The following is a 70,886-nucleotide window of genomic DNA, read 5'->3' on the forward strand; positions in this document are numbered from 1 at the left end:
ACCTTGCAGGTCCAGATTCTTGTGACTAATCTTGGTTATGCTGGGTTTGATTGAATGTTTCTCAGATGTATGTGTATGTGAGTACACAAGCACACTAGTCAAATCCAGAGCGCTCAAGATCAGGCTGAGATCTTGTCCAAAGAGCTGACATGGTTGTTGTTCTTGAGGTCATCATAAAGTCATATGCCTTGAACACCATCCACTTGCCTTACCACCTTGGACCAATAGAGACTATAGCCCAAAGAGCAAGTGGGACTATTTGATAATTATGATAGTTGAAGACAGAGAATTCAGGCTACTTCATGTCTCCCATGAAGCTGTCCCAGTTGTTGTCTGTAAGAGCAACAAAGATGCCACAGGGAATCAAAAATTCATAGGTTTGTGGGTAAAGTTCTAATAACTCTGCTCATACAGCCCAGGTACACCATTGGACAGATCAGGGCCAAGTGGTGTGCTTTCATCATCATCAAGAGATTCTGGCAAGGCTGGCATTTGTTGATGGCAGATGGTTTGGCATGTAGGGCAGCATAAAGGGCTGGTAGAGTACAGAACTTCTGTGTACCAAACAGATGGGAGTGCTGTGATATTGGAGTATTGTAAGTTGGCTTTGTGGAAGATATCCAAGGTGATGATGTTTGTTGTTCAAATGATAAACTCACTCTCTTGATGAGCAGGGTTCTTGGTGCATTGATAGCCACTTAACAACTTGGAAGAAACATGTTGGACAACAGAGGTTGGTATAGTGGGAATCATCAAGAGGCACGAAGCCACGGACTGGGTAATTTGTAATTACAACACAATCTGATTTTCATCTGGTGCACCCTTGACGGTCAGAAATAAGAGCAAACACAAGAACTTCAAAAATTGGTCTTCTGAAGACGTTTTTGAATAGCCCTGAACAAGAGGGCCCCAAAAATACCTTGATTTTTGAATTGAGTGATATTTGTGACTTCGGCAATCTTTTTTGGAAAAACCCTGATTAAGTGGCTCTTGATGGTTCCCACTATACATTACATTTTGACCCAAGAAGGTAAGCAATGAATAAGTCCGCCAATGAAAATTATTGGTAACAAAAGACCTGGCTGCAACTTGTTCTATTGCAGTTTCTAATGACTTGAGGCCACAAGAGAGGACTGACTTGATGTGAAATGACTGATACATCTTCTCTGAGTTCCTTGAGGGGTAGTGTCAATTAGTTTGGACTTGAATGGCTTGATTTAAAGAGAAGGGTTAACCGGAGCCTGAGGGATGTGCTGGTTGATTGGTAAGCAAAGGTGTTTTAAAATTGATTGATTGATTATAAGGTGATGAGGAAAGAAAACTAAAAATAGAGGACAATATGTAGGCCTTTATATACTATATTTCTAGCCAATTGAGTGGTCAAAAAAATATGACAAATGATTCAAATATTACTGAGATATTGGGTGGAAATCCCTGTGAGTGTCATTATCATATGATTTGCCAATTCTTGTTTTAGCTGGTCTTCTGCACACACAAGCATCATTACTAGTCACTGAAATCATTCACCCATTTGGTTTAAGATCATACCAGACCATTGGACCAGTGTTTTCCGCATGCTGAATCTAGTTTAGTTTTAGGTTATACAAAACTGGGTTGAGAGTCATCAATACAACTCTAACTGGGAATCCCTTTGCCTCCTAGACTCATGACATCACTAATTTTGCTCTGAGCCTTTTACATCATGTCTGATATATGATTGATGTTTATGAGAAAAGACAAAAAGGAAAAGAAATCATTGGAAATATATTTAATTTGAGAAATTGTAAAATAGATTTTAAATTGAAAAGAATAAAAAAGGAAAAAATGTATGGTACATCTTATAAGTTCAGTTTACTTAGAATTATGTCTTTTACTCAAGCTTATGTTAGCCAGAAGACAAAGTACATCTGTACTTATGCCCTGGCTGACATCAGCAGTACATAGGAAAGGCTTCAACATGATAGAGGAGTTTTTGTTTCATTATCAGGGAATACATATGTCAAGAGAAGTGCATATGGTATCTCTGTTGTTTGCTTTTTGACAAAGGACTAAAAGCACCATTCCTCGTGTTTTCTGATTTGTGCAAAGGATCAAAGGTATTAGACCTGGGACCAAAATAATTGGGCCCCCTTGTAGTCCAGATCTAAGATTATTAATGATGTTGTGTTGCACTGCAGTAAACCTATTAGACCTTTAAGTCTGATTTAGTTGGCTCCATAGAAACACTCAAAAGGAAAGATATATGTTGCAAATTTCTGGTCCTCCAACAAGATGAATTGGCCCTTGCTGTAGTGACAGCAGTTGAGAAGTAGCTGTAACGTATTGCGATACGATCCTGATAGTTTCAACCTCTGATGTTAAGATTGTGCAGGAAAATCTCATCAAGAGAGACCGCACAGTTGCTGATATGACAATTTTATCTTTCCAAATACATCAATGTAGAAATGTAAACTTGTTCTAACATCAGGATAACCATGGGGTCACCATCCGTGTTTTTTTGACTGCCCACCCTGATAACAGAAACATGATGTAAGGGATCAAATTACACAAAGCTAACCCAACGTAACTATCATCTTAACATACGTAGGTCTTTATGTCTAGGGTCTCATATTTGAAAGGGAGTTGGAAATGTGTTGTTTCACTGTGCTATAGATCTTAATGCTGATACAATTGGCCATCACTATCCCCGCATCATTGTGGTATCATAGAAAAACTCAAATGAGATTTTGTGCATCAAGCTCTGTTCAAGTTGACATCTTGCTAATGTCTTCTACAGCTGATGTAAGAACGATCAGCAGATTTTTCAGAAAATGTGTCGTCGCCGGATTTCATGAAAAGGGCAAAAAATCGAAAATTGGCTTTCGAGATGTAAAACTATACTGTAGTACCCTTTACCCATCTTAAACGTAAGTTTGATTTCCTCTCTCCCTATAATGCCATTACACCCTGCTGTACCATACCGAAAGCCAGTTAACGATTGTGAACTGATTTCCTTGTTTACCGTTTTTGGTTTCCATCCACTTCAATTTCTTGTTGACCTTCTGTCCACTTCTTTCCGTCTCATCAGGAGTCTACAACCTCATCCAAGGATTCTATTGATCCGAGACTCCTTTCACTCGGATCAAACAAACAGTCACATCAATTGCACTCACCGGCTCACTTCATTGTGATTCTTTTTCTTTTTTTCTTTTTTTTTCTGTTTCCTCACTACCGTACTGACATCATTCTTTCTACAGATGCCCATCAACACCTATCCGACCGAGATCAAGTTGGTCGTTGTTTGGATGGTCATGCGTGGCATGCGGTTCCACGATATTGTATTGACCCTTGGTGTCAACGTGTCCCTCACCTCCGTTCGCCGATGGTTCGACTTGTACCAAACTACCCGCGCGGTGATCACAAACCCCGATGACCACATGATTCCGGGCGCTCGCCCCATTTTAGGCCAAGCTCAACACGACTTCATCATTGACTCGCTTCAACATGATCCTACCTTATTTCTAGACGAGCTTCAGGAGAGGATCTCCAACTGGTTTGGATTCATTGTTTTTCTCAAGACTCTTTCGAATGAAGTACGCTTGAAACTTGGATGGACGAGAAAGAAATCTCGCACCGTCCATCCTAATCAATCGGAGGAGGCGCGAGGTGCTTATATTGGCAATATTTTTGGAATTGATCCTTTTTGTCTGGTATTCACCTGTGAGATACAAGATTCTTTTCTTCCTTTGACTGAAATCAGCTGATTTATTGTTATTCTTATTGTTATTCATACAGACGAAACTGCTGTCAATAAACATCATCTTTATCGTGATTACGCACGTGCGCCTTGTGGCGAAAGAACTGTGCGACTAGAGAGGGCAACTCGATCCCAGAGATGGTCTGTTTTACCAGCCATCTCTTTAGGAGGACTTGTAGCCTTGGCTATCCAGCCTGGTGGATACTCAAGAATCGACTTTGAGGCTTACTTAGAAGACCAATTAGTAAGTCATCTTCTTTCTTATTGTTTGGTATTCACAACTGACATATGGATTCATACATTACATAGTTGCCAGCTATGAATCCTTGGCCAGCTAGGAATTCGGTCCTTGTGATGGATAATGCGCCTATCCATCACGGAGGAAATATTGAGGCACTTTGTGAAGCACGTGGAATCCGGGTACTCTATCTTCCAGCATATTCACCTGATTACAACCCTATCGAGTTAGGCTTTTCACCCCTGAAGTCACGTTTGAAAAGAAGCCGAGCCCTTCACCGGGCAGTCAATGTGGCGGGAGAGGAAGTATCAATTTATTTGACGTGTTTGACTTTGTTCACTGAATCACTTTGCACCAAGCTATTCAAAAGTTGTTGATATATTTGAAACTGTTATTTTTCATGGTATCTCCATTTATTCTTGGTATCAATCAGAATTTATCAGTGGTATTCACTAGTTAATTATAGTATTGAAAATATATTTCTATGATCAGATATTATTCCTCTTTGTACACAGATATTGACTGCTATAGCTAACTATTGAGAGTCTAGAAATCCAAATCATTTTTGCAAGTCATGACTTGCTCTTTGCTTAGACTTCCAAATTCTCGTGCTTCTGTGAATAATGATGATGGTTCAAAACTGGCATGAGTTATTTCTCACTAAAGGGCCAAAAAACCAATGAATGCACAATCTTCAAACCTATATAGAGTCATTCAAAAAAATGTAAAGTCATTGAATGACCTTACATCTGCTTTAGGTATTACGACTCTTTGGGTATTCTTTTGATTTGTTCAAGTAGACAGTCTCTCAAATGTCTTTTTGTTTTTCACAACCCATAATAACAACATCAGTTGAAGATTACAGTTCAATCAATGTTTTTACACGCTCAATCAAGGATAATAATATATTTCATAGCTTATCGAACACATAAGAGGAACTAGATTTTCAAACACTACAAGGAAGTATACTCAAGCGACTCACTGAGAAAGGATATCTCTGTTCAAGAACTAACTTTGATAAGAATGTATAGAATGATTCAACCAGGACAATAACACTACATCAAATTGGTTGGAAAAAAACAATGAGTGACCATTTTGAAATAACTATACAACAAGATATAATAATAATCAAACACAACACCAAATAAATTCAGGTTGAGATAAATAAATTCTGAATAAGATGAAAAATATCTGAAGATAATTTGAAATTCTGTTTGTGATAAGCTGGAAATTTAATTGGATTTATAGCAACTGACCAGATTGTGAGCAGGGTTAATTATAATAATAAGCCGATGTATCATTTGCTAATAGGATAAACAATACATATATATTTAATCATACTTCGATAATATTGAGATAGGTGAAGATAATAAAACTAATATACTAAATTAATGATAAGATATCGCCCACATAATGAACTTGAGCCCAAGGATGTGGGCACGGTGGGTTAATATGTAAATTCTAAGATACAGAATAACCAAAAAGTGATCAGTGATCAGTTCCAAGCTTTATTTTTGGGAAGCGGACAAAGTTTCTTACAATTCATGTAACGAGCTTGCGCTTCGGTCAAAAGGTGGTGGGCAATTTGACGGTCAATCCCTTTGGAGGTCAGACTCGCCTCAGTGAGTTGAACACTGGGAATCAGGTCAGTCCAGGAAAGGATGCCGGCCTCTCTAAGAAGAGTTCGAGTTTGTTCATCGTCAAATGCAATGTTGTGCAGTCAGCCAGAAACAGTTCAAATTCGACCGAATGAGACGTGGACGGGCGTTCAAACTCGATACTACTACTGACACTATCGCTTACCCAGTCGCTTTCATAATTGCTTGAAACATAAATAGGTTCATTGATAGAAGTCTTGGGTTCTGGAGCAGCAGCGATTGAAAAAACAATGCCAGTAATTGATTATATCCAAGCAGGAGTACCATGACACCTTGCTTACGTTGTTCTACCTTCAACTTCTTCAAGTCTGGCTTGATGTCAATCATCTCGCTTGGCCCGGAGAGGTCACGTTTGCCACCTATCTTCACCAAGTCAGGCTTGATATCGGGCTGGGAGCTGGAATGGGCAAAAGTGTCGTTTTGGTTGTTCGGAGGATTGTTCTTCAATCCAGATCCACCAGCCTGAGTGTTTAGGTTCGATTGGGTATTTTGATGGAATCCTTGTGATTGTCAAGGCTTCCCTTGCAAACAAAGTTCAACCTGGTGATCCACACCCATGTCAGGGTGGAACCACCGGCTCTCATTGATTTCATACCGGAATTCCGAAGTATTCGGAGGTATTTCCGTGGTTGCAATGTTGGCTGCCTATAATAAGGTGAAGTGGTCAGTTGTGTACATAAAACCAACATAGTGAAGATGGTGAAATGTTCACTTACAACACCGTTTGCCCAAATCCATGCCGCCGGGTAAGTCAATCAATATTGGAAGGTCGGATCCCAAGGCGTAGTCAGTATCTTACCAGGTCCACCTTTGGACTTTTCAAGTGTGTGTTTGCTAAAAATCGCGTTAGCAAAAGTAGCTAACTCTCTCTCTTTCTTCAATTCCTGTGTAGGATCATAGAAAATAGAAAAATTAATAAATACTATATGAAGTTAGGGGATGTGCTCACCTTGGTTTCTTGAACTTCGGTTCCGCCTCTGTTCGTTGTTGCAATCAGCTTCTTAGTCGCGGATGCCTGTTCAATGCAATCATGTTAGAAAGATTTGATGAAAGACGAAAAATCTAAAAACAAAATTGAACAGATCAGACTTGCCTTATCTTTCGCTTTAACTTGTACATTCTCATTTTCAATCAAGATAGTACACATTTTCTTGGTAGACTTCTCAAGAGCTTCGACCAAATTTTGCCATTGATCAAAATTGGTAAGAACTGACTTGGACCGCCCAATGGTGGCTTTCCACTTGAGGTCAGGCGAGAAAGGACTATTGAGAATTACATTTTTCATACCAGCCTCGTACTTTTCACAAGCTCCAGCCACAAGGTCCTTGAACTCATTCAAACTTTTTCCAAACACACAAATTTTTGTTTCGAGGTAGCCAGTGTTGATTGCTTTAGAATCAATCAGATTGAGTTTAGAAGACTTTGGTACCTTCTTACTAGCCCCAACTTTGGGGGTGCTCTGATTCGGAGCGTTGATGTTGACCTCCGTATCGGTATAAATTTTGAATCGGACCTTGAATGTCATCAGGTTATTCTGATCAAAAGCATCACAAGCCGCAGTGCCCACACACAATAAGAGGGCTTGTTTGAGGCAGGTTGATTGTCGCTTGTCTCCGACCCGTTCCTCTGGTTCTTCAAACACTGAAAGTGATCAAGCATTAGTTGAAGAAAGCAAAAAAGGGAAAGATGAAAAGTAGCTCACAACTGTTCATGTAGCCAGTCACGGGAGTCGCAGCCGGAGTGATTGCGGAAGGATTAGACATTTGTGAAACTGTCAAAGAGAAGCATTAATAAGTGCTGAATCCATCAAGAGACGATGAATATAACCAACATGGAAGGGAAGACGTACGACAGACCTGTATCGGGTAAAACTGAGGAGAAAAGCAGATTGAAACAGAAGGCGTATAATAGATTTGCGACAGGTAAAACAGAGGAGAAAAGGAAATTATTGATACGGTAGATAATATATGGATTGTGAAATTTGATTTGTTGAATAAGATGTGAATGGTGAATAACGATTCGGTGGGAATAAGTACGAAAGAAGGGGACGAGTTGATAAAGGAGGTAGGTGAAGGATATAACAATTGAAAGTAGGAGAAATACGACACATTATCAGTGAATGATGTCATTGAGAGAACTCGTTGGAGAAGGCTCTTTCCGGCCATTAGAAATTAGAATGGAAGAGGAAGACGAATAGCCGGAAGACAGAGAGAAGGGAGAGAGAAGGGAGAGATATGTATGAGGATCAGAGGAGGAAGGGCCAAACTTTTTGTTGAATCCAAGAGATGGACAATACAGTTAGGGCCCGTTCGGTCCCGCTGATCAGATACTATCTGATGAAATTTCACACCAAAAGTGTTACATACTGTCAGATAGCATCTTGGTCCAATCTCGACCAAAAAGTGAAAACCAGATCGATGTTCGGTTCCAGTATTTGGGGTCAATATCTGATCAACAAGATCAAGATATTTGACCAGATAGAGATAGAGCCTTGAGGCTGTATCTCGGCCCTCTATCTCTATCTGCCCCTCCCTCATCGTTGTTGATCATCCACTTCTCTCTCCACATCTCATTATCAACACATACCCTTTTCATGTCGCCTCTTGATAGCTTTCAATCCTTTGCTCAGCTTTGTCATGACCTGGCGACTTATTCAACCATTTCTCTCCTTGTTTTTTCTTTTTTGTTTCTTTTGTCTCTTTTTCTTTTCTTTTCTTTATTTGTTTTGTTCGTTTCCGTTTGTTTTGTTTGTTTCCGCTTTTTTCCTCTTGTTTTCCTATTCTTTTTTTCTTTATTCATGTTCTTGATACCCCTCTATTCCACAGCCTAGATCATGTATGTGTCTCCAAACAAACAATTAATTGATATTATTACTTGTGTTATTATCACACTCGTTGCACGAGTTCCCTACGATGAGGTTTTGTTGAAGCGAGAGAACGATGAAGGTCATGGATGACCATTTTAGAGGTTTGGATGAGATAGAGAGCAAAGATGCAGCTTGGAGATTGTTGTTACCGAACAGCAATATGATCTTGAAGGGGTCAACAGACACCTGTTGACCTTTTTCAGATTGCTGTTCGGTAGTTTTCATCCCTGAGATACCAAAATCTCGATGTGCCCCTCGAGATAGGGGCAAATCGAAATTTGGCTTTCAGGTCAGATAATTATGGCGTTCAAACATGCGCGAGAAATTTGCAAGTTGTGAGAAAGTTCTGTGCAAGTTCTTTTAAACATCTTGCATAGAACTTCCACAAAACTTGCAGACTTAAGAAAGTTATGTGTGAACCTAGGCTTCCCCGCTTTGAGGACTCAGTTTGCCCTTGATGAGATACATACAGCAGGGGGTTGTGAAAAAATTAATTAAGCAAGATCCGTGCAAGATTTCTTGCACGGATCTTGCACGGATCTTGCACATCGGTTTTGCAAATTTCTTGCACATGTTTGAACACCATAAATATCTGAAAAGGGACCGAACGGGCCCTTAACTCTGAAAGTCAAAAACAATCAAGTTTTTGACTTCCAGAGTTAAATCCGCTGACGACACATTTTCTGAAAAATCTGCCGATAGTTTTTACAACGGCTGTAGCAAACCTAGGAGACTGGTAGATAGGGTGTAGTCGGGTGCGTTCAGAAACACTTTAAAAGAAAGCTTACTTGTGACAGATTCTTCACTTTTCAAGAAATTAAACTGATAATGACTACGATTTTTCTAAAGCAACTTCGCCTTCAGTACGATGCACGTGTTCTAGTGGTTCTCTACCATGTTTTGTTCACTATGATACTTCATTTCTTTGGTATGTAGGAGGGCCTCATTGAAAGATCATTCTATACTTCGGAGATAACGAGATAGGCAGTGAAAATTACTTGGATGAATGGTTTCAATCCTCAATGTTAACTTTAAGGTTGACAAGATAAGTCTCATTGAGAAGGGTTACCGATATGAAAATTAAAAACTTTATTCAATATCATTTTATAAATCAAAACTTGCTTTAAGACTATGATAAAGAAAATTGAGATTTGCGGCATTTTATGAATTCGGATCGGAAGCTTCCGAGAATGATTGAGTGATTGATACCATTCAAGTAAGTCTCAGATGGATTCAGCTGAGGTATTAATCGTAAAGGGTGTTTTGAAGAATATAAAAGTGCAAGGTGGATAAGAATCAGGTGTCTTCTAGCATCACCATCATCTCTTGGTGATTTGACAATCTTAGAGAATTTCTTCAACCATCAATCGTAGAAGTTAGTCTTTTTTTGTTTAATTTGAAAATCATTCATCAGCTTCTAGCAAGATAATTTTTCTTCTTCTCGAACTTGAGATCATTCCTGAATCTAGATCATTATACGACTAATTCTAAGTGGTTTAAATTATTCCTAGAACCCACACTAATTAAAACGATTTCTTTCTTTAATTGATAGATATAGATTTTAAACCTTCATATATTTTTGTGAGCTCGATTTAAATCTTCTTTTTAAATTTCCCTTTTCTTAGTATTTTTTATGAAGGTCAGATACTAAACTTTGACATTTTCTCACAGGAAGAACAAGGACCCCTTCAACCGAACTCAAATAACATCAAAAAACAATCCACTCAAAGAATTTAACTGCTTTTCTGGTAAGTTATGAAACTCTCATTGAATTCAATCTTCAACCCACATAACCTCAAACTTGCAAACCTAATGACTGTAGCTGTTCCTATGAATCTTTCTTAAATTCAGAAGGATGTTTTCACCAAACAAATCAGGCTCACTGAACTCCATCATAATTTTGACCCTCACGACTTTAATATGTACATTTCTCCAAGAAGCCGTGTCAGAAATGAATCCAAACACTTGGAGAATGGCAGAAACTGAATGGAAAGATATATCTGGATCAGACCTATGTGATCGTTGTGATGAAGTGAAAAATATAAAAAACAAAAAAGTCAAATGTGGTGCTGAGATCCAATGCGCTTGTGGTTTGGTAAGTAAAGGAGATTGTGAAACGCAATTGAACTTAGAGGGATATTATTGTAAAACTCCTAATTGTCGTGGTAGTTATCTTGATTACTGTGATAAGGTAGAACATCGTTTGGTTTGCGGTGTTGTCCATCCTGATCAACCAAACCTCCATCAACCACCTCAAGATCCTTATCCTTCTGATTATATGCTTCCAATGGTAGACTCTGATTGGTAGATCCACCCTTCCATACTTCAGCTGTAGACAAAATCTATGAGATAAGTACGGGCTCAACTTTTATTTCAGTGTTCTTTTTTGGGGTCTTTGTTTCCACGTCTTGTTCTTCGAAATGAAGTTTACAGTCTTTGAGCTCATGGACTGCGCGCCAGTGGATACATACCAGTCAAATAAAATCAAAAGATTCGGTCTTTACTTTATCCTTACCGTACTTTGAAGCAGAGTAAATTGACTTAGATGCTGAGTACATGTGATCAGGATGTAATTGTTAGCAAAGTGAGCCAAGAAAGTTTGCAAGGTGAGGAGATCATTATTATTACATCGACTTAAATCCCTATCCAACCCCCCTTGAAACCTGAAACATGACCCTTCAGATTAATCTCAAGCTACAAAACCAATCTCGTCTAATCTCGAATTCCTTTAAAAAGAAACCCATTTCAACTATGTGTGTGTGTTTCATATTGTTGCAAATTCAAACTTTTACCTCAAAACTATCAAACAAAAAAAACATATATACATACCAAAAAGAATAAAAGAAAATTCACATCTATTATAAATTCTTAATTTTTTTTTGAAAGAAAACCAAACACACAACTTATATCTCATCATACTTTGCGTTTCAATTCAGGGGATATTATTTAACTTTAATCAGTTTGGTGTTATTGTCATTGTTTTTGTTTTGATTGAATTGAATATTATCATCAAAAAAAAGTAACAATCCCAATCCAAAAATCAAAATTCAACAAAACAAAAAAACCTAAACAAAACCTTTAAACGACTTCATTTTATTTTTCTTTCTTTCTCTAAAATCCCATTCCTCCACCCATACCACCCATACCTAAGAAAAAAAACACGGTTAAGCATTTAATCAAAATGAGAAAAAGAAATGAAGATGCAAGACTAACCACCACCCATTCCACCCGGTCCAGCAGCCGATTTCTCTTCAGGAGCATCTACCACACAAGCTTCACTAGTGGTCAACAAACTAGCCACTCCCGCTGCATCATTCAAAGCAGTCTTCACCACTTTCAAAGGATCAATGATCCCACTAGCCACCAAATCTTTATATTCTCCTAAAGCGGCATCATAACCCCAATGAAATTTACTTGATTCACCATAATGTTCCAAAACTTTTCCTACGACTACAGATGATTCTTCTCCTGCGTTTTCAACAATCGTTCGGGTGGGTTTTTGGATGGCTGCTCGGATGATCGAAACTCCTAGTTGTTGATCAAAGTTGGATAGTTTTAAACTTTCGAGTGCTTTACTTGCTTTCAAAAGTGCAGTACCTCCACCTACACATACAAAAAACCATTTCGATTGTTAGATCTTCAATTCAAAGATATCCAATTCAAAAACCCCCCTATACAAAAATGAAATCCTTACCTGGTACGATCCCTTCCTCAACAGCAGCGCGAGTCGCATTCAAAGCATCATCAAATCGATCTTTCTTTTCACCTACTTCCACTTCACTATGACCTCCTACTTTGATGACCGCCACCCCACCACTCAGTTTAGCCAATCGTTCTTGAAGTTTAGTTTTATCATAATCCGAAGTACTAGCATCCATCATAGCCGATCGAATCTGTTCACATCTTTCTGCAATCAAATCTTTAGAACCGAGTCCATTGAGCAAGATCGTATCATCCTTGGTGATCGTCACTGATTCCACTGATCCAAGTAAATCAGGTGTAGCTTTTTCAAGTTTGATATCTAATTCATCATTAAAACAAGTACCACCAGTAAGGATCGCTAGATCACCTAAGATCGATTTTCGATTATCACCAAATCCAGGTGCTTTGACAGCTGCCACTGAAAGTTGACCTCTAAGTTTATTCAAAATACATGCAGCTAATGCTTCACCATCTAAGTCTTCTGCAATGATCAAAAGTGGTCTTCTTTGAGTAGCCGAAGCTTCAAGTGAAGGTAAGATGTCTTGTAAAGCTGAGATTTTCTTTTCGGAAAGTAAGATCAATGGTTTTTCCAATTCAGTTTTTTGAGTCTTAATATCCGTAATGAAATAAGGTGAAATATATCCTCTATCAAATCTCATGCCTTCTGTAATCTCGATTTCATCTTCAATGGTTTTACCTTCTTTAACGGTGATGACTCCTTCTTTTCCTACTTTTTCCATCGCAGTCGAAATTAATTGTCCAATATGACTATCACCATTAGCTGAGATCGTAGCTACTTGTGCAATCTCTTTGGATGTTGTGATTTCTCGTTTGTTTTGATCTAAGAATTTGATCACTTCATCTACTGCTGCTTGAGATCCTCGACGAAGGTCCATAGGGTTACAACCGGCTGCTACGTTCTTGACTCCTTCAGAATAGATTGCTCGAGCTAAAACGGTGGCTGTAGTAGTTCCATCACCAGCGATTTCATTTGTCTTGTTAGCAACATCTTGTACTAGCCTATTTCGCAATCAAACAAGAAACAAGTCATCGTCAAGATCAAACTTTACAAGATGATTGAAAGAATTCTCAATCGAATCAAATCAAACCCTTACCTTGCACCCAAGTTTTCAAACTTATCCTTAAGTGTAATACTCTTAGCCACCGTCACTCCATCTTTAGTAATCTTCGGTCCACCAAAAGGTTGTTCAATAATCACATTTCTACCTTTAGGTCCTAATGTGACTGAAACAGCTTTTGCAAGAATATCGACTCCTGCTAACATAGCTGCTCTTCCTTCATTTGAAAACTATTTGATCAAACCCAAGGAAAAAGAAAAAATCAATTTGGGATCGAATTAAAGAAGAAGAATGAAAAGCTTACTTTGATTTCTTTATGAGCATATCTTTTTTGTTGTGATGTGCTTAAACATGAGGGTGATTGACGAGAGGTAAGGGTTCGAAGAGATGATGAAGCAGTTGAAGAGGAAGCAAGACGAGATCGAAGCATGATGTTACTTTTTTCTTAGTATGAGTATGAAGAGATATCGAATCGAATCGAATGAGGTATATGAGATGATATGGTATGGTATGATGGTATTGGACTCGATGTCCTTTTTTGTTTTTTGGAATGAAATGACCAAAGTGATTCTAGAATTTACTAGTGAAAAACTCAACTTTTTTAAAAAAACTTTGCAAACCAAGAACCATTTTTCTCGAACATTCTCGAACCAATTTCAAAAAAAAATCATCACCTCAACCACTTCAACTTCATATCCATTTCCTCAACTTTACCTGATACTACATTCAAATCGATATCCAGAAGCAAGACAACCTCCACAACAACAAACATGGTAAATCCACTCCAGAACCTAACAACAACAAACCAAGCTCACTAACCAACCCAACCGATTTCTTTTTTTTTGTCACGATCTCTAGACTCTTTCCATCAGATCTATCACTTCACTTCGTCCAACATTAGATCGAGTCTTAGTCCAAAGATTAAAACCCGAAACAAAAACCGCTTCTGGAATCTTCTTACCTTCATCTGTGACTGAAAAATCAACACCTGAAGCTACAGTCTTAGCTGTCGGTCCTGGAAATCGTGATCGGTATGTCCTTGCCCCCCCCACCAAAAAAAATATTCAATCATTCTTATGGTTCTTACTCATGAGCTGTTTGTGACTATTTTTTCTTCTTGGGGTAGGGATGGGAAACTGATACCTATGGAAGTTAAAGAAGGTGATAAAGTTTTGTTACCTAGTTATGGAGGTCAATCTATTAAAGTAGGAGAAGAAGTAAGCAGAACATTCACAATTCTATCAATCTCAACTTTGAACATCTTGTTTTGTTTCTAATGACGAATTTTTGTTTTGAATCAAGGAGTATCATCTCTTTAGGGATTCCGAAATCATGGCTAAATTCACATAAGCTTGAAAATTTTGTTGGATGATCGAATGATCTACTTATGCTTGGAAATACCTTTGTGTGAAAGAGAAAAAAGAGAAAGAGATGTAGATAGTATTACTAGAATGAAGAATGAAAGTCAAGGAGAAAAACGAAAAATGAGAAACCTATTAAAAGGATGAAATCCCTACTCTTCAAACCCGTTTTGTTTAAAAAAACAGATCTTGCTATTTCTTTTGATTTACTTAATCAATTCTATATTCCAATCTCCTGGAATCATATAAATTGATTTAGGATTCCATTTATCTTTCATTTCAAGAAATTCTTCCTTTTACAAAAGATTAGCCACACAACAGATTTCAAGTTTTTCCGGATCCCATGCTCCTTTTTGATAATAAATATCATTCTTACACATAATTTCGACTTCTTCAATAGATTCAGCTCTACACAGTAACCAAGATCCTGTCCCACCCAAAAAAAATCAATCAAGTCAAATTGATGATCTTATCTATATATGTTGAAAGTGTGAAAGAGAAACCCGAATTGACAAACCAATCATTTTGTTTTCACTAGGATTCAAAGCTTTATCTTTTTCAAACATAGCACCAGCATTAACTAAAAACCAATCCAAAGAAAATCAAAAGTCAATTTCAGACAAAGAAACAGAAATTATCAAAAAACACTTAACTAATCCTACCAGTTTTAAGCCCTTCTTTTGCTCCATTGACATGATCAGATCTTAATTCTAACCTTTTAGAATCGGTTTCGAAATCAGGTGCATTCACTAAATAAGTGTAAGTTTGAGTTGAGCTAGATAAAGGTGTTGACCAAGTTAAAGTCTTTAGTGTTGATGTTGACATTTTTGAATAAGTTTGGAAATTGATTTGGTTCTTAAGGAGTCTTGAAGTGATGAGTGTTGTAAATAGTTTCATTGAGGTCTTCAACTACAAGTTCTTTTATTCGAGTGATCCTATCCAGAAGTTTCGAGCCACAAACCCGTAAAGTAAAGTATCATGTCAGTCTGAGCCCCGACCCGGAAAGATCGGGTAAAGGCTTACCCGCACCCCCCGCGCCCGAACCCTACCCCGAACGGAAATGAATGTCCGATCTTGTGCGATGATTGCCCAAGACCTTAACCATTGCTTGGCTCAAGGAAGAACTATCCCCAGCCACAGAATACATAGTGACTTTGTACCTACCCAACATGTTTGTGTGTCTCCCAATGTGTTCAGTTTCAAGAGTCTGACACAATAGAATCAGAGGGAAACAAAGGTGAAAGAAGAGATGAATTCACAAAATTGATACTACAAAATATTGGGAGATGGCATTTGTAAACAGAAGTTCCTAACCTTTGAGTACAATGAAAATAACAGAAGGAAGAATTCATAGAATATTGGAAGGTTGACACATCAAAATCAAAATGAAAACATTAGACTGACTGACCCTCAAAGCAGGCAGTTGATGGTAGAAAACCGCTGGGTGTTGAAGAAACAGGCATTTATGGTCATGTAGGTGTGTCTGGACTCTTACAACCATGTCAATCAGTTTCTGTTCCAAGTCCAAGAGCAGAGACACGGAATATTGTAATAATCATTCAATTTCCCTCAGTGGGAAGGGGAGAATAATCAAGAGTGAAGTTTGAAATAAAAGGATCCATAACTGCACACCTGAGCCATAACACACACTACATAGGTGAAGCAGGCTGAGTTAATATTTTCTGCCATGTACATACAGGCCTGCTCAGCCAACGGTGGCACGGCTAAGCTAAGTTAGCGCTTAGCGGTGCATTAGCTTAGCAATTTTTTGTCGCTAAGCTAGCGCTAAATCCTTAGCGCACTCAAGCTAAGCTAATCGAATTTTGATTTTTCCTTTAGCGGGTCTGCGCTAAGCTAAGCCAGGGGCTTAGCTATCAAAAAAATACATGTTTTAAGTGTGATACATCATGTCACTTCTTTGCCATTGACAAAACTTGTCCCAAAAATCCACTACATGGATCATTATAGCTACTCAGGCAAAATTCTTGGGGCCATTTTTCAGTGACAGAAAGAGTGTTACATGAAGTTTAGTTGACAAAATTACACCAAGTCTTTGAGTCAATGTATGTAGTCAATTTTTGGAATGATTTTGTCAAGCGGAAAAAAAGTTACAGCATGTATTACATATGATTCACACATCCAGATGAGCACATAACTGAGCAAACCTGTATGTACATGGTAGCCACCTATCCACTCAGTCTGCTGCACATATGTAGTGTGGGTGTCATGGCTCAGGTGTGCAGTGATAGATTTTGGATCCCACTATTTAGAGCCCTCGGAGCAGTATCCGGCGCCCCCTCTCGGGTCGGACACCAGGCTACAAACAATTTAGCTGCCCCTTTTTTCAAACAGGGCTCCTTGTTTGAAAAAATCGGGCTTCCTCCTCAAATAAAATTGCCCCCTACTCATCCTCCAATGTCCATTGACCTCGCCGTTTTGTTTTGTACACGCTACGTATATGTACAGTCCAGGTATAAGGATAGAAGCTAAGAAACTATGTCGAGGGGAGAGCAGAGTTTCTCAGTTCACTATAGCGTCCGATGAGCCACTATTGCACTTGAGTACACAAGACCATGGCATATATGTATCCTAAACTCAAGGAAGGTATACATAGATTTAGGGGGTTCATACAACATAAGGAAGAATTGAGGGAGAGATACAACATCAGATATAGGAATCAGAACTAGAAAGCTAAAAGAGCTAGAAAGTTGAAACGAACAAGTAGGACAGGAGAGCTACAAAAACAAACACAAAAGGCAACACAAGTATAGAGTAGAGTGTACAACATAAGAGACAGACTAGTGACTGTGAGGCCACAAATTCAATTGTGCTCGATACTTGCACTTGACATCGTCTCCCATTCCTATCTAACCTACTCTTTGTGCCCCGTTGCTTGTTAGCTCTTCGTCTATGATCTCGCTCATTGCACCTTGAAGGTTTAGAAATGCGTAAAAAACAGCAAATCAGTTTTAAAGCCTCTCAATTCAAGTGGAATGAAATGCGGATGATTTGAGCAGTTTTTTTGTACAGAGCAAGACCCAGTCTCACAAGCAATAAAGGGGCTGATAACGCTACCATATGAGCATGACGAAAGGCAATTGATGAGTGATGTTCATTGAATAGTCCTTCATGGTATACTACATACGCACAGGAAGTAAAGATGAAGATATCTGTCAGCTTCAGCGATACATGGGAGGATATGGGAGGTGAGGGTTAGATCCCGAAGAGCAGCCACTGGAAGGTGGTCCAATGTCACATTGTATTTCAGTACTCGGAAGCTTGTGACTTTTTCCGAAAGGTTCCAACTAGCCGTACGTTCCGATTGAAGTATGCTTCTTCCCGTAGCTCTTTGATTGGGTTGTAGAGCTCTTTGATTTTGTTGTTGAATCCATTCATCATCTTGGTCATGATTTGAGTTAGACCATTTGATTGAGCTTCCTAATGATAGGGACCTTAGTTCGCTCATCATAGAATCTGTTTCATTCAACGTAGGATGGTCCAATTTTTTGGAGGGGGAGTTCGGATTGCGTTCACCGGTATCCGACGGTTGTTAATGAGGCATAGAGAAGGGGATTTGATGATTAAATGAAGAATGAGGTGAAATATGGGTGATTGAGCGATTGGGTGATATTTTGAGCTTCAGAGACGGAAGTTGCTATTATGGGTATGTGTCCCTTACTTGAGGAGCCAATGTCTGTGCAGTAATGGGGCCGGTCCGGGCGCGAAAGAACTTGGGCGCCCTTTTATTTGTTTTAATAAAGTTTTGTTGCCCCATCAAGGATGGAAGGGCACCAAACAGGTCAATTAAGAATTAATCAGGGGCTCTATTTGCAAGTTTGCGCCCTCTTAGAGAGCCCTTGAGGAGCCCCCAAGGTCCGACTGTGCGAAATATAGGCTGAAAATAGTCGGGTGTCAGCGGGTCACACGGGTTTTGGTGAAAACCCGGGGGGCTCCGGATATCAGCCGAGGGGGCGCTAAATAGTGGGATCCTAGATTTTTAATGACAAATTGTGCTCCTAATCATTTCCCCCTTCCCACTTAGGGAAGTTGAATAATGTTCACAGTGAATTGGCCTTGATTGACACACAACCTAGCCAGTGGAATGTTGGGCAAATACTGTGAAGGATTTGTCCTTGAAGATTGAAAGTGACAAGTTCTTGCTGATGACCACCCCAACAAGAAGTGTGCTGAGCTCCTTTTTGCAAAGATCCTCCATGATAGGGACTTCTTCAGGAGGAATGCTCCACGGAGAGTGATTCATCAATTGACAAATATGGCAACACATTTTCTTGCAATCCCAACAACTAGCTGTCCATTGGAGGGGGTTTCAACAACACCAAAAGAATTATGGGGCCTCAGTGTACTAGTTTTTTGTGCTTACATGTTGAGGCTATTCTATGTGTCAAAGATTGAAATCAGGTGTTTGGTCCTTTGAAACTGACTAGCCATGATGGTTTGGAGGATAGTGATTAGGTTGTCCCTTTTTTCATTATCTGGTTATCCTTTTTAATATCTATTATTTACAATTATATGAATACACACCAGCCTAAGCCAATGAGATGAGAACAGAAACAAGGTCAAGTCATAGTCTCTTGTGATTTGTAAAATACAACAGCAAAACACTCCAATGGGTGTAAAATTTTGGATGAACTTGAGACTCCATATCTATATACGGAGTTGATGCAATGACAACTGTGTCAAAAACTCGAAGTTTAAAAATCAAAGTGACCATCTGATATGGACTGAAAAGGCGCGACGGGGAGAATTCATGTGATTGGTGGACGCCATTCACGACAATTGTTATCGATAGTTTCCAAGTATCGCAATTTGATAGCCAATGCCCTTGCACGTTCGAGTGTATCAATGTCAAGTTGACTATCGGGATTCCATAATTGCTCGAGCTCTAAGACTGTTTCCTGTATCATTTCTAACAACCCGGTTACTTCAAAATCAGCTTACTTGATTGAACTCTATATGAGATCAGCTTGCGTACCTTTGTTGGCCCTTCGAATTTCCATCACTTCTACCTCAGTCTCGGCTTCTTCCAGCTGCTCGTGAGCTTCCATCAATGTCATCAAGAGATTTGGATCCACTGAATTATTCCCACTCTCATCAGGCATTGAAAGCCTTCCATCTAGCTCAAGCTTCAGTCGCCGAGTCAAGATGCAAGGATAAGTGGTATGAGTCCGACGTGCCAGAAAACATAAAGCATTCAGAAGAACAAAAGAAAACACGCACCATATAAGCCGCTCGCTTTACATCATCCTCCAGGGTCGCTCGGGCTTGGTTGACAAGAATACTCCACTGCGAAGCCAACTCAGCCTGAGAGATCCGATTGAGACCTGATCGATCGGTTTGAGCGAGAGTTGTGTTTTGGCGACCAGCAATGAGATCAGGATGTACCAATTGTTGCCATCGATGGTATTGAAGACGAAGTGCACTTCGATCGATTCGGTAACCTTTTGGTAGACCAAACAGGGAAAAGTGCGAGCCAGCAACTGTGAGAGGAAGAAAGCTGTCACAGCGGTGGCAGATGGACTTAGAAGTTGATCGATCGATTGACGATGGTTCCGGATTAGCTCCACATTCTGGACATCGAACATCAACAGTGATGTTGGGCTGGTTTGTGAAGTGCCTGAGATGAGAGTGGGTTGCGAGTGGCCAGGCGGGCGGTATCGGTTTAAGGTTGGGACGAGTCTCGAAAGGCGCTAGCACTGCAATGAAGGAACAACGGAGACGGAGGCGAGGATGAAGGCGAGGGCGGCATGTCAAAAGTTGTTTGATAGTCATTCTTCGATGGTGGCCCTGATCATCAGGCAGAATCACCGCCACCCCTTTCTGTAATCCGTGATTTCGGTTTTGTAATTTGTGATGTCACAGTTGTTGGTTTTATATGCACTCGGTCTTCCTTCAACTGTTTACATAGTTTCACGTCCTCAAGCTTCATCATCATCAAGTGAATCAGATGGGAATTCAACTTACAATGCTCCATCATGATCTCAACATCAATCTCAACCATTTTATCATCCTGGTCCAAACTTGATGAGTTCGACCTCAACCTCAACATCCTTATCCCTATGGTTCACATCCCTTCTCTAGGCACACCACAAACATTCAACCTGGAAAATCACCTGAAACTGTCAGTCATTCCAACTCGACCCAATCCTATCCCGACGGGTCACGATCGATCATTCTCACTCACTAGTCGACCTACCACTTCAGCTTCAATACTAGCTCTCATCTGGCAGATATCTGATCGTTTGCCCTGCTTTACAAGGTAAAGAAGCAGGAGCCTTTGACTCTCGAACAGTCCTATCAGAACGTACCAAAGAAGGTTTAACCTATCCTGTTTGTTTTGATTGTCGAGCAGCAGTTGATAAAATTGCTTAAATCATTAAATCCTGAATTATTTGATGTGGGTTGGGATCAATTAAAAGAAATCTAAATCAACTTGAAAATATATCTTCTTTAGATTGGATTTATGATTCTAATATTGATACAATTAAAGTAAAGATTTTGGAAGAGGAAATGGTGGAGTACATCCAAAGTTCAAAGATACTTCATTTGCCACTATAATTGATGTATTTTTTGATTCTCAGCCTGTAGATAAATTGGGACATCCATCTTTTGATTGATTCTAAAGATATCTATCAATTTGGAAACTGATTCCTTTGTGAGTTGAGTTTTGTGAGAATCAAGAATATTCGAAGCCATGAGGAAGTTTAGTATTGCAAAAGTTTATATTCCTTGTATGTAGCAAATGAATTGAAAAGCTAGGAATGGTTCTATCTGAAAAAAACTGAGCCATCACCCAGAAACAGTAATTTGATTTCTCATCACAAACAAGCAACACAGCTGATAATAAATCACTACTCATATGAATTGAATTGAAGATGAGAAAGCAGTCCCAGAGCATGGGTGGTTTCAACCCACACATTTTCTAAATTGATGTCATTTTCATGATAACCCAATCTTGATATCAAGTTTGAAACCTGCCATCAAAACCTGCCATCCAAAAATAGGAGCCAACACCTGCTCGAGTTCTTCTGGATCATGGTATCTGGTGGCAATAAGGCTGCCAATGACTTCTCTTGGAACAGGATTCAACCTCTGGGTGCCATCATAGTTGAAGCAAGAGTAGTAGGATGTTTCAGGTGAAACACCAGTGGGAAGTTGGGACTTGTAGTTCTTTGTGTTTGATATGTGTTTTTGCGCTTTACAAAAGACACCAGTGAAAAAAGAGTACATTGCAGGTTGAACTAGAAACACCCCCAAATGGAGAAATAAGGCCCTAAGATAAAATCCTGTCAATTCTGGTTGTTCAATGCCAACTAAACAAGATTACAAACAACAGAATTTTATTTAAAAGATCATATACCCCTTCACATATCTTTGCTTTGATCTTGTCCCGCAGCACTGTGCTTTTAGCACACATGAATTGAGACCACAGTGACTCTACTTTCTGGTCTGCTGTGAGGTGGCAAAAAAATGATGCTTGTGTGCTTCGTCAAGTGGCTCACCGCAGGAGTAGTGATGGATGAGGGTTTGGAAAAGATCCATGTCAACTGTTTCACTACCATGGTCAGTCAATGTCCTTTCTGGGAATCCTCCTGAGTCTCAAATAATCTCTGAGTATGTCAAGCCAATTCTACAGGGATCATTGTTGCTTGTTGATATATGTATGCTGAGGACTGTGCGGGACCAAGCATCAATGAAACCGTAGATAGTAATACCAATAGGCTCAAGTCTATCATGCCCACCACTTTCCAACAGATGATTGAATTTGGGCCCTAGTACATAGAAAAGGCATCTTTTGAGCTTCCCCATAGTCTTTTAGGCTACTCCAATTAGACCAATGATTTTAACTATCTGCCAGACTGTCTCCCAATGAATACACAGGGTATCATCTACAACAAGATGGTGTTGCATAGTTTCTTAACCTGTATTTTGATCCTTCCCTTCTACAATGTGCTCAAGAAGAATAGCAACCAGGTCAGCTGGTGTCACTCAACCTTCTGGGATGTCATCTCTGCACCAGTTGAGACCCATTGCCTTTGACATTTGATTGATATTTCACATGTGGATGGGATTGTCATATGTGTTATTGATTCCCTGTAGAGCAATGTGTTAAGTGTCACCAAGAATATAATGATTTCTTAAGATCCCATAGGCAACATCATTTTGAGCCACAATCATTGATGGTGAGTTTTTTAAGTTGTGCTGGGCTAGGTAGTTCTGGACACTTCTCTTAGGCAATGGGAGACCAATGTTATGAGGGGAATCTACCATTGTATCCTATGACATTCTCTGCTGACAATATTTAGGCGGAAGACATTTGAGGAGCTGTTTTTGGAGTGGTGTGAGGATGTGAGACCTTTTGATTTCATATTCATATTGATCCATAATATTGAGATTATCATGGTATTGAGAATATTGCAGTATTTAGGATATTGAGTGTCAGAAAAGGTAGGTATAAACAACTTCAAATAGTAAATCCTTGACGGAGATAAAGAAAGATAGATAGATGTGGTTGCTCTTAACAGATCAAGTGAGTTCTTCAACAATTCCTATTGTGTACTGTATTTTTTAGGGTCACAAGTTTTTAGTTAAAAGAGTTCTAGATAAAGTGTCAAGTCCAAGTAAATTCTGAATAAAAAGAGACTGTGTTATGTGGTTGCTCTTGGCTGGGTGATGGGTTTATTATGAATCAGGAGAGTTCTGTATTTATACTAAAAGTGTGGAAGTAAAATAAGCTGGATCTCAGGAGGGATCCTGGTCCCTATTGCAACCACTAGCAGCTTCTTGGGTAGACAGCAAGCTAGCCCTTGCATGTGCATGTATTTAAACATGTGGGTTTTCTTTGTGTCCCCCCTAACTAACACCCAAAAGTCCGGATTAGACAGTAGCCGCCGTATCCGGGTAGTGTCTGCTTGTTGACGAGCAAACCCTACACAGACACTGTGAGTCTGATTTGATCCAGCACTATTTAGAATTGAACGGTTTAAATGTTTCAAATTACCAAACATTTTTAGCTTGTAAATAAAAATGAACTTGCTATTAAACATTGTCAGCAAGAACAAAAACTGTTGGCATTACTTCCCATTGTAAATCAAAGGTGATTCTTATATATCATCAATAGATTAGTATTGATAATCAATATGTGCTTTGAATCAATCATCAATATACATTTATTATTGATTATCATCATTGTAGTCTGTATTGGTCTTTCAGATACAGATTGCAAATTTGTACAAATCACAAATCACAAATCACAAACCTCAAAACACAAAATCATGGATCAGAGAAAGGTTTGGCGGTGATTTTGCCCCAGGGCCACCATAATGGTCAGGTCTTACCATGAAATCTGTGATTTTTTCAGGTTCCCAAGGGCATGGCGGCACCTGTATAGTTCCAGAGACATCATGGATGACAGATGGGTAGAAGACCTGCTACCACCCCCCAAGTGGTACTGTGGTCAGAGGAAAGACTTCCAAGCATAATGCAAACAAATTTGAAATCTTCAATACCACTGCCAGAAATCTTTCATCCCAATAGTCATAAATACAACTGACAATATCTAATGCATGATAGAGTCTCTTGCTAGGCTCATTTGGCCAATTTGAGATTTTCCACTCCCCAGCATTTACACAGCTGCAGTTTTGTCAACTTCTGGTAAAAAAGGTGATATAGACTATGACCTGTCAAACAGCCTTTGTACAGGCACCCAATGGGGTGTTATTTGGTATGGTCTGGTGGTTTTTCTCTGATCATTGGCTCAACTTCATTCAGTGTTTGAGTAAAGCTTACTTAACCAGATGGTCTGGGGAAAACTTGGGCTATTTACAGCGACAGCAGACTGCACAGGACTTTTTTAAGCTTAAAAATGGTTGAAGATTGGTGACGACGGGACTAGGAATAAATCCTGTCCATGTCACAGACTGGAAAGCCCTCCGCGTGATTAGACACTTCTGAATCACGCGGACTCTGAGTGGATGACGTGAGCTGTCCAACCGTCCTCCCGGTGCTGCCCTGAATAAGACTTCCAGGCACGGATAGGACAAGCTGGGTAAAAGGATTACCCCAGCTCGATGAGTGACCAGCTCCCACCTTGCTCACTCATCGTTTCTCTCTCTCACGTTCAAGCCTACCTTCATCTTCCCTCAGAGTGGGCTTTCCTCGGGCAAAGACCTTTTTCGAATCGAAATTCACGATGAGAACTAGCAGAAGAAGACAAAACTTAGCACCAGAATTCTCACCGGAACCGACCCCGCCACCTTCAGAAGATGAAAGAAGTTTTGAAATTGAAACCGAGGAAGAAGAACAAGCGAGAATCGATAGAGAGGATGCGTTAGAAGCAATTAGACTCAATAAATCAAACAAAAGCAAAAAGAAGAAACAAGATATAAATATAACAAATGACGATATTAACTTAGAAGAAATGGAAGATATCAACTTCAACAAGAATGAAGATGAACAATTAATATTCGAAGATGAGAAAGACAGCGATTCAGATTCTTCGATTGAATATGTAGAAGATAACAAAGAAAGTGAGACACGTCATTCCAATTCCTATTTCACAATAATCCTTCATCGATATAATCTTCCATCGAATTCAAGAATCATAAAACACTGTATACCTTTGCTCTTCTAAAAGAATGCGAGCTGTCGTAAATTCCTTGCTCTTTATATTCCTTGCTCTTCTACACGTAGAATTTGAGCTGCAGTCCAACTATCAAATATCCAGTGCTCTTCTGATTACAGAATGCGAGCTATTATCCACTGCTCTTCGATGATCGAATGCGAGCTTTTTTTCATCATAAATCCACTGCTCTTCTTATAGAATGCGAGCTACATTACAAAATCTTCTCCCGAATAAATTTGAAATACGAATTTCTTTGTTGAAACCTCTAATAGTATCATCAACTGATATTGCTTTGAATAGATATTTCCTTAGATATCGCGAAGATGACATTGGCTATGGGAAACACGAAGATAGTAGAAAAGTTCCTGAAATCATTAGAATCAGAAAAAGTTAAAGCTAAAGGCGCATCAAAAGATAACATAGATACAGTCTACAAAAGTAGCGGAAAAGTTTTGACTTCAGGTCTAAGAGGTTTTAGTACTTATTGGAATGATCATTTGACTAAACTAGATCTTAACTTCAAACTCACCATCTTTAACGACAGGTGGATTGAGTTAGATCATATGGTAGAAGGAAGTAACACTACGAAGAAGAAAGATAAACCGACTGGCTTAGTTCCTAAAAGTGAATGGTGGATGTCTTATGCAGACTGGACGAGAGCTAAGTCCTTGATGTTGAAATACTTGAGACAAACGTACTTTCACATAAAGTTCGCAAATGAGTAAATGAATAATTTGTCTTCGATTCAAATAGGGTAGAACTGATGAAGATGTATCTCCTTAAAGCTTAGAGAAACACTTCGATTACGTTGAAGATCTTGCGTTAAGGCACGGTTGGTTGACGGCGTTCAGATACGATATTTTAGTAAGAACGGATGTTATGTGCAACAGAGTGGATGGAGCCCCAGGCGATCCGAAGATACAAAGGAGTTCCTTCCTAGAAGAAGCAAAGGCTCGAACAGATTTGTTACGAGATGGTAGAATAATTCTTTTAGACAATCGTAAGGCCTTTGGAAAGTCCTTTGTCAGAAAGTCGTATAGATTTACTGACGATTTGATTTGTATATACAGCTTACGCGAAAGGTAACATACGAGAAAGATTTAACCCGATAACGGGAAGACAATATCCAGAAGGAACGAACCATGATTGTGTAGAGAACGTAGTAGATGAAAATGAAGGAAACTATAGAAGTAATAATAGTTATTCGAATACATCTTATCATGGAAACAACTTTCTTAAACCACCACAATTTCAAAGAGGGGAATCTTTCCCTCAAGTACAAAGAAGAGATTCATTTAGGAAGAATGAAAACTACCAGCAAAACTTTCAAAATAATCGTAGAAATAATAGAGGTAGAAATTTCAACAGAGAAAAATCACCTACACCATATCAAAGAAATGATACGAGAGAGAAAACTGCAACAGCAAATAAGGGTAAACAAGTTGATAGATCTCAAATTTATAGAGATGAAGAACCGAGACAGTCAACCTCAAAAGAAAAGCAATCGTGAGCAAAATGAGTCATTTGGTCCTTTCCTTTTATTGTCCGCATTGTTGTACAAGAATTCGTTCATAGATTTTGTAAAGTTTTTGTAATTCCTTATGATTAATTAAATTTAATTTGATGATTGAAATATAATTTGGATTCTTTCGTTATAGCACCACATTACAAATTGAAGTGCCAATAGATAAGCGTTATTATAGCAATAAATCGCAATGGCCTGCGCCAGTGAAATGTAACATGAACATCGAAGTCTGGGATAAGGAACTTAGGAAGTTTGGTTTGATAGGAAAGTACGGCTACTTGTTAGAAGGCTTCAAAGAAGGCTTTCACCAAGGCATTCCGAAACACAACATCAACGATTGGGACTTCTATTGCCCACCAAACCATAACTCGGCACAAAACGCAAGAAAGAAAATTGAAGACAATATTCTGAAAGAAGTGACGGCAGGCAGGATGTGCGGTCCCTTTTCGAAAGAAGAAGTTAATGAAAAATTAGGATTCTTTAGGACAAATCCTTTAGGTGCAGTTGAAAATGGTGACGGCACCTTTCGTCCAATACACGATATGTCTTACCCCCGGTTCAACACTGACATTCCGTCAGTAAACTCTTTCGTAAATAAAGAGGAGTTTGAAACAACTTGGGATGACTTCAAACTCATAGCATTATTTATTAGACGGCTGAAAGAAGATGTGCTCATGGGAATATTTGATTGGGAGGGGGCGTATAGACAAATCCCGACACACCCCTCTCAATGGCCTTACTTGGCGATAATGGACTTCGAAAACAGGGTGTTTATAGACTTAATGATTGCATTCGGTGGCGTAGCGGGATGCGGCTCTTTCGGCGGTCCTGCAGATGGCTGGAAAGAGCTAATGAAGGCGGCCTTCAAGTTACTCGAAGCCTTCAGATGGGTGGATGATAACTTGTTGATCAAATTAAGGTCAGACAAGACAACCATGGTTGAAATAGTGAAGGCTAGTGAAGCACTAGGTGTAAAGACCAATGTAATGAAGTACTCCGAGTTTGGAGAAGAGCAAAAGTTTATTGGCTTTATATGGAATTGCGTGTTGAAAACAGTTTGATTACCTGACAAGAAACTTATAAAACGTAGAGCTGAAATAGATCACTTTCTCTCGAAAACAACGATAACAAAGAAAGAGATGCAAAGGTTTAATGAAAAGCTGAGTCATCTAACCTTGATCCTACCTCAACTGAAATGCTACCTCGTGGAAGGTTTTAGCTTCGTAGCGGCCTGGAAATCTCCAGGAAGAAGAACGATCCCAGAGGACGTGAGAGAAGACGTGGCCTATTGGAAGAGCTACCTGGAAAACTTAGACCCAACAAAAATAGTGCCCGACCACATCGTTAAGAACGTAGGATGGGTCGGAGACGCCTCAACTGATTTCGGTATTGGCGTCATAGTAGGGAAGGCCTGGTCACAGTTTAAATGGACACCAGGTTGGGATACACCTTCAGACCGTCCCAGAAGGACGATCGCCTGGGCCGAGACGGTAGCGGTTCGGCTTGGTATCTTGATGCTGAAGGAATTGCGACTAGAAACTGGCCTGGCCGGTTTCCGTTTCTCTTGCCTGACTGATAACACCACAACCGAGGGTGCAGCTAGAAACAGAAAGTCTCGCGACTTTTGGGTCAATAGGGAATGGCGAATCGTTCAGGACTTACTAGTCCAACTGGATTGCGATATAAACTTGGTAAGGGTAACCTCTGCGGACAACGAAGCCGATAAGTTATCACGAGGCCTCCGCCCTTCAAAAGGACAAAACAATCTTGTAACAGTCCCCATCCCTGCAGACCTGAAGCCTCTATTGTCACAAGTTTTCTACACGCCTCATTCAACCATCAACGGGCCATGACTTCAGCTCAACTCACCCTACAAAGATCAAGCTTAAATTCGACTCGACCGCTAAACGAAGCGGGGGAGTTAATGCTCAGCCAAGGGTGGGCAGCTTTGACGATTCGCCAGTATGCAGCAGCCGTGAACAAGTACTTCTTGTTCATGGGTGATGCAACTAGCCCCTTTCCTGCTAAATCGGACAACATATACAAATTCATCATCTGGTGCAGCGATCAATCAAACTCCACCTCAGTTATCAGCGAGACAATCAAATGTTACCTAACAGGCCTTAGGATGTGGCATTGCCTCCATGACGTGCAATTCCCTGAATTGAATCCGGACCGATTACGGATTCTGTTGAAGGCCACAAAGAATTGCGACCTGCTCCCATCCAAACGACGACGTGACGGATTAACTTTGATGGATCTCGAATACCTCATACAAAAACTACCAGGCAACAACCTTCCTAACGTCACGTTGCGGGCGATACTGCTCGTCGGCTTTTGGGGATTGGCAAGGCTTGGCGAACTTACCTTACACACCGACCACCCATCAGTTTTCATCCGGCGCCGTGATGTAGCTTTCGCAGAAGACTTCTCATCTGCGATAATACGAGTCAGATTGGCGAAGACTTCAGCTCCTGGCGAAGTACAACTCTTACACTTGAATCAGCAGCCTAACTGCTTGGATCCTATAGAAGCGCTGCGTCGCCTCTTGGCCGCGTCAACTGGCACCACTGATGACCCCTTATTTCGCGGTATCTTCTCCACCGAACCGATGAGACGCTCCTCGGTGCTGGCAGTACTTTGTCACCACCAACCACCATCACGGGTATGGTCTGGTCACAGCCTTCGCATAGGCGGCGCGTCGCTTCGAGCTAATTTAGGTTGTTCACTTCGTTCGCTAAGACGCGCTGGGCGCTGGAAATCGTCGGCCTACAAGTTGTACGTAAGGCGTTATTCACGGAAAACTTTCATTGCGACCAATAGATTAGTTCATCGGTTGCGTCGATAGGTTGCGCTACAGTAGTGTTTTTACGTTGTACTGGCCCCTTGACTTCCTATAGCAATACAGCACAACATGCGGTGGCACCTTCTAGGCTTTGAGCGGATTGAAACCACTCCCCCAGGGAGACTTCCCTCTACGAGTACGGGCTTCGAGACCCTTCGCAGGGCCTCGGCTCTTCAAGCCTTCACTCCCTGTGAGTGGGTTCGAAGGGTCTCTTGCCCGTACCGTAGTGACTTCTTCCTCTGACACACTTCGTGAGTTCTTTCTGAGTTCTCACGGTGTCGCGAGGGAGCTCTAGGTTTCTCCCAAAGCTCGCCATCCTCACTCTTGAACTTTTCAAGAGCAAGGATGGCTACCGCATCTATCTTCCTAGAGATAGTCCAGTAAGTCCAGATCCCGGCATCTAGGACTTGCTCCTCCCTCTCTCCACCTTCTTCCTTGGAAGGAGGAAAGGCATGGATTGGGTATGCCATTGGGAATGGATAATGCTCCACAGTATCTGAAGATATCCATCATCTTCAGTGAGGATTGATATGTAGATGTTGAATGAACGACTATGACTTCATATGGGGTCATATGGGGCTCATACAATACGGATGTGGCCATTGCTGGGATTTCCATTACAGAAAGGAGTCAGGTCCAATTTGGTTCTGCATCAAAAGGTGGAGATTGATTAGTAGTACTGGACACTTTTCACTGTGTTACATGCGTGGCAAGCTCACCGCTCTCGACCCCCGTGAGGCTCTTGGATTTCATTAATCTCCTTTTACTCTTGATGTGCACAGACAGCCTTGTGACACAGCAACTTCCGAGTGATGTGGTTATCGCAGCTGCGCGTGCATCTGGATGATTTGTCCTGTAGGGTATAGCGAAATTTAGAGAAAGGATTTCCTGAAAAAAACAACTGATAGCTGTGCAGGTCCGTCTAAAAAAATCATCACCATCAAACTTCCCCTTGGCTACGGTAAAGAGTAGCCAAACTTTTATCCCCACATATCAATTTATAGATCTGATGTATATGGAAAAGCGGACGACCCGGTCATCACCTACTCCCAGGCGCCGAAACTTTTATGCAATTACGGCCCAGGTAATATAAATGTGCGCAGACAGCCGGCACTCTATGACACGGCAACTAGCCATATTTCTACGAGAATGTCGCTGTGGCAGATGCACGTGTATATAGCGGTAGGGTGAAGCAAAATCAGGGGGAATGGCAGCCACAGTCTAGGTCTTGAGGGGTACAATCATCTTGAATGATTTTCAAACCATCCGGTTTGTATCCCTGACAAGTTTCAACAGGGCCGATGTGAATTGCGGTGAGCCTCGGCCTCCACTGCCTGCACACTACAGCAGTCTTTTCTCGAGAGGGAATACATACTGGGTGTGATGTAGATCATGACGGTCTTGGCCGGAGCGATACATGATGTACATATTCAACGTGACGACTGAGACCAATGTTCCACACTGAACTCGAATTAGCACTCGTCGTAAATTGAGCTCTAACCATATCATCGAGGCCTACAGAAGGATTTGAGACCGTGTTTTAGCCAAGGGGAACCAGTCTCATGCTCTGCCTTGCGCAGCATCTTTCGGTGCCGGCGAAGTGGTGCCGGAGTGGCGCTGTCGCGAAGATATCCGTCTCGAGTTTATATCCAGCCTGGGAATGGTCTTTGCTTACTATATAAGGGGAAGATCGTGACCAGTCTTCTTCAACCTCAATTTTTCTCTTTTCTCCTCTCGTGAAAACCTGTTCTGATTTATTTATACAACTTAAAAATTGAATCTTCGCGTGAATTGATAAGATCTCGTCATGGGCTTCAATAGTTCATACATTCGTTTCTGGGCTGGTTTGGCCATATCACTCTCTTTCAACTCAATTAGCCAGTCTGCGTTCATCCCCTTCATCGATGGGGCAAAGGCTGCGCAACAGGTGACCGTAAAGGATATCTCCACTCTTGATAACGCCAAAGTTGTGAAAGATATCAATGCCGCCTCGGATTCGGAAAAAGGAAAGGTTCTTTTGATGTTTGACATTGATGTGAGCGCTTTCAAGTCCTTCTGATCAATCATCAATGCAGCGATAAGAAAGAAGTCTTGATCATGAATGTTATTGTGTCCATTTGCTACAACAGGGAACCTTGAAATCTCACCTGGATAAATATAAAGAAAAAATCAATCCCTGGGTGCACGATCTCCTCGGCTCTTTGTCCCAAGACCCAAGATTTGCGGTATACTTGAACACTGGGAGGTCAGACGAATCCCTGCGCGCCAGCTACAAAGGAGATGAATTCAAGCAAATGGGGTGGTATGCTGAGCACGGTACACTCTTCAGTGCTCCTGGAGATTCAAAGGCAACAGACTTACGAGACAGAACTCAAAGGCAATGGCTTGGTAGTACAATGGAGCTCATAGAGGGTCAGTTGAGATGCCCAGAAAAACCCTGTCATGCTCAATTCTGACTCCTTCATCTGTAATGATAGACATGCTAGTCAGCAAGTCTGATGGCAAAGGTCAGATACACTTCCTTACTATTCCTTTTTTTATCAATCAACCCATGTCCGATCTACTGATGGCACAGCTTGACTTTTGATTCTTAGAATTATGGCCAGGTAAAGCGTCAAGGGACCAAGCAAAACAGGCCACTATTTCTTTCACCACGAGGCACCCGAACAAAGAATGTATGTGTTTTTGATCAGATCCTTTGATTCTCCGCAAAACTAAATCCTCGCATGAAAACTGCAGTTGACCAATTCTTCGAAGACCTCAAGGAAAAGCTGAAAGAAACATCTGTAGTTACTCAACACAAGGAGACAAAAACCTTGATTGAGGTCACACCAATAGGTATTAACAAAGGAACAGCAGTTGATCATTTGATGAGGCAAAAACAATATGATCTTGCGCTGGCAGCTGGAGATGATGAGCGGGATTTCACAATGCACGAAAGAATTCGACAGAATATGATGGAAGCGAAAAAAAAGGCTTATTCCATCATCATCACACAGGATTCTGAAAAGCCAACCGCGGCAAATTACAAACTTGGACACTTTCATGATTTCGTGCGAGATCTACTAGCAGAATTGTCACCTGGTTACAAGAACTCATATCCATTGAGAAAGTCACCGTCAATGCCGTGGACACAATCTGTTAAACTCAAAAATGAAAATGATGAAATTCATCAAGTAATTCGGTAGCTTTGTCAAACAATTGTCATATTACACAGCCCCTATCATGATCAAAGTTTTGTTTTTGTGTGCCAGAATATTTTTGTTATGTATCAGCAAAATGTCTTTAGGAGTAGCTAAAGTGTTTGTACTTCTATATCACAAGATCATTGATCCAAGTTGATCTGACATTAAATAAATGTAAACTATCCAATTGGGCGGCGGGCACCGCAATGTGAGTGATGGCTGAGTTTCTCAGATATCATCAAAAACACACAAAGTAGGAAAGAAAAACCTCACTACAAGTGATTTTGTATCAATGAATTACACCCTAAACTGCTGGTCACAGTGCTAGCATAATTCATCACTGGTATACACAGGAAGCATCAATTTCATTTCAATTTTCATGTTAATCAATCTTTTGACTTTTGTGTTCTCTCTGCACTTCAAGATGGACTACATGTTTCTATCATTGATGTTTCTGGTGAATGTGGGCTTTAATTGGATCAATTTCAACAATCTCAGAGGTGGCTTGCTTTTGCTACCCTCACCAGCATTCTGAGCTAGTCAACATTTTTTGGAATGTGTATCTGTGCAGTGATCTTGAATAACTTTTCAGATGAGGCACAATAGCACTAACCACTATCCAAAAATTTAAGCAGAAAAGCAAGTGCTTTTGGCTTTCTTATGACTTGATAGCAACACTTTGTTGCCATGACAATTAAGTGAATGACACAAAGCGTTGTTTTTTAGTTAGCATGACACGTATTAACATAAGCACATTCAATGTAATATTCTTTCTAACATCTTGACATCAGCTATTGTGTTCAATAAATCTTTACATACAACAACTGCCTTCTCTCTTTGTTGTTTCTTCTTTATTGAACTTAACAGTAATTTTCTCACAATCTCTTTTCTAGATTGTGATTTCTCTTTTTGAGCATCCATCAGTCTCATCATTAGACTGAAGTCTGATCTCAAACTTTGTCAGATAAATCCCGATACCACAATCTCTTTCAATTGTCACCATCACATTTAGATTGCAGTGAAGTTTGACAAAAAATAGCATATGGATGTCTTAGACTTTTGTATCCTTCACTTTTTCTTTTTGAAGAACCAGGGCTTAGATGGGTCATGTATAGATATTTAACTGAGACCATTTGAAACCACCATTATATTGAGTGTCTGATTATTTCTACAGCATAATGATATCACGTAGGCTCCTCTGGATATGCAACAGTATAACCAATCACTGCATTCCAATATATTTACCACTCCACTGAGTGGTCCTACAGTCAAACCCGCGCAAACACATAGTTTGGGGGGACACCTTTTGCTATGCATTTTGACGGGTTATGCAATTCTGTTGTCAAGTTGGCAGTAAAACCCATCAAGATTCATGACTTTTTCTATGCATTATCACTGGTTATGAACCTGCACAGGTATGCATTTGCGCGGGTTTGACTGTATCACATTCAAAACTCAATCTGAGATTTAAAATCAAAGATGTTAACAAAATATTTGAGATAGAGACCCTCAAAATTTTCCAGTGGATCACAGGGAATTGACAGACTGAACAAGTGAATCTTTTCTCTGAAGTTTGAGTGTGTCATCATGGTCTATTGTCCAGGGAATTCTTCCTTTGTAAGTATCCCTCCTCATCATCTAACATGTCTGGAAATCTCAAAATTGAAAGATACATTTACAACTAGAAATTTAGAATATGATCTGTAATGACTGCACATTTAGTTCAACATCATTCCCTTTGAAAAGTAAATTGCAATCCATTTCCTGACAGTTTGATTTAGAGATTTTACCAACCTTGAATTTCCCTCTTTCTCAAATAATTTCACTCCTCCCTTATCAAGCCTATGATCAAAGTGATTGCTGACTAATATAGCTCTCCTCTTTCATAAATGTACATTCTTGCACCATCAAATCAATTATCAATCCACTACGGACCATTTTCCAACCTTTTGCACCTATATTTTTGCTTTTTTCCTCAAATCTTAACCTTTCAATCTTCTTCTGCACTGCAAACGTTATTCAACTTCCCCAAGTGGGCAGGGAAAAGTGACCGGGAGTATGATTTGTCATAAAATGATCTCTCACTCCACACCTGAGCCATAACACCCACACTAGATATGTGTAGCAGGCTCAGTGAATATGTGGCCCTTTCAGATCAAAAAAAGCATTCAAAAGATTGACTACATACACTAACTCAATGTTTTGGTGTAATCTCTCAACTCAACTGCATGTAACACCCTTTCTGTTACTAAAAAATAGCTTCAACAATATTGCCTGAGCCGCTACAGAATTATATGTAGTGAATTTTTGGCACAATTTTTTCAAAGTCAAAAAAGTTACATATGGTATAACATGTAATTTATTTCTTCTGATGGGCAAGAAACTGAGCAGACCTGTATGTACATGATAGACAACTATTGAATTAGCTTGCTGCACATATGTAGTGTGGGTGAAATGGCTCAGGTGTGCAGTATTAGATTCTTTTATGACAAACTGTACTATTAATCATTTTTCTTTTCCAATTTGGGGAAGTTGAATGATGTTTACAGTCCTTTCATTCCTTTCATATCACATTTAATTCTAATGGATATAAGCTGAATTACTTTCTCTATCAATCTCAACTTTAATAGCAGATCATCAATTGAATCTTACTAATATTATTATTTTTAATATTTTTTGACTTTTTCTTTATTTCTTACTACCCTTATTACATAGTATGATAAATTTGTGAATGATGAGTGATATTTGAACAATTTATAAGAAACTATAAGACATCTGCTGACCATCAAAACAACCAATAAAATATTACTTTGAGTAAAAATATGTCTTTCACCATAAATTTGTAAAAGATTTGCTTATATAAGAGATCCCAATCACCACACGAGGTAATGTGATCTTTATACAGTGCTTCCATGAACCAGTGGTATATTCTAGTGAGTAACCCGTACATCTGGTAGATACTAAATAGTCTAAACCTGGTTTTGGACCAAAAACTGGATATCTCATGTGTCAGGAGCTCTGTGGCACAACCATATCACTTCCTCACATATGTTCAACACCCTCTTGATCAAACTTAACAAAGTCCATTTCTCCATGCAAGTCTTTGAGCAAGGAAATTCCACAACTAATTGTTGCTTTTTGGCATGAGTACTCAAAGCTTTTTGTCTTCTTAAGTTTTTTTTGCCATTTCTTGCTTTCCTCACTGATCACCCCAACCTGGCCCAACTATAAAAGTTGTTTGCCAGTATTTTCTACACACGCACATACCTGTAGATGTTGGAAATTCTGGGTGGTCAATTCTTTCTGTCCATTTGAAGGTTGTTAATATGTAATGCAGCCTGTATGGGGAGCTTTGTACAGGCCTGTTTTGGACTTCAAACCAAAACCCCAAATTTGGTTTCTGCTCACTGAAACAGTGATTCAGGTAATCAAAACTTGAGCAACTTTCTTTTGATGATAGAATTGGTTTGAATCTGCTTGTAATTTCAGGATTGTTGAGAACCACAACTAAGACCATTGAGCCACTTTTTAAAGTGGAAGATTTTCACAGTTGACTATTTTATTTTCATTTGTGACAATTCTGGGCCAGCAACGCAGGTGTTGCGTGTGGCGCTGCACCTGTGTTCTTGTTTTTCTGACTGCACCATAACATAGAATCAAATTCTAGGTTGCGGCCTGGACCGCTGCGCAACAAGCTCTGTTGAATTGATGGTTTTTTTGGGCCGCAACAACATTTGTTGTGTTGCTACCCAATAGAATTTTAATTTGATGTTTTTTGGCGCTGTTGCGCCTATTGCGTTGCGCAACGGTCAAGGCACTGCACAACATGACCTCACCTTTTGTTGTTGCAGAACTTACCGCAACACAGCGTCTAATGCTGGTTTTTGTTATGTGTTGTGGAGCACAACACCAAAAATCATGTGTGTTGCAGCGTGGTGCGTTGCTGGCACAGGGTTGTTTGTGAGTAGATGAATTACCTTGGTCCAAATATGATATTCAGAGAACACTAGTTTTTACAGACAATTTAAAATGAAGGATGGGTGTCAACAAGCTCCTACTGCCTTTCTGATTTAGTGATAAATCTGCAATAATTACCTCCAAATGGTGTACAGCAGAAATACAGTCCCACAGACCTTTACAAGCATGACGTAAGAGCTTGGAAAAAAACTTCAAGATCAAATTCATCAGAGTGATACCACCTTGATTAAGATTGGAACACATGTAGAACATACTGGCAAACAAATTTTGTAGAGGGGCCAGGCTTTGGTGATCAGTGAGGAAAGCCAGAAATTGGAAAAAACTACGTAAGGAGACATAAGTTTTTGAGTACTCATGCCAAAAAGCAATGATTAGTTGTAAGTTACTTGCTCAATGTCTCGCACAGAGCAAGGGATCTTGTTAATTTTACCTCTCAATTGAATACCCAGCAACTTCTCATGGATGACTTCTCAGATAAGTCAAAACAATCATTCTAATCCTCCACCACAGGACCCTGGAGATCCCCTATATGCCTGCCTAATTGGGTATTTAGGAATTGGCTTTTTTTGGTAAGAAGGGTTCACATGCCCTGAGTAGGAATTTCAAACAGTCAGGAAAAAAATCAGCAACGGAGCCTTATTTAACACATAAGAATATGTAAAAAAGTGGGGATTTTCTTTGGTGTTGCTGATACAACTGAGGTAGGAATCCAGGCAATATTGGATGATGTGTATAGATACCAATTCTGATGGCATCAAGTTTGAAGCTGAGGCAGGACATTTTTTTACACATTGTTACGTAAATGCTTATGGAAGAATGTCATATTATGACTGTTGGTGGCCCTTGGCATTGAGATGTCTGAAATTCTGGCAAAGGTTGGCAAGAAGATTGTTTCAATCAACTAAAAATATTTGAAGTTTCCTGAAAGTCCCCAAAACCCCTCAATACTGTTCAATTACAACTCCTTCTGTTTGATCTTGATAGATCTTGATGATACTAGGGCATATCCACTCTATCTTGTGTTATATCAACTTCTTTCATAGATTTTTCAGCTACAAGAAAGTTTTCATTGATAACTATGAATCAAACAGGCACTTTAGATAACTCAAGAAGGATTGAGATTGACTTGACCAATTATCTAGAGGACAAATATTATGGCTGTGATTGAACCAGCATATCCGAGGAGATCACAGTGAAAGGGAAGACTAAATCAAAGGATGTAGCAAAATTAAACTCCGCAAGTTCATCAAAAGACGATTCTGCAAAGCCAACAACCAGCATTCAAAGTTGAAGTGGTGGTCTATCTTTGCCTCAACAAGACTGGCAGTGTCTCGTGTAGTGGATGCAGCTTTTTTGTCAATTTAATTCTTGATTTTTTTCTTGTACTACTATTTTATTATTTTTTGGACGCTGAGAAAAGATAGCAAAGGTTTTTCCTACCTTGAAGGAGATTAAACTTCAAAATTCACCATTGAAAATCAGACAATACAGTGGTTGCTGGGTTTGAATCCAATTAAATACTGAAATTTGAACTTTTCATTTTTTTCTCAATGTCCAACATATAAAAAGATAGGTGTACCAAATTCCAGAAAAGATTGGGATGGAAATGCCAAAAAAATTGAGTGTCCTTATTGCAATGGAAGAAAATTTGGGGGGTCTCTTGAAAAAAAATGGTACTTTGTCAACAGGTAGGAACAACTCTGGCTTGCAGTGCTGCCAACCGCATTCTGGGCAGTGCAGCTCAAATCTAGCTCACTCAGGATGGGTAACTTTGAGGGTAGCAAGGTGAAAAACTCAAGAAAATTTAGTAGCTGATAGCGGAACTTTAAAAGTAGTGATTTTCTCACTGATATATGGTGTATAAAAGACTGTAGAGAGACATAAAATAACTAGCATTGTAAAGGGATGTAAAAGATCGCAAAGATAAGGAAACAATGTACAAGGGTGTAGTGATTTATTTGGATTGGGTCCTGAAGAACTAGTGACTACTTCAGATACACTTTTAGGTTCAAGAATTAGATCTAATCAGAGATCTTTCTTTGGAGAAAGGGGGAATGAGATTTCTGAAGTGCATTATTGTTGAAATGTAATATGAGATTCTTTTCTTCTCACACCACATTCAATTGATAGCCAATGGGGTAATGAGATATAGATGATGAGACAACGGCTACCGCTAGATTTTGACACTGATGCATCAAGTGCAGTAGGTGATCTTTGTATCAGACTACCATGATTGATAACATCAGATGTTAAATTTGAGAAAGGGGCAGATGAAAGTAACATTCTATTATCCTTATGAAACTGTAAATTGATTTGAGAATTGGAATGATGATGATGATGATTTGGTGTATTTAAAAAAATTGATCTACGAGAATTTGAATCAACTGGTTGAGCTCTTGGTCGATTTCAAATTGATATCAAGTTTTTTGTTTCAGTTTCAATTCTGGTATGTGAAAACAGTGAAGTGGAGTCTCCACTTCACTTGATTTCATTGATCTTGATATCTTTTTATTGTTGACTTCATCTCTAATCATCTTTGCTTCTATCACTAGAGTTGAGCAAAAAGTGAGATGGTATAAAATGTAACATAAGATAGTCAAGAACTATTTCTTTCTTTGTCTTTGATTGTATTCTTATATGACTCAACAAATTTAGAGCAATGAATAGAAATCAAGCTAATCCTGAAAAGCAAACTGTTAATGATAGTGAGAAGGAAAAACTGACAAGCCGAGCTGATTGACTCAGTGGTGTTATATTGTGAGCAACTTGGCAAGAGAGTTTGATACAGGTGACGTTGATGATGATAAAACAGTTGATATGAGTGATATTGTTGGAATTGTGTTGAGTAATTGAAGCTTTTCTAGAAAGAAGACAGATATGAGTCCAAGGTTAACAACTGGTACAAGCCGATAAGGTTGAAAGTGGTGAAATTCAAAGAAGAAATTACTTACCTTTATAGTATCATGAATTTTTTTTGTCCATGGCCGTGATCAAAAAGTTTTGACTTGTTGATTGAAACACTCAATTTGAGTGGGGATGTACAGACTGCACCAGAAGCTCTAGGCCAGCTGGGTCAGCGTAGAATTCAGGAAGATTGAGATGGCAGCAGAAAGTGCAGCACCCCAATATTTTGGGCCGCAAATGTCAGCAGGAGGCGCAACACCCTGGGTCCGAGCTTCCTGGTCAGCAGAGCGGCTACGCCTGGCGCTGCGCTCCACGCTTCTGGCTATGATGCAAACCAGAGTTGGTAGGAATCCAAGTTTTTTTTGAAGACCAGTGAAACTTGTGTAGGTAGAAGAGCAAAATATCTGGGTACCATCGAAAACCAGACAATCCAGTGGTTGCTGGGTTTGAATCCAGTTAAAAACTGAAATTTGAACTTTTTCATGTTTTCTCAATGTCAACATATCATAAAGTAGCTGTACCAAATTCCAGAAAAAAATTGGGATGTTTCATTGATCTAAAACGACAAAAAAATTGAGTGTCTTTATTGCAATGGAAGGAATTTTGGGGGGTCTCTTGAAAAAACTGGTACTTCATCAACAGGTAGGAATCCAAGATTTTTTTTAAGACTGGTGAAACTTGGGTAGGTAGGAGAGCAAAGTCTCTGGATACCACTGAAAACTGCTTGCTGGGTTTGAATCCAATTAAAAACTGAAATTTGAACTTTTTCATTTTTTCCTGATGTCCAACATATAACGAAATATTTGTACCAAATTCCAGAAAAAAATTGAGAGGCTTCATTGATCAGATGCCAAAAAACATTGAGGGTCCTTGATGCAATGGAAGGAATTTTGAGATGTCTTTTGAGACAAATGGTACTTTGTCAACAGGTAGGAATCCGAGATTTTTTGAAGGCCGGCAAAACTTGTGTAGGTAGGAGAACAAGATCTCCGGATTTCCATTGGGAGGGTATATCGGAGCTCTCCACTGTCCAGGGTCCTGTGTGAATCATGTCAGGATTTTACATTCAACTGAAATTTTATGATCTTGGAGGCAATGATTCATGTATCAAAATCACATTTGACTGAAATAGCTATAAAAAAGGACTCTCCGGCCGGAATATTCACTCAAATCGGAGTGCGAAATCTTCCAGTCAAGAGTCGTGTATTGATGTTAACACGCGGCCACATTTACTGCAGGTTACTGCGGATGCTTGGGCACTATTCTTGACTTGGAGTAGCAACGCCGCGCTTCGGCCCGTTATGATATTGACCCCATTACAGTTTTTGGGTATATCGGGCAGATATCAGGCTGAGACATGCGGTGCATGGCTTTGAGTCCATTCGCGCGATGTCATGTGTGAGGTGGTCGGTGCCAAATCGGTTTTGTCAACTCGATGGACAGTAGTGTACGGAAGATCATGTGTTGATCTGATAAACTTTTATAGAAGTTCAATCAGAACTTCGCTCAGGAAATAACAGAGAGATTGGAATGAAAAGCTCTCGAACCTATTCCGAACGGATTAGATAATATTCGTGAGGAAATGAACTCGAATGAAAAAGAGTAAAAATAGTTCAGATGAGAAAAAGGGGAACAACGGTTTCTGAACAGACACAAACTACAAATAGGTGAAAATTCTCCTCCTTCCTTTCCCAATCCGTCCTAGTCTCTTCTCATCTCTATGTTTCATTGCTGACCTCTTCTTTATCCCAATCCGTCACTACTTGGTTCAACATGTGGTTTCCTACTTAGGTTAAGTGGTGGTAATGGTGAAGGAGCTACAATAAGTTTAAGACCCCCCCTCGCCACCATTACCGGCTAATTTTGATGGTGGTAGTAAACCAAGATTGCTTCTAAAATTCGTGAATTTTGATCTATCTAATGATTTCGTCATTATGTCAGCAATCATATGTTCAGTAGGACAGTATAATATAGTAAATGTTTCATCCTTGATCTTCTCACGGATCCAGTGTAAATGAATTTCAACATGTTTTGTTCTTGCATGAAAAACCGGGTTCTTGGCTAAAGCTATTGATCCTTGATTATCTCCGTATAATGTTGTTGAACATAAATTCTCAAAACCTAAATCACTCATCAACCTTCTCACCCACACACCTTCCTGACCTGCATCCAGAAAACCACGGTATTCAGCCTCAGTAGATGATAAAGCAACAGTTGGTTGTTTTTTACTTCTCCAGGTTAATGCAGCACCATTGAGTAAGAATACATATCCTGACGTTGATCTTCGAGTCAAGGGACATCCTGCCCAGTTTGAGTCTGAGAATGCTACGGGTGTACTGGGAGATGGCGCCTTTGAGTCATTTTGAAGGAAGGGCATGTCCGAGGTTGATGTCAATTTTCCGTAAACAAGAGATAAGTGCATAGAACCACGTAAATATCGTAGGACTCTCTTGTAACACTGCCAATGGGTTAAACCGGGTTTTTCAAGAAATTGAGATAGTACGCTAACAACATGCGCTAAGTCAGGTCTTGTACATTGTGACAGATAGTTAAGAGATCCAACAGCTGCTCTATAATCATTTCCGCTAGCTATGAAGGCGTTGCGGTCATCTTCAGTTGCCACGCTTGGTGTTTCGTTTGACTGCATCGGAGTTCCAATAGGCTTACAATCTTCCATTCCATTTTCTTTTAGTAAACTTTCAATATAACGTTCTTGTGAAAATGAAATCTAGCGTTCAGCTCGATTTCTTGTTACCTTCATTCCCAACAAATAATCCACATTACCAAGATCCTTAATTTTAAATTCCTTCTTCAAACCATCCAAAATCCAATCTACATCCTTTCCCGCAAGCGCCATGTCATCAACCCAAACATAAACATAAGATCGTTGTTGATTTTCATCAACATGAATGAACAGACAAGGATCGGCAGAACTAATGTGAAAACCGTTTGAAGTGAACCAGTCGGATACTGTCATATACCAGTTTCGTGCTGACTGCTTCAAACCGTACAGAGATTGTAGCACTTGTATGCATGCATCCGGATCATCAATAAGTAGTTTGAACTTTAGGTAAATTTTTGAGTTAATTGGTAATGATTTTAACCATTCGATGAATCCTTCTGGGGCTCTGATGTAAACTTCTTCTCCTTTGGCAAGTGATGAGTTAAGAAATGCTGTAACGAAATCTGCTTGTCTAAATTCCAAGTCTTCTAATGCGGTAATGGCACCCACGGCTCGTAGAGTAGCTATTCTTCCAGTGGGAGAAAACGTTTCATGATAATCAATACCTTCCTTTTGACGAAAACCTTGAGCAACACATCTTGCTTTATACCTTCCATCTAATTTCTTGTTTAGAAGTAATCGGGTACCAATGAATTTTCGGCCTTTAGGGATTGATTTACATATTTCAAAGACATTATTTTCAATAAGTGAATTAAATTCATCATGAACAGCATCTCTCCACTTTAACCAGTCGGATCCTAATTTCGCTTTTGAGTAACTAGCTGGATCGATGATGTTGTCAAGTGGGGTGTAGGGTAAAGATGATTCGATTTCGTTACCAATTGATGAGATTAATGCTGATGCCTGAGCTATCATGGCGGATACATTTGGAGCGGGAATTCCTCGTATGTGATTTGACCTTCGAACGTTACGTTGAGGTTGATTTTGAGCATTACGTTCTTCTCGAATTGCCTCAGCCATGGCGGGATTGTGAATTCGGATTCTGATTGGATCCTGTGGAATCGGGTTATTACCTCCTTCATTTACTTCAGGACCATCTTCATTTGGTTGAACATCAGGTTGATCATTGTTGATAGGATTTTCGGGTTCATTAGGTAAATCATCATCGACTTGATTATTTTCATGATTGTTGTTAACTTGCTCATCATTTTCAATATTATCATCATATTCAACATCATCTTCTACGGCGATCTCGGACGTGTGATTTGATTTAGATCCAAGTGAAGGAAACTCGTTTTCATTAAAAACAACATCATGTGATAAGATTAATTTGCGATCACTAATACGGATCAACCGATAGTTCTTGGTACCTTCAGTAAAGCCTAGAAGTATGCATTTATCTGCTCGAGCATTGAATTTACCATTACGGTTTGCTGACGGTATATGCTTATATGCAGCACAGCCGAAGATCTTGATATGATTCACATTAGGAAGCTTCTTGTTGATGATTTCAAATGGAGTTTTAAAACAGGCTGCAGATGACGGGGTACGATTTTCAAGATAAGTTGCTGTTATAACTGCTTCTCCCCAGAATGATGTTGGAAGAGAACATTGAGCTATCATCGTTCTAGCTTTTTCAACGGTGATTCGATTTCCTCTTTCAGATATTGGATTTTGCTGAGGAGTATGCGGAGCAGTAACTTGGTGAATAATACCAGAGTCTTTACATAACCTATCCATTTCATGATTTATGTATTCACCTCCACCATCGCTGACAAAAACTTTAATCTTCTTACTGAATTGATTTTCAACAAGAGACTTGAATTCCTTGAAGATTTTAATGAAATCATTCTTATTTTTGAGTAGGTAAATCCAGCGATATGAAGAGAATCCATCAGTGAATTTAACATAGTATTGTGCACCTCCTATAGATGATGGGGTAATTTTTCCACTTAAGTCTGAATGAATGACGTCTAATGGTGAACTGGGCTTTGGAATCGTGCCTGGAAATCGGTTTCTAGTTGATTTTCCTAATGCACAGGGCTCACAGAAAGGTAAAGGCGTGATTTTCAAATTGATTCCTTCAGTGCACTCAGCTGCTTTTTTTAAGTTTTGTTCACATGGATGTCCTAAACGCTTATGCCAAATAGCTGAGGTGTGAAGGGCGTTATTTGATTGATGAATTTTAATGATTTCAATATTCAAGATAAGAAGTTTATTGATGATATTTCCATCAAGTATAACAGTATCATTCTTTTTAAGCACGAACATATTGCTATTACAGTAAACAAGTTGGACACCTTTCCTCCAGAATGGAGTAAGCGAAAACAGATTGTGTGGTAAAGAGGGAACATGGAAAGCATCATTGATATCATATTGACCATATTTAGATTTGATGGTAACAGTGCCTTTTCCAATAGCCTTAATTACTCGGCCTTCCTCTCCTATGCTAATATCAATACTGCAGTTGGTGTATGTTTTGAATGCATCCCTAGACTTGAACATTGGATCAGAAGCACCTGAATCGAGAAGATTTGATTCAGGACTAGTTGAGCATACGAAGTTCGAGATTCGAGGAAGTTGAACTGACCCAGGAATAGAATCGTCCACGCCTGCATAGCTTGCGACGGTAGGGATTTCCGGGTCTTCGGCAGGTTTCTGAGATCGATAACGGTTTCGATTAGGGGCTAGGTGTCGATACTTCTTCCAGCACTTCGTCTCTTCGTGACCGGTTTTCTTGCAATGAGTGCAGGTGACCTCACTACGAGTAGACTTTGCGTTGACATGATTCGCAGTTGCTCGGTTTGCTTCAATTCCGCTAGTTGCAGTTTGAAGTTGGTCTTGCTCCAGCCTATGTAGCATGAAATCGAGGTTTTGATCCGGGAAACCGTGAGTCATAACTCTAACAAAAGATTCGTACTCAGGGGGAAGTTTCGACAGGGCCATGATGACTTTCATTTCTTCACCCATCTTGAAACCAGACCTTCTCAATTCATTAGCACTTGATCGGACTTCTTTGACAAATGTTTCAACGTCGGTAAACACGATATTGGCGAATTTAGTGAAGAGAGTTGTTTGATTGAGCATGTTTTCACCGATATACTTTTCACGGAGTAAAGTCCAAAGCATGAAAGCATTTCGTGCTTTACCGACTTCCTCATTGCTACTGACAAGAGCTAGGTTGTCTTCATTCAGGTAATCAATGATGAGGTTGTAAGCTCTCTTACTTTTGATTCGATATGCTTCTTTCATTAGATCAGTTGGTTCGGATCCTTGAATTCGAGCGACCTTTTCTGTTCCGAGTGCTATCTCGAGGAGGCCGGATCGGTCGAGTTTACATTTGATCATTGTAACCCAAGTGAGGTAGTTCTTCGTGGTCAGAAGCATCCGAGATGATGGACTCTTCTCCGCATCGAGCTCCATCGACATTTTAGCTTCTCTTAGAGTTCCTGGTACTGATAATGTGATAAACTTTTATAGAAGTTCAATCAGAACTTCGCTCAGGAAATAACAGAGAGATTGGAATGAAAAGCTCTCGAACCTATTCCGAACGGATTAGATAATATTCGTGAGGAAATGAACTCGAATGAAAAAGAGTAAAAATAGTTCAGATGAGAAAAAGGGGAACAACGGTTTCTGAACAGACACAAACTACAAATAGGTGAAAATTCTCCTCCTTCCTTTCCCAATCCGTCCTAGTCTCTTCTCATCTCTATGTTTCATTGCTGACCTCTTCTTTATCCCAATCCGTCACTACTTGGTTCAACATGTGGTTTCCTACTTAGGTTAAGTGGTGGTAATGGTGAAGGAGCTACAATAAGTTTAAGATGAGCATGATTGAATATTTTCAAGACAAGTATGAATTTTCTTCAATATCTGATGCTTGTTATAAGATGACATTCAACAAAAAGAAAACTTATCTGACCTCGCAGAAAGCAATTTTTCTGAAGTTACAACACAACTTCAGCTTCTGATCCTTATCATACAGATCACCCAAGATGAGATTCAAATCTGAACTGCGTGATATTCGGGAATTTTTCTAACCTTTATAGGGGACCGATCAATCATTTAAAAGAGTGCAATTATCCCGCTATGTAGTCTCACTTCTCCCCATTATCTAGTGACATCCAGTTTATAAGGGTGATAACTAAGGTTCTTTATAATTCGTATTCAACTCCAACATGGTATTGCATAGCTCCTTCCTTTGTTTCTGGGTGGCTTTCTTCATGTCACTCTCCTTGAGTTCATACCTTGTTATGGCACTTTCCACGTTCGATTGCGCAAGTTTCGTTGAAACCGCCAAAGAATATAGAGGAGACAGTGGAAGCGTTCTTCTTATGTTTGATGTTGATGTAAGTAGCCATAATTATGTCTATTTATCTTTAGACACCAGCACAGTCATCCTTGTCGCAACTGATATGTTTCACGTTTGTTCATTCAGGGAACGCTGAAATCACACATGGATGGAAATCGAAACAGAGTAGGAAGATGGGTAGACAAATTGCTTCAAGCCTTATGCGACGAGCCGGGTTACCATGTGTATCTGAACACTGGGAAGTCCAGGGACTCTTTGATAAGAAACTATCGTGCAATTACAAATTTGGGGTGGTATGGTGAACATGGTGCGCTCTACAAAGCACCTACAGCCGCATACCACGACTCTGAGTTTATTGCATACGACAAGAATTGGGTCGAGACGACCAAGGAGCAACTTAAAAGTCAGTGATTTCAAAACAACAGATGTAGTCTTGGAAACTGACCACGCAGAGCTTATGATCACAGCTATTCGAAATGAAATGGGTTATAGGCATCCAAGTCAGATACCATTTTTGTCATCTTTCGTCATCCAGCCTGCCTTTTTGGGATGCTAAATCTCACTGATCCGCTTGATTCGACCTTCAGATTGGCCAGGTAGAGGGAAAATGGACCCAGAGAAACTTGCCACGATCACCTTCACAACAAAGTCACAAAATCACGATTGTAAGCTGCCTTTTTGCCTTCCCTCGGGACATCGCAGAATTTGACGACTTTGTTTTCCGCAGTCAACGATTTCTGGACACGCATCTCAAGTGAATTATCGGACAACGACGCCAGAGTGACTTATCACTATGCGAGCGGCACTTTGATGGAGATAACGCCCCCCGATGTTCACAAAGGAACCGCGGTGGAGCATCTGAGGGATCAAATTGAACATCCGTATCATCTTGCACTTGCGGTGGGAGATGATGAGCGAGATTCGGACATGTTTCGAGCAATCAAAACGTCCGGGATTACCTCAGATCCATACACGGTCATGATCACCGAACAAGCGGGACCAGACACAGAGGCTCAGTATAGGTTGGGGCATTACTACGAGCTTTTGAAGATGCTACAACAATTGGTACCTGACTTTACCGACCCATTCCCTGTGTAAATCATCGGAATGTGCAAAACCTATGAAAGCTGAATAGCAAATTTGTCAATGTCCTCAGTGTTATCTAAGTATTCAATCGAAATTTCCTTTACATCAGGGATTTTGTTATGTCAGGAGGTGTCGAAGAAGTGATGATCCCATGTTTTTTGAATCATTTATCCACTATGTGTTGGTTGCGTATAAGTCAGGCTTGGAAAATGAAATAATCAGACCAATTCCACGTCTTGGGAGTCTTACATGCAATTCTCCTGCATCAAGCTTTATAAGAGTCATCCTCGGCCTTCTATAGCCTGATAAGTCAAAGATAAAGAGAGCAAGTTGTTCAAACTTGGACTTTTATTTGATATGTTCTGACATCAACTTGCCATGAGGTTTGCTTGTGATCATTAGCTGCCATCACTCTTGGCAAGATAAGTGCGCGGAAAGACAAAAAAGTAATAGCTGATATTCTTAGTTATCAGACTAAGAATTTTAAAATCAATTTCATTCCAGATACAAGAAAGCGAATTCTTGAAAACGTGCCAAGGACGCTCTGCAAAAGCTCAAGAGCGATTAATGATCAAAGGGTCTACTGACAATCCATAAGTCGATGGGACTGGTGATGAGATAAATTCAGGTTTCCCCTGATACATAAAACATGACGGCTTGTAAAGGACTTATATGAGTCAAGAGTGGCGGTCATTTCTCTTCCCAATGCCCTATGAACTCAGAGTCATAGATCTTGCTTCCTTCGTAGCTAATTCCAGTGTGTTTGGTAAACTCTTTGCACAAAAAACTGATGACAGATTTTTCAAGGTCATAAATATAGTCGTAATTGGAGTCAATGTAGATTTGAGACTTCTTGAGTACGGCGTTTATAGAGGTTTATAGATCTTGAGTTTGGCAAGAACCAGACTTTCTTTCGGAATGAAAGTTTAATTAGAGCACCTTGAGTGAAAATGGACAATTGAAAACGCAAGGACGTATAATATATACACTAGATCATATTCAAGAGCTCCAGGCATCAAGTTTACAGGTAAGTAGTATGGGGGATTACCTAGCTATGCTATTACTATGCTTGAGGTCGTCACAGCAACCCTAACTTAACCAAGTCTGAATTGTTCTTTGCGGGACGTTATCAACCTCAAGTCAGAGATCTGCAAATAAATCCGAGCAAAGTGATCTGTGGGCCGCTCAAGTAAAGAGAGAAAAGCAATTGAGGAAATATTATAATAAGACATGTGATATGTCAAAAGACTATTGACACGATTTTCTGGAGTGAACAGGATTGCAAGTATGAGTCCCAAGTTGTGGAGCTCTTAAGGAAACACAGGATTCCAACAAGCACATCATGACTGATGGATATGAATTTGTATAATCTGGTATTTTGTGGGTTTTCAATTTTATTTTTGGGTGTCTCAATAGACTCAAATTTCGAATTGTCAATGGGCTTGCTTTGTAACACTATGTATAATTAAAAAGCACTATGCAAAAATTAAACAAAAAAGGGATACTTCCTTACAACAAGCTGGTACAAATTGAAAGAATGTTTAAAGGATACTTCACGAGTACCTTACCACGCAAGCAGGCTATTGGAGTTTAAGGTACCAAGCCCAAATCCACCTTTCAATAATTCTGGAATCACTCTGTGGTTCAAAACTGTTTCCTTAATTATTCGCTCACAATCTGATGGCATCACCCGACCATACCTTTAGAAGAAAATGTTGGGAAGATGAGCCAATGATAATCACAGTCAACCATCTGAAGATAGAAATTCTGTGCTCACCAAACTGAAGCTCCATTGGGAAAGTTGATAATCATATTTCCGGCAAATTTATGACCACCCGAATGTGAAATATTGAAAATGCCAACTAAGGGTTCTTCAGAAGGGTGCACAGCTCCATCACATCTTGTATCAACTTGCCACGTTGTTTCTAGGCTCTCAAAGACATCAACCAGTGCATCTTTCAAGATAGGTGCGGCGATTGCGCAACGTTTGTCCCGGGTCTTGTGAGAGCAAAGTAAGATGATAAGCTGATGTGGCAATCGCGGGAAGAGATCAATAGGCAACGGCAACTTCGGCAGATGGGAAGGAGTAACCTAGAATTCAAGCGAAGGAAGACAATGATAAACAGTTTGTATGTCGTGAGTTTTCACGACTCCTCGACGTACGTCCGGCATCAAAACCCAGTTGGGGAGGATAATCAAGCTATGCGTGTCATCATCGTCGGACGAACTGAAGTGCGAGGAGCTGAAAATGGCAACTGTCAATTGACCTTCACGGCCACTAATCCCTGGAGCAGCATGTGCCGTACAGGGGCGTGGCAATGGAAGAACACCTGCAATGCTGGGTTTACGCTGAGGATCGATCGGTGTTGATGGTTTTGGATAGGCTTGTCGAAGTGCACCAGGTAGGCTATGAACGTCAGCGCAGACATCATGCGGCCAATCTGTTTTACCGCTACCTGAGGTTGACAAAATCAGCCGATGGCCGAATGTGACATGACCAGAGGCATGACCAGAATATTCAGTGTCTCCTCTTCCGATGAGTAGTTCACAGGGGGGATGTTTCAAGTAGAGAAAGAAGCGCAACTGCAGAGAATCAAATAATCGTAATCCTTGATTGCACCTAGCAAAGGAGTAGTTGTATCGATGGCAAATGAGGAAGGATAACCTTCCATATTCATAGGTCCCGAGCAGGCCTCAGCACATGTTGCGCAATCAGAATCGGATACGGTCGAGATTGGAACCCCGACTTCTTTGAGTGAAGTGATGATCTCTGATGAAGGAAAATGACGAGATACTCTTGATTCTTTTGATGAAGGCGATTCGGTGCTGGTAGTAGATGAAGACGAGCTCGAAGGGTTCGCACGTGTCCCAAATACGACATTGAGGAAGGATGACATCTAGAACACCCCAGATAATAGATTTGATGTGAGGCCGAATGCAAATAAAATGAATTGATGGGATGGAAGGATGAATTGTGAAGCCCAGTCTGAGCAATCGTTCACCCCAACGCTCTGGATCTTCAGCATTTATCGACTCCCCTGACGTCACTATGTATCATGTATGTAGCTGGCTCCTAGTGGCACGTGACCGCCTTGAGGGGTGCGCTTTGATGCGCAGCTAGATACCTTCATGAAAGCTTATTTCATCGTCACAGTCATGATCTTCATCAGTGCATTTCGGTTCGATGATAGTGACACGGTTTAGAAAGCTTCCTGAATGACCTAATCTCAGCCGCCCACGCATTTATCGGGCGCCATCAAGGTAACTTTCTTATACTTCTTATCTGGGTTGCTTGGGGCCAATTTGATGATTTGACGAGTTGCTTGAGATGAACGAAGCTATAAAGTAGAACATACGACAGTATCATAAACCGGTTTAATCATAAACAACTTTTTCAGAGATTTGTGTCAAATTCTGGACTTCACTCAGTGTCATTCGTATATAGACAGAGAAAATAAATGTGGCTATGGGGATTGCTACATATGTGATGGGTCTGAAATACTTGTCAATGTGTGAAGCCCCAGAATTGGCGGAAAAAATGAACCCTTTTTTAAGGCATTTGGATTGAATTGAAAATGTTATTAACAATTGTGTCTCTGCAAATCATGATGCAGAATAGTACGGACAGGGAGTATAAATGCAGCGATGAGAATAACTACATATATGGTGAGTGTGATGTATTAGTGTAGTCATATAGCGCTAACACGTGCAGAAAAAATGAGCCATTTTTCAAGGCTTTTGGATCACAATTGAAAAAGGTATTGACAAATGTGTCCTTGCAAGTCATAACAGGGAAATAATGCTGAATGTTGAAGATAAATTTGGCCATGAGAATTACTACATATGTGGTGAGTGTGACATGATAGTAAATTCATGAAGCCCTAGCTTGAGCGGAAAAAATGACCCACTTTTCACGCATCTTTCCCAGAAACTGAGAAAGTTATGGAAAATCTTGTTATTTTGACCCAGAAGTGTGGCATGAAGTGTCATGTGCAAGCACCACACAACTCCTTGTTTTGAGTACAAATGATGAGATTTCCCATAACTTTCTCAGTTTATGGTCAAGATGCTTGGAAAGTGGATCATTTTTTCCACCCATAATAGCACTTTATGAATTTACTATCATATCACACTCACCACATATGTAGTAATTTCCATACCCACATTTATCTTCACTATTTAGCATTACTTTGCCATTATGATTTGCAAGGACACAATTGTTAATAACATTTTCAGTTGTAATCCAAATGCCTTAAAAAAGGGTTCATTTTTTCCGCCAATGCTGGGGCTTCATGAATTGACAAGTCACAGGGGCCAAACCAAGAGCTCACATAGAGGTGAGCATGAAAAGCCTTCCATATTTGTTAAAAAAACAATCATTTCAGCCTACCCTTTTATGTCACAATTTTTTGTTGTGTTCAGGTGATCAGCATGCAAAACTTCCATCTTGCTCAAGTTTGCTCAAGCATGCTCATCTTCAGCATGATTGAGCATTTCAAATGAGGATTCCTTGAGCATAGATGAGTACTCAGGAATCAGCTGGCACACCTCCACACACTCAGAATTAAGCCCATTATAATCAAGCCCTTGAAATTGTCTGTGCAGACTGAGCGTTCAGTCAGGGCCTGAGATGATCTGAGAGGATCAGTTAGCCCTCCCTCAGGCTCCTTGGCTGGGCAATAAAGGCAAGGAAGCCTGGCTAATCTTCTCAGCTCTCAGCTCATGTTGATCATGTCTGATTACATGATCAACATGCTCATCTTCATCTTGAATGAGCATTCCTTGAGCATAGATGAGTACTCAGGAATCAGCTGGCACACCTCCACATAATCAGAATTGTGCCCATTGTAATCAAGCATTTGAAATTGTCTGTACAGACTGAGCATTCAGTCAGGGTCTGAGGTGACCTGAGCGGATCAGGTAGCCCTCCCTCAGGCTCTTTGGCTGAACCAAATCTGGCTTGCAGCGTAGCCAGAAGCGCGGAGCGCAGCACCAGGTGTAGCCGTTTTGTTGCCCGGGAAGCTCAGACCCGGGGCGTTGCGCCTCCCGCTGACATTTGGGGCCCACAATATTGGGGCGCTGCGCTTTCAGCTGTCATCTCATCCTCCCTTGATTCTTTGCTGACCTACAGATTCTGGCGCAATTGGCACATACCTACTATAATCTAGCCTTTTGATCAACAAGTCACGACTTTTCAATCACAACCATGGACAAAACATTGGCAAGATAACATAAAGGTAAGTAATCTCCTCTTCAAATCCTAGCTCTCAGTCTTATTGACTTGTATCAGTTTGTGATCTTAGACTTATATATGTCTTCTTGTTAAAAAACCTTTGATTACTCAACAAACTCTCAACGCTCTCACTCATATTAATAGTTTTCTAATCACCAACATCATCTGTATCTACCTCTCTCGCCGAGTTGCTTTCAATATAACACCACCGAGTCAATCAGCTTGGCTTGTTTGTTTTTTCTTCTCACCATCATCAACGTTCACAATTCAGGATTTGCTTGATTTCGTTTCATTGCTCTAACTTTGTTAAATCACATAGTAATACTATCAAAGACAAAGAAATAATTAACTGTTGACTATCTTATGCTAGATTGTATACCATCTCACCTCTCACTTAACTCTATGGATAGAAGCAAAGATGATTAGAGATGACGCTGAGAATAAAAATGTATCAAGACGAATGGAATTAAGTGAAGTATCTTCCAACTCGAGAATTGGAATAAAGCTCAAATCATTTTATCAAAGACCAAGAGCTCAATCAGTCAATTTAAATTCTCAGAGATCAATTTGTTTAAATCCACATAACTGCCATCATTATTGGTCTGAATCTCAAAATGCTTTACAATCTCATAAGGATAATAGTTACCTTCACCTGCCCCTTTCTCAAATCTAACATCTGATGTTGTGGATCATGGTAGTCTATTATAAAGATCACCTACTTATGATTGGCTTATCACCATCAACACGTAGTGGTAGCTGTTGTCCTGTCATTTATATCTTGTTACCTTGGCAGCTATTGATCAACCAACGTTGTAGTATTTAAAGCTCAACAAGAGCTTTAAAACACCTAAGAAGGGATAATCTACTACGTGTAATATAGTAGAAGTTGCCTAAAGACTTCCTTCTTCAAAGAAACCAGCACAAGGGCACTTGCTGACCACTTTGTGATAACAGAGAAAAAGATAAAAGGCACCAGAGAAATAAAGCAATACTGTTTTGTAGTATTATTCCCAATTTTAAGCACAAAAAGTTCACACACTATGTTATTACTAGCAATACTGTTGTTAAGTATTATTCCCAATTTGACTTATAGTCTTTAACACACGTAAATAAATTTCTCCTTGCTTTGAAGCGGCGGATTTAAGTGATCTTAGTACAAATATAGTAAATAAATGATGATTTATAACACTACAACAAAGGTATAAGATGCAGAAAAGGGAAAAACAATCCCAAAATCATCAAAGAGTACTTATATCCATATGTAACAACCTCTACAACAGTCAACAGCCTCAAAAACCAGTCAAATCCGCCTAAAGAACCCTAAAAGCCATGTAATGACGCAATGTAATGATCTTGTTACTAATGTATGATGTAATTTTCACAGCCAAAAGTGATCAATGACGCAATGATTTAATGTGCAGCACTTCTTAAGATGAATACAGGTGTTTTTTTCCTTGTAAACTAGCTGCAAACCAATTTTTGAGATTACGAATTTTTTCAGATGTGGTCCACTTTTGATCTACTATAGTGCATCTTGTAGCCCTCGTGATACTGATCATTTATGACACCCATATGACCTATCTCTGATGAGTGATGAGTAAGATATTGAGTTGTGAAGTTAAGGTTTTTGGTGTTACATGTTGACTTGTGACTGTAAATTTGAGGTTCACACCAATTTCTTATTTGCCTTATAACGTTTTACATAAACCTCCGTTACCAATGATTTAAAGTTTGTACATTATGTAATCCACTCTTCTGCGTTGAATGAGCTATCTACCAACTTAATCTGACGTCATTTGACATATGTAATTAGCTGAAAACCTTCATTTTCGACGAAATTCACCCATTTTCTTCACTTTTCACAGCTGTTACTCTCTTTTTCTTGCTCATGTAATATGACATCATCTTCTATAACCTTAAAAATCCCGGAAAATCCTCTTGGCAACCTTAATTTCCACTACTGCCACCATTACATATGTAAACTACACGCATAACCCTTGTTTACCAACTTCGAAAAAGTACCTTTCTGCTAATAACTTCTGTTTTCCCTTATCAACCTTGAAGATTAAAATTGTTACTGTATAATAAAGTGTTGTTCTGTCATATTCTGACCTTATAAAACCCATAACTTAATTATAAATAACCTAAAAACCATTTTCCAACTTTTACACCTATATTTTTGAATTTTTCCTATCTTGTCTTTTTCTGTCTTTTTGTAATAACTTTGTAAGTAAACTATATTTATCTTAAGAATATTTTTGAAATGAGATGACATAATATTGAGCTAATAAGTATACATAAGCCTCTAAGAGCTTCAATTGATCTGAGAACCTGAATTTCGAATTTCCTGCTATACTGAAGGTTTCTAATAACTTGGTAAAGTAATGATGATTAATTTTCTTGCTTGATATCATAAATAGATCACCACAACGTGTAAGAATAAAAGAATCTCAAATTACTTTTCAACAAGAATCCGTTTTAGAAATTTCATTACCCCTTTGTTTAAGTGAAATACATCCAATCTGATGTCCAATCTTCAGATATAAGAATGAAACTGAAGTATCCATGAGTTCTTAAGAAACCAATCCAAACAATTTACTACCCTCTTATACATTGTTTCCTCCTTACACTCTTCTACATCCTTTTACAATACTAGTTGTTTTCATGTTTCTCTACAGCCTTTTATACACCATACATCAATGAAAAAATCACTTCTTTTTTGTCTGCAGCGCTGTGAAGTGCTGCTGGACAAAAGTTCCGCTGTCAGCTGCCGAATTTCCTCATGGTTTTTATCTTGCTACCCTTAAAGTTATGTCAGGGTGGCTATACTTAAAGCAAGTGAGTATAGTTAATTGCTCACTTTTTAGGTCCCGACAAGTATCTTACTGGGTCCGTAAGATAGAATGCTAACGTATATTATCCTACAGAAAGGAATACGATATAGGTAAATAGCTTAATAATATAATTACTGGAGTAATTAGGAATGGGTAACGGCTCACTGTCAAGATACAGTATAGAGGTGGTCAAGCTCTGAACCGGAAGGTTATTTTAAAGGAAAGATTCCAATAAATGCCTGTGTTACTAGACACGGGGATCCTGTCAACTATGCATTGCAGAACCAGTGGTGCGTGACCAAGATGTTGCTATCCTAAGAATAGGGTAGCTAGATAACTTTTATCACAAACTTGTATCCAAGTAAGGAATGGTTCGAGAGGGAGGGTTTATAATAGAAAAGATGAAGTTTTAAAGTAGATTGCTTACTTTAGGTCTTTTGATATAAACAGTTTGAATACTCGCTTAGTCAGGTTTGTAAGTAGTGCGTAAAAGGTTTTGAATCTTCTCTTAATCTTGTCAAGATTAGTTTGTGGGAAGAAGGTGCCTAAACCTCTCTGGATCTGAAAGTCTTGGCTATTTATATTCTTCAACTTGGATAGGCTGACTCGTGGTTCCTGCTGGTAGCGTTGATACCTAGAAGGACGAGTCGTGGTTCTGTTAGCTCTGTTGTCAGTTTGACCACGTGAGTGAGTCTCAAGGAATGTTGGTGTCCGTATTTGGAAACTGATGTTTGGAATACTTACGCTTTCGGAAAGAATATGTTTCCAATACTTCTAATTTAGGTCTTGTTACCAATCTTCTAAGGCGAACTTGCTTATTCTTTAGATAAGGAGTTTGTTATTTTCTGTTAGTCAATTTGTCTTCCGTCTTTGAGACTAGACAGCAAGGTGTGGGTTTTTATCTTCATTATTCAAATATGAGATGTACAATTTATAATGGTTGTAAAAATCAAGTAAAGTTTTTCAGTCTTTGAAACTAGACTGTCAAGGTGTAATTATTATTTTTTATTTCTTTTATTTTTAATCTTTCTGTTGAAGCGTTTTTGGCTTTTGCTTTGCAAAAGCTCGGGGCTGACAAGTTACCTGTCCCGAGCGAGCTAGATTTGAGCTGCGCTGCTCAGAATGCGGTTGGCAGCGCTGCGAGCCAGAGCTGGCTGAGCAATAAAGCCTGAGGAACCCTGGATCATCTGCTCAGCTCTCAGCTGATGTAGCTCATGTCTGATTCCATGATCAACATGAGCTGAACACAGTCAGTTTTGGAAGGAAAAAAGTAGAAAACTTGGAGAAAACCTGGAGCTTTTCATGCTCACCTCTATGTGAGCTCTTGTTTTGGCCCCTGTGACTAGACTGATTCAACTGTAGTCTCAAATGCATCTTCCACAGAAACCGTTAGGAGGTCAGGGTTTGGGCTTAGGGTCAGGATATCATCAACCTTCCGTCAGGGTAAGTGACATCACCTATGTTCATGATAACCACTGTTCCTCCCAATGATTGTTCTCACCACATCAGAAACCTTCTGAAACTCGTAGGCAGCAAGGTCTCTATACCACACCCCTTCCCATCCCCTCCTGTTGCTGGATGCCAGCGGCAGCAATGTACAGTCCTCCCTATCATTGTGTTTTCCCTGATGACCTTGAAGTAGAACTCATTCAATTGTAGCTCTTTTAGAAATAATATCAAAGAGGATGGGTTACATTCCAAGTCAACCTTTTTCGCCTTTGCAAGAATATTAGAGTAAATTCAGTTGCCAACCAAACCATTACAAAATGCCAGATCAAGTCAAAAAATTGAGCATAAAATCATACACCTTGGGTTTAAGATTTCAGACCTTTATGGAAGATCTTGATGGAAAAGCCTTGTATGATGGTTCTTTAGGCTTCCCTTGTGGTGCAACTGTATTGACACAGTCTAAAATAAAAATTGTTTGGATCCATCTTACACCAAAGCCATCCAAATCATGTGTTTATTCAAAATAAAACTGAAAAACATCCACCTTTTAGTATTGTTGGTCATTGATATCATCAGAAACACTCTCAATTTAATCCTCAGTGTACTTCTCACCTTTAACTATCCTGTGCTTTGAGGCACGAAATTGAATGACACATATACATTTGCCTCAAGTTCAACTACTAAATCTTCCATAATGTGAAGGTAGTGACCCATCTGATTTGATCTGCAAATCCAAGTGAGTTCAAACACTTTCTTGTCTTTTCACCATGATGATTTGACAAGGACAATAGGATGCCTACTCAAGTGACACAGTCATAAAGCATAATGATCTTGAGTTGATCTTAGAGCATAGAAATTGAATTTTGTGTTAAACGGATCAAAAAAGGAGGTAGCATGAGATACAACAATCTACTTTCTTGAATGAAATTTGGTTCAAGAAGGTATCTGATTCAAATGAATGGATCTCATCACATATAATATATATTCTGAATTCTGCTTTTTTCAGTTTAGTGTATGACATGTTACACAATCTACTGATTGTAAGCTATAATCACCGTGCCCGTTGGTAGGGCCCCTGGCGTTGGGGGCCTTCAAGTGATTGTAGGTTATTAAGATTTTTATTCATTTTTGCAAAGAATAAGCGCAACAAAACACTCAGTAGAACTCCATTATGGGTAGCTGCTGAATGTGTTGAACTATCTTGACACTTCTCAAACAATACTGAACTGTCTCAACACCTCAGGAAATTACTGAACAATCTCAATACCAAGATCATTCTCCCCAGCCTGACAATTGAGCTCGTAGATTTTGTCCTACTGATGATATCAATTGATATCTGACATTGACTGTAGCCTGCTCATCTGACAGTCTACAAGTGGATTTTGTGATCATATTGAAAGATTTTATATGTATTCAAACCCTTTATACTCTATTTGGAGCCTTTGAGTGTGTTTTTAAAGACATCAGTAGATAAAATCAGCCACAGTGTGCTCATCTGACAGCACTCGCACTGACAAGAGGGTAACATACAATTTATGATTGAATTGAGAAGTGAGATTGAGTAAAAGGCAACCGGGAGATCAATCAATGGGGTGTTTGGGGAGCAGTAATAGTGGTCAAGAGGAAACATCCAGTCGGTTTCTCAGTAGAACTTGATAAAACATGATAAGGTCATGATGCACTCATGACACTCTGACCGTTTGCTCTTACCCTGTGACAAGATGTTTGCAGGTAAGCAAATGAGACAGATAGTCAAGTAGAGATGTATACATACGCTATCATTGTCCCTCTCACTATGCTCACGATGTCGGTGACTACACTCTCTATCACGGTCTTGAGATTTGTCGTCCAATCTGCCAAAACACTCTTTTTCTCAACAAAGAAAGGGGGTCATGTGGATGTTGAGGTACATAAGTAACTGAGGAATCCCGACCACTGATGAAGCTAAATAGTGACACAGTCTTTAGGAAGCTCAAGATGCTAAGGTTCAGAATTGTTGGTGCCTACACCGTTGTGAGCAGTTTGAAACAAAGTCAAAACAAAGACAAAACAAATTGGCAAATCAGAAGGCCCCCGCCGCTGGGGGCCCTACCAGCGGGCACGGTGAATAAGACATCATCTTGGAATGATACCTAACTTCTCTGATAAAGCTCCCAACACCAAAGCAGGATAGATAGGGCTGGACACAAAAAAGATTCAAACACAAACACAAACACAATAAAACCAGCCTGTTGTATCACAAATTCCTTCTTCACCAATCATTATGTTACACTGGTTTCCTGAATCCTTCAAAACCCATTGAAATGCCTCATCATCAAAGCTTCTGTAGGTTTGTGTATCTATTAAATCATGAAGATATCAACATCTTCAAAAAATCCAACTATATGTTAGTTGAATTCACTGCAGGCTGGGCCAGAACTAACATACCTTTAATTTATCCATATGCATCAAATCTCCATGTATCATACATCCATAGTGAGCCATGACCCCCTGCATAGAAGCAAATTCTTTAATATCAATTTGGATGTAATACATGTCAGTATCAGAACACAGACCATGACCAATGCCATTAGACTGTAAGAACATTACCTTTCTGTCTCCAATTCTGATTTCACCACAAGAGCTCTATCTATAATGGGAACCATCACCAGGCAAGAAGCCACAGACCAGTTGATTTGTAATTACAACAAACAATCTGATTTTCATCTGTTGCACCCTTGACCGTCAAAAATCAAAAAAAGAACTTTGAAAGGTGGTCTTCTAGGATATTTTTGAATAGCCTTGACCAAGAGGACCCCAAAAATATCTTGATTTTTGAATTGAGTGATATTTGTAACTTTGGCATTTTTTTTGAAAAACTATCTGATCAAGTGGCTCTTGATGGTTCCCACTATATCTCACAATCTTCTTATCAGCTAAAAGGAGTGTAGGATGCTTTGAACCATAGGCACAGATTAGTCGACAAAGATTCAGTGCTAGCAAGAAATGGATATAGAAAAGATACCTAAAAAGACCTAAACAAAGTAGGAAGAATACATACCAAATTCATGAACCCTTCACTCACCAGTTGAAAGTGTCACATCAACTTTTTCAAAGTTTTTGGAAAAAGTCTTAAAGAGTTCCACAAGATAAATCATATCAAGGCAACTAGCTTGTTCTCTGATAGAGTGCATAGATACTTACCCATCCAAACAAATTCAACGCCAGCTAAATATAAACCAATCTTTTGTTCTGACTATCCGCCTTCATGAGGTCAAAATAACTTACACTGTGGACAACCAATATCTACGGTACGTAAACCAATCTTAGATACCAGTGGACCTGGGATGAAACGTCGACATTGGATCCGTGTCGGAAGACAGCTTCATGATCCAAAATTCGATCACCAATCGTAGAACCTGTTGACAATGAGATAATAAGATATTGAATAACCTTTTAGATCATTAAAAAGGAGTTGAAATCGACTTGCCACACGCCATGTCGTTTCTAACTTCGTACTCTTGTAATGGAACCTGAAACAAACTCCCGTTTCACTCAGATTCTCAATCTTCAGTCTCAAATGATTATTGTATGCGCTTACTTCGGCAAGTGTAGCAATTTGACGTAAGACAAGTGGTCACTACTGCGCTAAAGATCGAAAAAGATGGTTTTAATGAAGGCTTCAACTTTCTTAGAATAACAAATGTGAAAAAGATGGCTTGCACGCTGACCTGGCATATTTCTGTTTAGCATTTTGTTTTAATGGCGGGACCTTTATTAATAGACGGGCGGTGATTCTCTTCATGTTTCTCAGGAAAATATGGATGAATAGTATGTCTAGAGGATCAAAGAGATAAATTAGCAAATAAAATCAACCAAACCACCCGGAATTGCACCAGTGAAGTTCAAAAGGAAGAATCTATCAAAATCGGGACGAACCCCTGTCCTTTCAGTCAATGCCGGAGAAGGGGTTTCAGCAAATGCACTAGAGATGCGAGTCAAGATTGCTTCCAATAAATCCGACTCGGCACCATGATTGGAGACTGATCCGATTTCTTCATTGGCCATACGATGCAGAGTCATCAGTGATTTTTCTAAAATAAGATCCAAAGCAGAGTTTATGGGGTTTATTCATAAAACCACTGCTTACGTCTCTACACCTACTTGAATATCCTAATTTAGTCCTTCTGGATGCGGGTCGGATTGTAAAACAAGGCCTGAAGACAGAGAAGATCTGACAGTTTAAAATCCCACTCCAAACAAGGTATGATAAGAAAACTTGCATTACTCCGAGGAATATCTACTGACGAATCAGTGTGACATCCTACTACATAGCTAACCCATTTCCAACCTACGCTCCATCTATGGCAAAAGCAACTGAAATATCCGAAAGAGTGGACAAATCGAGTACACAGAATTAGGATCAAATGACCTATTTCAATCAAGCCGATAACGTTTGCTTTCTTCAAATTCCGGTACTCAAATGATAGAGCTTTGATTCCTGGACCATCGAAAGAATCAAACACGATCAGTACAAACTACCCAATTGAGATGAACAATAGATTCGATCACCATGTTACATAATATTTTCCACCTTTTCTCAATCGTGAAGTCCAATCGTCCTTTTCTTTTGACCATTCAAATCCAGCTGATTCTATTCACTTTATAGCGTTTGATACCGCATGAAAAGGGGTAGGAGAATGATTTATGAAATTCAAAAAGCTCTCAATGATAAGTGGTGCCGTTGGATGGATCAAACTACATAGTTGGACTAGAATGATTATTGTCAAAGCAGATGAATGAACGTTAGTTTGTTGTGGTACATGCATATTAGATTGGCTTACCATCATTGAATAGCGGTGACTTCAAAAAGTGTTTGAGGGTGGAATCCAAAATCCAATGTAGCTGGAATGATACCCCTTATTTATAAACCCATACAGACCTCGCCAAAATCAAAGATCAGAAACCCATGAATGATCAAAGTCACGCACTTAACAATCCAGCCGGCGACCGCGCTGATCCCAAGTTTTCTTCATGATTTGTAGGGGGGTCAAGGGGGAGTTATTCAAAAGATGTTAAACTATGTAACATCTCTGGTGACATCGCTCCTCATCGCGCATTTCAAGAAGCAGGCACTCAACCCCGCCTGCATGGGGAACGATCTCCGAAAGTTGGATGACACGGCTGGCGCGCATGACGGCTCACGTTAACTCTAGGTTGATGGGCTCCACTTCATCAAGATTGCTTGCTATGTTACGTATGTTTTAAACTCTTACCAAACACAAAGCTGACTCAGTATGACTGGATTTGATGAGTGGTACTTATGAAGCTCAACTCCGTAGGATGATGATAAGCTCTTCTCCAAATGATCAACTTGGATGCATGATCAAATGCATTCTTGATCATAGCGCTGATAGGTGGACTGATTGTCCCCGAGATCTGAATCTCTGGCTTGGCCTTTATCCTCACCAAAGCCCTTTAGCAATAATTAATTATTGAGTTCAAATCAGTAGTGAATTGGGAATTACATGTGAAGACTGCACGTAAGGTAAGAAAAGTGATGGTTCAACTTGATTTGATTGATATAAAAGTTTATGAATTTAAATAATAGATATCTTGTAAAATCTTCATTTCTGTTTCAAACGATTGGCTGGATGACCGAAGAGTTGTAGATATATATGTAGTACGGACTCATTATGATGTTTCTGGTTAGTCATATTCCACTTGTGCATCATCGTGAACCCATTTCGCTAACTTAATAGGAGTTATCGTTATGCCACGGACTCTAGGATCGTTTTTATAGGCTTTTATTACAGCCTCCCAATCTGTGATCGAACGCAATAGAGTACAAGAATTTGTATTAGACGGGTGTTGACTCGTTGATGAGTTGGTCACACATACCCTCTCCCGAACCTTTACAACCGAGATTTATCCAACCGATAACTGCGGATGGTTTTCCATGGAAACGACGCGTGTCCTGGAATCTGGTGGGGTACGTCGTCAGCTCAACAATGAGCCTCTCAGCTGATGGTGTTGCGTCCCCTAGATAACCCATCACGAGGATAGGTGAAAGTGATAAAAAGCAAGCTAAGAGGAATCTCATTTTCATCTTGAAGAGGTTTGTTTGGGGAGATTATGAGGTTTACGTTGAAGTAGTTTGATGACTCAAGCAAAATTGATTGATGGTTTGGTTTTCAAAAGAGTGTCTGTTTAGAGAGTGTTATTGATTGAGAATGATGAAGTAAGCAAAAGAAGCTGAGTGGTGTGAATGGAGTATACATAGTCATCCCTCTGTCAGCAGTATTTATACCTGTTCCTGGCGTGTGGTCATTGATGATGAGACGCGTCAAGCTGTGGGCACTACCGCGGTGTTCGCACTACCCCTAAGGTGAGACTATATCCCTCAAATTGTAAGGGAGAGAGTCGGCAGTCTAATTCACTATTATAATTATCACCAATGTCGGACGCTAGCTGATATGCTTCGAGTAAATCCAAGTTGTAACACCCTCATGCCGTTTCGACAATAACAATCCATAATGCTAGGTTTTTTTGATAGGCGACTATACCATCATCCTAAAGTTGGGCTCAAGTTTCATGTGATGGTCTGACTCAGGAGATTTTCACCTCAAAAACGGTATTAGAGGAGGGAGAATCTGTTACGGCCTGGCCTGGCTCAAACTTAACTAAGTCCCTCGCCAACGGCCCGAGGCGCTCGAGCCTCGGGCCGTTGGCGAGAGACTTGAGAACGAGAGGCCATCGGGAGAACCCTGACAGTACGATGGACGAGAGAGGTACGATGGACGAGAGAGGAGGGTGGAGGACAAACCTCAAACCCCGCACCACCAACATACAGCTGTTCCAACAAAGATTGATTTTTTTGGAAATCTCGCCAATTATGGTTCTCAAACCTGTGCAAGAAATGTGCAAGACCGACGTGCAAGATCCGTGCAAGATTTCTTGCACCAATCTTGCGCATTAAATTTTTTGACAACCCCAGCTATCTTGTTCCAACTGGTACGAAAACCGTGCGAGACCGACGTGCAAGTTCCGTGCAAGTTCCGTGCAAGTTCTATTCATGTCTTGCACAGAAGTTGCTCAAAACTTGCACAAATTTTTGCATAGGTTTGAGAACCATAAATGTGCAAAACCCGGGTTTTGTCCCTCACTTGATTTTGTCTCTCCGCTAATTGGAAGAATACAGGAAATAATAAACCTGTAATCAAGTTTTGTCTTTGGTTTTAGCCGCTGCGGAGACAACTTTCTCCAAAAAAAAGTTGTCAACCTTTCTTGGAACGGCTGTATTTACCTCGGATTTTGTAATCCGAGGTATCCTCGGATGCAAAACCTCGGACAGAAGCTTCCCGAGGTTTTGATCCGAGGTAATTCTCAGGGCAAAAAAATACCTCGGGCAAAAACCTCGGACAAGGTTTGTCCAAGGATTTGCCTCCGATGATGCCTCGGATTTCTCAACCCGAGGCATCTATGCTGGCAGTGCCGTGAGCATAAGCAAAGTTGTGATTCCCAATTCCCGCCCGCCGCCCGGACAGATTATCATTTGTAAATATACTGCGCAGTCACCGCAGCATGCCTCTTCCGGTCACAAGCATCCATTTACCAATTCCCAAAAAGATCGTGAGATAATCAGTCATTGGTAATGCCCTTACTCCATGTACGGAAGCGGCAAAATCTAATTATGGCTTTCGTAGGTATCAATCAATCATATGATAAAGATTCCAAAAGTAACCTTGATAGATAATGGATATTGATCGATCGTAGATATCAATCGTCTATCTAACAGGCCAAAGCATTGTCATTTGACCTGCGCTATACGGTCATGGTGTACATACGCCCCAGACCCAGAAATCTGCACCAGAATGGGAGGATCAAAACCTCGCACAAACACTGATGACAAACCAAAGAAAGAGAAGGATAAAATGATGATCAGCGCACTGTGACCGCTGATCAATAAAAGCTAAACACTCGGGATTACCGTTGTGAGTATTAGATTGCATTTAAGAGAAGGACTCATTGGTTTGATCAATCATTCGTATCAATACTATCAACACCATCTTTCTTAGAGACAACTTACCATGACACATTCAAACATCTGTAATAAAGCACGTAAAAGCATCAGTTTCACACCACTTAACCCACATCAACTGCTTCCTTACCCCCCCCATTGGGGGCATAAGCACAGGTGTTCGCTGTACCTCAATGCTATGCCGGAGATACGGACCGCACACCACAATATATTGGGAACCAAAGGCCCAACACCTCAAACACCTAATTGGAACAAGGGTGAGTATCATTTCCGCGGAGTTCATTAAGCGCTACAGCAATCACAGCTGAACCAATTGAAAATATAATTAGTGCAACTTTGACCAAAAGTATTATCGGTACTATAACAAGGCCAGCTATAATCACGACCTGCTTGCCCACAACAGACGACATCAAGATTTTGAACTTCCAAACCACCTTATTAACAACTATCAATTACCAACTTATCTACCTACAATGGTGGTGGATCCACAACTTACGCTTGACGCCTTTCTACCTAATCCTCATCCAACGCAACCAACACCACTCATAAGTAAAGAAGTGTGCCAAGGTGTGAATGCGGTGTTTGCTACTGCTCATAATACCCGGATGAACCGAGGTTGCCCACACAAGGCCTGCTTTGACGTATGTGATTTACATTTACATCAAATCCCATACGCTGAAGTGCTGACACTTTTCTTTATCTCCAAATCCAGTGTTGCAACAAACTTGGTACTCTAGCATGTTTGCCGCATGAGGCTCAGGCCAGGAAGAAGACAAGGGAAGCTGTCACCGATGGAATTGAAGGACAACAATCCGAACAACCTACACCTTTGATCACTGCCGCTATTCCAACGCCACATTCCAGGGTTTCATCAAACACTGCAGTGAATGATGAAAACCAATCGACTCATCCAACAACCAAACCATCAGAGGACTTGGCACCTAGCACCCAAGCAGGACGTACCTTCACCCGCCGTCTCAGCCCAACTGAATTAAGTAAGTTTCGAAGCGTGTCGATCAACAAACAAGCCGAAGAGAGAATCCAAAACGATGCACTTGCGTTAGCTAAGAAGCTAGTTACTATGGTGGTATGGCCCGGCAACGAGGTAAATTATCTTACATATACATTGACCAAACAACATTCTCTGATCACATACCATTTGTATATTATAGCAAGACCCGTTTGGTTCCGAAACGTGGCATGTACAGGCTAACAAATGGCCTTTATTTTCGCTGGACGAGTCAGAAGAGTTGTTATCTCTTGTGGAGTCACGACTTGGGGCAAATTGGAAGGGAGGTCTTAGGGTTTGGAATCATGAAGAACACGGCTGGGTATGTTGTTTTTGGGTTAATTCACTTATAATCATGATATACCTGACAATCAAATGATTTAGGTCCACATCAAAATGTCTACGCAAGAATTGTATCCAAAAGATTGTAAGAAGATTCTAGTTCTACTTCCCAACGTCAAACCTTCGAACTGTGAAGGTATCGATCATCATCTGGCCTCCGTTGCACCCATATCGGAGAAGGCTGCTATGGACATACGTCCTATGATCACACCCACCCAACAATCACGTACATCCCTCTCAGTCACCCCAACACCATCGCGTACACCCATCTCGATCACCCCAATCCATTCACAACTAAACACCACCTCTTCTTCATCTCCAACACATATCTCAGATTCAGAAGACGAACGTGATGTGGCTACGATGAACCTTATCAATGACGCTGTTGTCAAAGCAACCACCGGTAATGAAGGCAGCTCTTCACCAATTAAATCCCGTCGTGCTCAGTGGCCTCGAGGTGTCACCATGCACTCCATGGTTACTTTTTTTGAAAGATCTATGCGCAAACAGACTTTGATGAAAGTTGCGTGGGAAGAGCAATTTCAATCTTCTTACACATACGCCTCATCAACTGTATCAACTTATCGGGCTTTGCTGAAGGGAATTGGACTCACTCGTTTGACTGAGTATGTTGAAAAACATGGTGACCACACGGTCCAACAAGCAAAGGATTATTTTGATGATGTCGACAACAGAACTTCCAAGCGTGCTCGACAATGATTTTCTTTTCATTCATGTTATTTACGTTTCAATATCTCCATTCTAACTTTCCTAACCTTTAAGTATCCAAATCTTGACATGCCCTTTCAATAATTTTTATAAATTATGGACCAATCATATTATTTTGTATGAAGTGTGTTGTAGCACGTGGATATAGTTATTTTTCTTGTTTTATTTGGCCACGTCTTAGTTTCAATTCTTACCTTGTCTTATTGGTTGTTGGTGCGGTCTAAGTAGTTGTCTTACTTCACATTACTATTATCATTTCAGCTCTGTACTGTAGATACTTTGTACATATATTGATACGTTCTATAAATGATACATTCTTTTAGTTGATTATAAATGACTCATTTGTTAAAGTTCAATGGAGAACATTAATAAATAATTGTTCATACAAAAAATGCGCTTCAATTCAAGTTCGTAGATATAGAACAACGTCATCATAAAATGTCAACACATCCAACTGTGGTTTGTAAGCGCTTAATTCACAGCTGGACCACCAAATATAGATCAAAAAAAACAGACCACAACTAAAAAGTGAGACGGTGAAGAAATTAAATATTAAAAAATTATAATCATGATGTACAGAGTAATATACCAATAACGTTACAACATTCATTGTTATTGAATAATCAATGTTGCCATACGGAAAGAAGCTCAGTGTGTAATACAAACAACGTTTATACATAACAGAATACTCAAAAAAATACGGGAAGAATATAAAGTACAATCTAAATGAGATTTGATGATGATGTATAATGGATCATCTAACGTCATATTGATCTTGAATGACGCAAAAATTGTTTCATAAAATACCAACTACACAACATGAATCAATATTGAATGTGGTGATGCGACTGATAATTGACATCAGCTATTCCAAGTGCAACATTCTGCAAATCTCATTGCATTCGTGTTGATCCTCAAAATGAATGAAAGCTCTTTTTACTATGCTTTGCTTGTCCTCTCTTGGGTTTGAAGCGTGGATAACTCTGTAAATATATTAAACAATATATAATGAGACAAAATTAATCACTTGGCTATTTGTGATAGGAAATAACTTACCCTCTGGAAAAACACACTAAGTTTGACAAAAGTCCTTTGGCGTCACAATCTGCCTGAGCAATCAATGATCAACCCTTGGTGCTATGGAGTGTAAAATGTATGAGTGCCATTATCAAGTCTTGCCATGGGTCCTCTGGTCCGTGGCTTTCGGGGGTTAACTTGTATTCATGTACATATCGGTTGTTTGGGGAATGAGCTGTCTCACATAGAAGCCATCCACAGCTCGCACTTCCAATAGTCTGGAGTAGGCATACGTACGGAACCTGATTGGAACAGGGTTTTCAGTTTTTGCTTTCGTATCTGAGCTGAGCAAAAGATCAAAAGAAATGTTCAATACCTTGAGACCTAGACTTTGTTGATGCAAGATACGTTTCTTATGCATACACTACACGAAAGATAATATTTTCTGGGCAGAAAATTAAATTATTGATACACAAAAATATTGAGAGGCCAGGAGAAGGGCAAAAAATAAATAAAAATATGCATCTTGTTCCCGGCGGTGAGAGCTTCACTCTCCATATTTTTCCATATTTTTACAGTCCGTATTGATAAGTGTACTAACAATAAACCTTCATAATCATCCAATTACAACCTGTAACAAGCACTGAAATTTGGCTCGTTAGTGTTTAGAGAAACTTTTGATTTCTGAAAACACCTATAACTTTGTCAAATCTGCCTCAAAACACTCGATTTTAAGTACATTAGAAAGCTGAACTCTTCCTCTCGAACTTTCATAAGATCAAAAACTATGTAGCTAGTATGACAATCATTCTATGGATCTGTATGTACAAATGTATAAAAAAGATGATATCTTTTTTAGCAGACCAGCATGCTGTGTGGTCCTATTATGAACTATTTGGAGGACAATTCCAGCTTACCAATGCACCCAAAATTGAGCGTTTTGGACCGGAATTGAAAAAGTTATGAGTATTTTCAGAAATCAAAAGTTTCTCTAAACACTAATGAGCCAAATTTCAGTGCTTGTTACAGGTTGTAATTGGATGATTGTGAAGGTTTATTGTTAGTACACTTATCAATATGGACTGTAAAAATACGGAAAAATATGCAGAGTGAAGTTCTCAACGCAGGGAACAAGATGCATATTTTTATTCATTTTTTGCTCTCCTCCTGGCCTCTCAATATTTTTGTGTATCAATAATTTAATTTTCTGCCCAGAAAATGTTATCTTTCTTGTAGTGATATCTTCAACGGTGTGGACCTTTTTGGACATCCAAAGAGCTTGGAGAGCAAATTGAAATCGAGATAACATCATATTGACATACAGGTTGGACTGAGCTCGCTCAAGGGCTACTTTTCGTCCAAGAGTTAAAGAGTGTTTCCAGTTTTGATGAAACTTGGCCACCATTGCGTCAGGAATTTCTTTACTCTCGATATCGACATTTTGAACAGTCCAATTGTATGTATCTCGATTATAGACTGATTGATTGTAGGTAGTACACATATACATAACAAAGGATTGTTTCATGTTGTTGAGGCCAATTGGATCGTAAGGTGAGAATGGTAAGTGGTCTCCATCATCCAGAGGAGTGAAGCGGTAAAGAAAAGCCGCACTGCGCTTCTTCAGGTCATATCGTAGCATAGTCAAAGGGAATTCAGGCCCACTATTGGTAGAGTATGATGTGTTGTGTGGTCCAGTAACGTCGGAGGCAGAGTCACCAGAGTTTTCAGATTCAGCAGTTTTGGAAGAGTCGGTGTCGTGACGTGGTTCAACATTGACTAAACCTGAAGATATGACTTCAGGTTCACTATCGCCCAAGATGGTAACATCGTCATGAGTGATAACCCCTCTTTCCGAGGTTGATTCATAGTCTTCGCTGGAGATTTTGGGTTTGGAGGATTCATACACATCCACAGGTTCAGGAGTGTTCGGAGTTGAGGTTGCATCGGTAGAAGGCTCCAACAAGTCAGATTCAGAAGTATAGTTGCAGTTACTAGGCATCTTGGAGGTGGTTAGATCAATGGAGCTATTGGATTAGAAATATGAAAATAAGATGTTGCAGAGATAGATAGATAGTATTTCAAGGAGCAAGTGTGTAATACTATGATGTAAATGATTTATGAGGATTATAAGAAAAAGAGGTGATGGAAATGGGCGAGAAAATATGGATCAGATATGTTAATACAAGCAGGAAAATGAACAGGTAACTTAGTCGTGTGGTACAAGGTATGAAGCCTTTCCCTCGAGATTACGGAAGATGAACGGCATTTAGTTACACAAGTGATAACCAACCACACAAATTATAGAAATATTTGGAAAATCCAAGCAAATATTACTTACTACTGATTGGTGATCACAACAGTGGAATTACGTTAAATAATACCATGGTGACACTTCAAAAGTGTCACCAGAGTTATAACGAAATGCAGAACCTTTGTTTTGATTGATTGAG

At 39.8% G+C, this 70,886-nt stretch overlaps 15 protein-coding genes across 15 annotated transcripts; 5 read left to right on the forward strand and 10 right to left on the reverse strand.

The window, feature by feature from the left end:
• Positions 1–6,142: 6,142 nt before the first annotated feature.
• On the reverse strand, positions 6,143–7,395 carry MELLADRAFT_92754 (uncharacterized protein; the record flags this gene model as incomplete). The annotated part of the gene is made up of 6 exons (XM_007415644.1): positions 6,143–6,273; positions 6,432–6,516; positions 6,582–6,647; positions 6,722–6,752; positions 6,847–7,273; positions 7,335–7,395. 6 exons carry the CDS (start codon positions 7,393–7,395, stop codon positions 6,143–6,145), a joined length of 801 nt encoding a protein of 266 aa, XP_007415706.1.
• Positions 7,396–10,449: 3,054 nt separating this feature from the next.
• MELLADRAFT_111282 (uncharacterized protein) lies at positions 10,450–10,806 on the forward strand (the record flags this gene model as incomplete). Its single annotated transcript, XM_007415565.1, has 2 exons — positions 10,450–10,593; positions 10,633–10,806. The coding sequence occupies 2 exons, from the start codon at positions 10,450–10,452 to the stop codon at positions 10,804–10,806; spliced, it is 318 nt and encodes a 105-aa protein (XP_007415627.1).
• Positions 10,807–11,253: 447 nt separating this feature from the next.
• Positions 11,254–13,850, reverse strand: MELLADRAFT_45251 (uncharacterized protein; the record flags this gene model as incomplete). The annotated part of the gene is made up of 5 exons (XM_007415643.1): positions 11,254–11,644; positions 11,712–12,101; positions 12,193–13,220; positions 13,316–13,509; positions 13,584–13,850. 5 exons carry the CDS (start codon positions 13,707–13,709, stop codon positions 11,610–11,612), a joined length of 1,773 nt encoding a protein of 590 aa, XP_007415705.1.
• Positions 13,851–14,049: 199 nt separating this feature from the next.
• MELLADRAFT_111284 (uncharacterized protein) lies at positions 14,050–14,629 on the forward strand (the record flags this gene model as incomplete). Its single annotated transcript, XM_007415566.1, has 4 exons — positions 14,050–14,052; positions 14,138–14,310; positions 14,406–14,496; positions 14,582–14,629. 4 exons carry the CDS (start codon positions 14,050–14,052, stop codon positions 14,627–14,629), a joined length of 315 nt encoding a protein of 104 aa, XP_007415628.1.
• A 307-nt stretch (positions 14,630–14,936) lies between these two features.
• MELLADRAFT_111285 (uncharacterized protein) lies at positions 14,937–15,465 on the reverse strand (the record flags this gene model as incomplete). Its single annotated transcript, XM_007415642.1, has 3 exons — positions 14,937–15,067; positions 15,158–15,220; positions 15,294–15,465. 3 exons carry the CDS (start codon positions 15,463–15,465, stop codon positions 14,937–14,939), a joined length of 366 nt encoding a protein of 121 aa, XP_007415704.1.
• Positions 15,466–19,406: 3,941 nt separating this feature from the next.
• Positions 19,407–20,430, reverse strand: MELLADRAFT_111286 (uncharacterized protein; the record flags this gene model as incomplete). Its single annotated transcript, XM_007415641.1, has 3 exons — positions 19,407–19,567; positions 19,634–19,784; positions 19,879–20,430. The coding sequence occupies 3 exons, from the start codon at positions 20,428–20,430 to the stop codon at positions 19,407–19,409; spliced, it is 864 nt and encodes a 287-aa protein (XP_007415703.1).
• A 7,674-nt stretch (positions 20,431–28,104) lies between these two features.
• Positions 28,105–28,862, reverse strand: MELLADRAFT_92758 (uncharacterized protein; the record flags this gene model as incomplete). The annotated part of the gene is made up of 3 exons (XM_007415640.1): positions 28,105–28,428; positions 28,470–28,634; positions 28,677–28,862. The coding sequence occupies 3 exons, from the start codon at positions 28,860–28,862 to the stop codon at positions 28,105–28,107; spliced, it is 675 nt and encodes a 224-aa protein (XP_007415702.1).
• Positions 28,863–31,459: 2,597 nt separating this feature from the next.
• On the forward strand, positions 31,460–32,840 carry MELLADRAFT_124415 (uncharacterized protein; the record flags this gene model as incomplete). The annotated part of the gene is made up of 5 exons (XM_007415567.1): positions 31,460–31,687; positions 31,782–32,064; positions 32,139–32,159; positions 32,247–32,327; positions 32,392–32,840. The coding sequence occupies 5 exons, from the start codon at positions 31,460–31,462 to the stop codon at positions 32,838–32,840; spliced, it is 1,062 nt and encodes a 353-aa protein (XP_007415629.1).
• Positions 32,841–46,658: 13,818 nt separating this feature from the next.
• Positions 46,659–47,815, forward strand: MELLADRAFT_124414 (uncharacterized protein; the record flags this gene model as incomplete). The annotated part of the gene is made up of 5 exons (XM_007415568.1): positions 46,659–46,754; positions 46,844–47,120; positions 47,185–47,217; positions 47,305–47,382; positions 47,445–47,815. 5 exons carry the CDS (start codon positions 46,659–46,661, stop codon positions 47,813–47,815), a joined length of 855 nt encoding a protein of 284 aa, XP_007415630.1.
• Positions 47,816–49,247: 1,432 nt separating this feature from the next.
• On the reverse strand, positions 49,248–50,760 carry MELLADRAFT_79093 (uncharacterized protein; the record flags this gene model as incomplete). The annotated part of the gene is made up of 4 exons (XM_007415639.1): positions 49,248–49,503; positions 49,581–49,894; positions 49,967–50,259; positions 50,388–50,760. 4 exons carry the CDS (start codon positions 50,698–50,700, stop codon positions 49,368–49,370), a joined length of 1,056 nt encoding a protein of 351 aa, XP_007415701.1.
• Positions 50,761–58,591: 7,831 nt separating this feature from the next.
• On the reverse strand, positions 58,592–62,127 carry MELLADRAFT_111290 (uncharacterized protein; the record flags this gene model as incomplete). The annotated part of the gene is made up of 12 exons (XM_007415638.1): positions 58,592–58,688; positions 59,094–59,185; positions 59,747–59,826; positions 60,503–60,554; positions 60,587–60,604; positions 60,641–60,717; positions 60,900–60,946; positions 61,030–61,070; positions 61,238–61,392; positions 61,463–61,515; positions 61,607–61,675; positions 61,961–62,127. 12 exons carry the CDS (start codon positions 62,125–62,127, stop codon positions 58,592–58,594), a joined length of 948 nt encoding a protein of 315 aa, XP_007415700.1.
• Positions 62,128–62,289: 162 nt separating this feature from the next.
• MELLADRAFT_92762 (uncharacterized protein) lies at positions 62,290–62,493 on the reverse strand (the record flags this gene model as incomplete). The annotated part of the gene is made up of 2 exons (XM_007415637.1): positions 62,290–62,328; positions 62,380–62,493. The coding sequence occupies 2 exons, from the start codon at positions 62,491–62,493 to the stop codon at positions 62,290–62,292; spliced, it is 153 nt and encodes a 50-aa protein (XP_007415699.1).
• Positions 62,494–62,590: 97 nt separating this feature from the next.
• Positions 62,591–63,407, reverse strand: MELLADRAFT_111291 (uncharacterized protein; the record flags this gene model as incomplete). Its single annotated transcript, XM_007415636.1, has 3 exons — positions 62,591–62,774; positions 63,054–63,123; positions 63,200–63,407. 3 exons carry the CDS (start codon positions 63,405–63,407, stop codon positions 62,591–62,593), a joined length of 462 nt encoding a protein of 153 aa, XP_007415698.1.
• A 2,105-nt stretch (positions 63,408–65,512) lies between these two features.
• MELLADRAFT_111292 (uncharacterized protein) lies at positions 65,513–67,410 on the forward strand (the record flags this gene model as incomplete). Its single annotated transcript, XM_007415569.1, has 5 exons — positions 65,513–65,596; positions 65,669–65,980; positions 66,052–66,444; positions 66,512–66,670; positions 66,733–67,410. The coding sequence occupies 5 exons, from the start codon at positions 65,513–65,515 to the stop codon at positions 67,408–67,410; spliced, it is 1,626 nt and encodes a 541-aa protein (XP_007415631.1).
• Positions 67,411–69,905: 2,495 nt separating this feature from the next.
• MELLADRAFT_67321 (uncharacterized protein) lies at positions 69,906–70,435 on the reverse strand (the record flags this gene model as incomplete). The annotated part of the gene is made up of 2 exons (XM_007415635.1): positions 69,906–69,912; positions 69,942–70,435. The coding sequence occupies 2 exons, from the start codon at positions 70,433–70,435 to the stop codon at positions 69,906–69,908; spliced, it is 501 nt and encodes a 166-aa protein (XP_007415697.1).
• Positions 70,436–70,886: the final 451 nt, after the last annotated feature.

This window comes from Melampsora larici-populina, assembly GCF_000204055.1.
Source record: "Melampsora larici-populina 98AG31 unplaced genomic scaffold MELLAscaffold_52, whole genome shotgun sequence".
Classification (NCBI taxonomy): Eukaryota; Fungi; Basidiomycota; class Pucciniomycetes; order Pucciniales; family Melampsoraceae; genus Melampsora; species Melampsora laricis-populina.